The sequence below is a fragment of the Coenobita brevimanus genome, chromosome 109 (assembly GCF_032717465.1).
Source record: "Coenobita brevimanus isolate Jiangsu-jjx chromosome 109, ASM3271746v2, whole genome shotgun sequence".
Taxonomy (NCBI): domain Eukaryota; kingdom Metazoa; phylum Arthropoda; class Malacostraca; order Decapoda; family Coenobitidae; genus Coenobita; species Coenobita brevimanus.
In genome coordinates, this window is record NC_137062.1 from 2,301,470 (window position 1) to 2,373,558 (window position 72,089).

Consider the following 72,089-nt stretch of genomic DNA (forward strand, 5'->3'; position numbering starts at 1 on the left):
CAGCACCAAGTATTTTTTATTCTTTACTGAGTCCAGAAAGATGTAAATGAAAAGTAAATTTTCGTCAGGCTGAAGGAGACACAAAGGCGAAAGTGCGTGGAACGATACTATGATTTATGACATGAGTTGGAAGAATCTTGAAACTGGTGTGTGTGTGTGTGTGTGTGTGTGTGTGTGTGTGTGTGAGACTATTTTATATGCAAAAAAAGAGAATCACAGTCTGTGTGGCAGCTAAAATTTGTACCTTCTAAAGGCAGCTGAACAAAAAATCAGAACTGAGATTTGTTCTATTCAAGATGCCTGAATAATGTGCATTCTAAAACTGACAGGCAAAAGGCGGGGGTTAAATTGGAGTAAGAGTTGGACTGGATATCATCACCATCAGACATTGTAAGTCCACTACTGAACAAAGTCCTCCCTCAACCTCCTCCACAAATTCCTTGACTGAGCCAATCTCTACCACGTTTTGCCTGCAAACTTCTCTATCTCATCTCTTCACCTCCTTTCTGACCTTTTTCTGCTATGCATACAGTTTATTGGAGTTCAGTCAGCTAGCCTTTTGTTTCACCAGTTATCACTTATTCTTGCTACATGACTCTCCACCACCATTTCTGTTCTTTTTTAACTTCTATAATATCTTTGGCTTACTTCTGCTCCCATACCCAAGTTGATCTTTTCCTGTCTCTTAAGGATATTCCCAACACTGACCATTCGGTTGCCCTTTGAGAACGTATTAGTTGATTTTCCGTCGATTTTGTCAGTTTCCAGGTCTCACAACTGTAAGTTATAGCTGGGATTGTACATTCATTTTATATTTTTCGTTTCATACATATTGGGAAGCTACTTTTCATGATATCTGTATGTTTACCGAAAGATTTCCAATGTAATGCGTCTTCTTATTTTGCTTTCATGGTCTTTCTTCAGTTTTAGTATTTGCCCCAAGTAATTGTACTCCTTGACTTCTTCAAGAATTTCTGCGCTTATTCTGATGACGTTCTTTGGTGTATTTGGATTAAACATTAGTTTTCCTCCGGGTCATCCTTAGGCCTAGTTTGAGACTTTCTCTATTCAGGTCATTTAACGTTTCTTGCAATGTCTTTGCTTTTTCTGAGATTAGGACAATGTCATCTGCATATCTGAAATGGTTTAGCTTTTCCCCACTAATGTTTACTCCTTTGTTTTCCCAGTCTTGTTTTCTGGAAATACACTCTAGGCATGCTGTAAATAATTTTGGTGAAATAGTATCTTCCTGAAGCACGCTCTTCTCAGTCTTAATTTTTTCCGACTCATTATGTATTTTAACTGTAGCAGTTCCCTCTTTATATAGGTTTTCGAGCAGTTTTACAATGTTTTCATTTACTCCTTGTTCTCGCAATAAATTTTTTATTGTTATGTGCCCCACTGAGTCTAAAGCATTTTTGTAATCAACAAAACCTAAGCAAGGTGGTTTATTATATTCTATAGTTTTCTCAATTAGCTGATTCATTGTGTGTAGATGATCAGCAGTCGAATACCCCGCTTCGGAATCCTGCCTGTTCACGAGGTAGAGTTTCTTCCAAGTTTGTTGTAATTCTGTTCGTAAGGACTTTAATGAAGAGTTTGTAGATTACTGATAATAAGCTAATGGGTAGATACAGTAGTTATTAAGTTCTTTTGAGTATCTTTTTATGTAAAATAAAATAACCATTGTATTACACCGTGTTTGAGTTAATAAGTGGGCGTGCCTGCTTTGTACTTCTACTCCTGCATCCAAGAGTAAATCTGCTACTATTCCATCTTCTCCTGGAGCCTTCACACGTTTCAGTCTTTTAAGAAAAATGTTTATTTTTTCTGGTGTTACTTCAGGTATTTCACTTGTGTCATCTGAAAAGTTAGCTATTGGTGCTAATGTCTTTGATGCATACAGTTCCTTGTAAAATTCTTCAACATTCTAAACCATCTTATCGTTACATTTAATGACTTCACCGTTTTTGACTTTCATTGATGAACTTTGCTGCTTTCCTAGTGCCATTATACTTCGGATTTTTTTTTCAGGCTTTTTCCTTTATTAATGGTGTCTTTGATCTGATCCCTATTTCTCTTTCTTTTTTTTTCTCTCTGTCTCCTCTTGATAAGTTTAATTTATTCCACACATTGTTTCATTTTTTTGTTTGTTTCTACATTAATTTCTTTTCTTCTTTTCATGAGCTCGAGAGTCTTTCCTGAATGCTCGTTGGTTTTGGTTGTATTAGCTTTCCCTGCCACCTTCGCTAATTAGTTTAGCACTTTTGTTTTATATATATATATATATATATATATCTATATATATATATATATATATATATATATATATATATATATATATATATATATATATATATATATGGAGCCTTTGTTGTACAGTGGTAAAGTGTGCGTGTTCGTACACCGAAGAACGAGGGTTCGCGCCCCTCCAGCGAATAAAGTTTGGGAGCGTTCTTCTGGCCACGTACTGCATTGGCGGACACAAGGGGTGTTGTGGATGAATCAGTGTCGCTTACTATAAAGTATGCTTGCACCGATTACACTTGGTTCGCAGACTACAAACACATCCAAAGCCACTACAATTACACTTATAAGCACTTCACACCCCACATACAATCTCTGCTAGACAGCCTAAGCCACTTGGTAGAGATACATTGGCTGTATCGTCCCCACTTCGTTCGGGATAGGCCGGTCCTCCAGTGGACACTCAAACGGCTGATGAGATGATATATATATATGTGTGTGTGTGTGTGTGTGTGTGTATACCTTCTTACTTGATTTTACTAACCGATGTGTGTGTGTGTGTGTATACCTTCTTACTTGATTTTACTAACCGTTTCCTGTCCTCCCTTTCATTATTTATCCCTTTCCGCACCTTTCCCTTTGCCCCGTCACCTTGCTTCCCCCTTTTCCCTCTCTCTTTTTGCCTCCCACTCATCTCTGTCCTTTTGTCTCTTCCCGCTCTTCTCATGCGCTGTTCCTCCACCATAGTTAATTTTGTTTTTAGCGCTTCTACTCCTGTACCTGTCTTCCTTCTCTTGTGGTTTTCGAACGGTGCATTCAGGATCACAACCAGGGATGGTGGTATGGGGCTGGGGTATAGGGGGCACTCTACCCTCTCTTACGATCTCATATCACAAATGCAATATCATAACTGAAAATCAACACTCTGATGTGCTGTCATCACCTAACAATCTCCTTTACACACTAATATTACAGTAACAAAGCAAGGTGTGGGAGGTTATTAGTGACTAGAAAATGTAATCAGTAGTGCTAGAAGTGTGGCAGCGATTTGTTCATCACCATAACCATGAAATATCAGTATCACCATCACATCATAGTCATGCTGTCGATATCACCACCACATCATTATCTCCGTCATCAACATAATCCAATATTCCACTAGTAGGTCTCCAGAATCAGCGTAAATATTTAGCTCAAAATCACATTATCAGCAGCACCACCACCACCACAACCACCACCAACACGACGACGAATACCATCAAAATTTTCCCTATCAGTACCGTTCTCATTGGCACTTAACTGCTATTTTTTCTGTACCAAGTAGGTACACTAAAAAAGGAAAAAAAAAGGAAACAAAAAGAGAAAAAAAAAATTAACAAAAGCAGGAGAACTTTCAATGGAGAACCCAGTAAAAATTCTCTCTCTCTCTCTCTCTCTCTCTCTCTCTCTCCCCCCCCCCAGGGAAATTGCATTCATAAAGACGATTGTGCAATAAAAGTTGACACAAAAGTCGACCACCCGGTAAACATGGTCAGAAATAACAGAAATGAAAATGGAGATAAAAATATTATTAAAGCGAATCGCTGTACAGAGGCATTCTAATTATCAAGGGTTAGAGAGAGAGGTAGGTAGAGGCATGAGCGAATCGTCTGACGTAAAACCATTTGCGCCCAGCGTCCTCAATATAGGACGGAACTGGGCATTTGCAAAATTTAATAAAGAAGTGGACCCCGGGGTAGGGACCTATGAGCTTCGCGACTGTGAGTCCACAGGCGGAGGGCGGTACGCCTAGCACCCTTCCAACAAAATCCCTCGCACAGGAACTCTGGGAGCTAATGGGTTAATACAGTTCAACGAAATACGCAATAACGTAATCACTAAGTATGGTAAGTATCTTTCTTATTTCCGATAGACTAATTTACAGAGCCTTTTCGAGGGGGAGCGGTTAGACATAGCATCAGTCAAACCCTTCATAACTGGAGATGAACATAACTGCCAATATAACTGTGTGGTTGTATTCTGATTAAAATAATATATACGCCATCTTAGTGAAGGGGTTATGAATGTAATCTTGGACTGAAAGGGTTAGACACAAACTTCCTATCTAATTCCTGACAACCACGGATGATCTAAAGTTTCTGAACGACCTGTTGTGGCGGAAATATTAGAAATGATCTCCATTTACATGTTCACTTCCATGACGGCACTATAGACTGTCTTCCTTCACTTGACTGAACTGGACAATTCCCACAGCTTGAATGCTAAGTCCTGGTCACATGAAATTCGATGAACCTTAGTTATGTGGCAGTAATGTCTCCTTGGTTATTAGTCAAAGCAACTCTCATTTGATTATACCTGGCCACCAGTCGAGCTAACAGAGGTTAGAGATCTTTGTCATATTAGAGTAAATGTGTTATAACACTTCTTCCATTTGTCCTTCCCCTTCCCTTTTGTGCAGCCTTTCCTCAGCTCTCTCCTTCCATTTTCCACCTTTCCTCCGTTTCAACATCCCTTTCACCATTTTCCCTCTTGTCCCTCCTGTTCATCACCATCCTCCCGTTTCCTCATCCTCTTTGCTATTTTCCTTAGCTTTCCTCCTCTTTTTCGAAACTTCAACTCCTTCCTCCTGTTCGTGACGGTATTAATCACTCGCACCAGCCTCACCAATAGGTTGATACCGTCGGGCCTGACCATTAAGGAGGGAATGCACGTTTGTTAGTGATTTATCCAGTAGGAACAAGTCATCATCAGCCAAGAGTCGAAGGACCAGTGGTTGCTGCCAGTGCTGAGGGATTTTTCTTTTGTACAGAAGATGAACAGAGGAAGGAGCTTTTTTTTTTTTTTTTTATTCATACACCAGATTACAGGTGTCCTTCATTCATAAAAAGTCTGTAACAGTTGGTCTTGAACTTCTGTAGGTCGAAGTTTGGGGGGAAACTATTCTGCGGAAGAGAGTTCCAAAAAGAAGCAGTTTGGAGAATAAAAGAATTCTGATAGGCAGAAGTTGTGCAATGTGACAGTTTGTCAGTCCAGTCATGGGTGCAAGCAGATGCCCTTGTGGAGCGGGGGAAGGCATGCAGAGGTGGCACAATGAATGCAACTTTGTCTGAGCATTTGCTATAAAAGTGTCTGTAAAATTATACAAGGGAAGCAACATTCCATCTTACTTGTAGGGGAGGTAGTTCATTAGTAATTGCTGGAATGTGAATAATTCTTTTCGATTTGTTCTGATTTTTTTTTTCAGTTTCTTTTAGAGCAGCCTCTCCACATCCACTCCACAAATGGAGCAATAATCAAGCTGAGGGAGCACGTGTCTAGTAAATTGTAGCTAACTGCTCGTCAGTGAAGATGAATCAGATTCAAGTTTCTTTGAGGCTGTTTTAGCAGATGATCTAATATAAGAGGTCAAGCTGAGGGTACTGTTAAGCTAAACATGGAAAATTTCAGTAGTTTTAGAGATAGGAGTATTGGTTGTATTTGAAGTAATACAGGAAGCAGGGAATATGTTACTAATCTGGATACATCTGATTTCCTAGCATTAAACATGAGGCAATGTTATTTTTCCCCTATTATGTGATCTCAGGTAAGTCTTGATTTATAGAGACTGCTATACTGAGTCGAGAGTTAGAGATATCAAACTTTGTGAATTGTGAGGGAATTCTGAAGTGCTGATTCATCTGCATATGAGCGAATGGGATTATGCGTGACAAACAAGATATCATTAAAACGAATCAGAAACAGAGTTGGAACCAGGATTGATCCTTATTGCTCGCCGGCATTAACCTAGTGGAGATTGGAATATACATGATCTAATTTTAAATTTCGAATGCTGAGATATGAGGATATCAGTGGAACAAAAGATGATACGTTGTAGCAAGGGAGTTTGGATAGCAGGGAACGGTGACATGCTCTGTCAAAAGCTTTGGAAATATTATGGGTTTCTACGTGGGTTTCTCCATGGTGGTCAATTGACTGATGGATGGTATGAGTCAAGAGAGTGAGCATACTAGCAGAGGAACTTTCGTATCGAGAACGATACTGTCTGCAACTAATTAAGTTGTTAGATTCATGATGCATAACAATGTGTTTATTTATAACAGTGTCAAATACTTTACCAAGAGAAGATGTGATAGCTTTTGGTCTGTAATCAGAGGTATCAGAGGAACTTCTTTTCTTTGGAATTGGGTGGAAAGTGGTTTCGTTCCAAAAATTAGACAATTAAAAAAGTAGGTATATATAATACGAATAATTTATCTAGAACAGGAGCAAGTTCTGGGGAGCACTTTTCCAAGACGATTGGGGGAATTCTTTCTGGACCTGGAGCTTTGTTGGTTGGTAAACTGTCTAGGATGGATTCAACGTATTTAGTCTGTATCTTTAGCGCAGCTATTTTGGGAAAGTCAAGTTCTAGTACAGTATCGTTCTGACTGACTTCCTCTAAGGTAGTATTTCTGGCAAACGTTCTCACAAGGATGTTCGCCTCTCCACGAGGGTCCTTTATAGTGCTTCCGTCAGAATATTTTAGTGAAGGAATGGGTGATGGTTCGAATATTCTGTTATCATTAGGATTACTTAATAGTCTGGATGTTTGGTTGTGAAGAAAGTTATATTTGGCGAGATTTATTACTGTTTTTGTGTGATTTCAAGCGATCTTAAATTGACCGAAGGATTCGGTACATTTTTGAGTTTTATTTTTAGGGCTTTTAGGTAGTTGCTCTGGCATAAATGCTGTCGAAATATTTAGCTGAGTCCAATCTTTTAATAAATTGTTGGCTGGGTATGAAGAATTTCATACCAGCTTGTAATAAGTCGTTAATGAGGGACCGGGTAGAATTGATGGCTGTGGAGAAGAAAGACGCCATGGAATATCATCAAGATAACTTCTAAATCCATCATAGCCTGCCACAGCAAAATGACATCTGGTCACCCGGATTGATTCAGAACGGTGAGGTTTGAGGCAACTGACTAATGAGACTTTGATGAATTTGTGGTCGGATGATCCGACCTCTGTCCTTTACTGATCTGGGTTATTTGTCAGGAGTAGGTCCAAGAGATAGGCGCTATGTTTAGGATTATCTGGTAAGCAAGAATCACCCAACACGATAATTTCAATAGTAAGGGACAGCTGTGTGGATATGGAGTCAAATACGCCGGGTTCTGGCGAGGCACTGGGGGAGCGATAAAGTATACAGACAGATTTGGTTATATTTAGATAATTTGATTTGCATAAAATGAGGAGAGTGTATACGAGTGAGGTGGAGGGGGGGGGGAGAGAGGGGGAGGTCGAGGATGAGATGGAGGGATGGAGTGAAGTAAATGAGAAAGGGGTGTGTGAGCTGGTAGCAAGGCAGTGAAGTGGCATTGGACAGAGCTACGTGGAGGCGAGTTGTTCGTTGCCACCCCTTACGGGATTGAGGAGTCTGGTGATAAATAGATAGTTTGTATAATGAGTAATCAAAGTTTGCAGAAGTGAAATTCAAGGTAGTGTCAGCTGCATATTCAAATTTGATATAACAACAGGTGCTACCTTGTTACGAGAGTTTGTGAGGAGACGATAACAAGGAAAAATAAATAGTGAAACGTCAGTAGAGCTTGAAAAACGTCAATATTATGGTACGGACTCCAGGAAGGAAGTCCAAGGCTGCAATACTGACCGACTCCATACAGTTGGGTATAGATGAGGATGAGAAAGGCACCAATACGCAGGAGGTATCAATATGCACGAGACAGACACTGACATGGATGGGCCTGACTGTTAAGGAAAAAGGGCGTATGTGAATTATTAATCCAGCTGGGTCCAGCCATCACTATTCATAGGTCTAGTGGGAATTTCCATGGCTTTGCAGTTGATGGCACAAATAGCCGCTGGAATTATTGGTCTGTGGAATAGCAAGGTGGAGGGATATATGAGAGAGGATGTATGGATGAAAGAAACACTGCCATGCCGTGGCGAAGAGACTTGTGTATCCCAGTGATCAATGGAGCTATAGCAGCCAGGTGTAGCCGTGAAAGTGCTTACCTTGTAACATCATTTGAGCGAGTCCCATGGATAATAAAGTATTCCCTTTCATTAAGCCACAGCAATAATGTCCGTCAAAGCACGTCCCATAGATCCCAGCTGTGATTGAGTAGATGGCCATGGCGAAGGTTAAAATTTCTTCAGAGGAAGGGATGCTAGAAATATTTGGGTATCCTACGCACGGGTTGTTTTTTAAACCAAAGCTTGGGACACACAACGTACTGGCGTAGGTTACTTAAGTAGGCTCAAAGGTTCTTGAAAAACTGAGATATGTGAACTGCGATATCTTAGGTCGTAATTGTCAGAAGTACAGGCGAGCCATCAATAGGACTGTTTGATGGTTACTTACTGTATAGCTGAACCAACGAGACTGGCTGAGAGCTATGCTAGTCAGGGACAAAATGTAAAAGAGATCTGATGGAAGGAAAATACCGGTAAATAAAGGAGTTCGACAAGGAGACACAATTGTGCTAAATGTATGCACTGCATGACTAGAAGACGTTTTCAGAAATTTGGGATGGGATGGCAAAAGAACTGACACAAACAGTGAAAGAATGAACTGTCTTCGAGACAATATTCACTACAGTCAAACACAAGAACAACGAGAAGTTAGTGCGGACCACTCTCTCTCTCTCTCTCTCTCTCTCTTTCTCTCTCTCTCTCTCTCTCTCTCTCTCTCTCTATATATATATATATATATACTGTATATGTGTGTGTGTGTTTATATGCATATATTTACATGTACTTGTGTACATACATACGTATACAGTATACATAGACAGGTAGATAGATAGATAGGTAGGTAGGTAGAGAGATAGACTGACTGATTGATCGAGAGGTAAGCAAATATATTGTTTACTGTATTTCAGGTGACTGGATATATAATCCTTCTTGCTGCTATGAAACATAACACATACGTACAATACATCCATCCATCATCAAATCCTGTGTACAGGAAACCATTTGGCCTGTCACTCAGTGTAAAGTAGTGGTTTCCAATCTGTGGGGCGCACCCCCCTAGGGGGGCACGAAGGGCTGCCTGAGGGGTATGCGAAGGCTTGATAAAGAGGGTAAATATATTTGAAAACTATGAATTATGATGGAATTCTGTAATTTCTGAATATGGAGAAAATGTTTCAGATATGAATAAGAAATCTAGTTATCTGAATATATGAAAATTTTCAAAGAATCTATGATATTTATTGAGATGTGCCAACTATGCCAGTAAAATACAGTATTTGAGGAAGCGGGGAACAGGGAACGTGTCATTCAGTGAGGGGGGGGGGGCGAGAATTAGAAAAGGTTGGAAACCACTGGTGTAGAGTCACCCGCTGAAAGAAAGAAGAGGAAAGAGAATGAAAGAAAGGAGGAGGGAAGAGAGGAAAGGGCAGCCATCCATGGTGAGCGCCCCCTCCTACCGATAAAATAACACTTTGCCAATCTAGTACTGATTACATATTTGTCAGTCTCTTGAATAATATGCATGTATCCCTCAACAAGATCTGTTTTAGTTTTTTCGCAATAAAAACAGTACTGTGGCACTAGGAAGGCTGGAGGATAATATCACACAACCAGGGCGAGCCAAAGACGGCTGTGGAGAGAGAGAGCATCCCCGAGTCGGAGTCTGTTAGTTGCGAAGGTAAACAAACTGAAGACTACCAATATTGACTGGCGATAGCGTAGATGTGGGGCCAGAGAGAGAGAGAGAGACAGAGAGAGACAGACAGACAGAATGAGAACTTGTTGCAAAACTGTAATAGAAAATTTTGAACGATAATGTTTTGGGGCTACAGCTGTATTCGAAGATAGAAAAATTGGGTGATAATTATGGTGGAATATTGGAATGTGGGGTGTCATGAAAACAATAGGAAAATACAACAGGTGACTGGAAGTTCTGGAAAACTGCGAGACTGTAAATGTTATCGATAGATGTCTTGGAAGATATACTGATAGACTAGGACATTGAAAGAAAGAACACCAATACCGATCGTAAATGGCGAAGGTTAGGTCCACTGTGACAATAGGACTGGGGAAGAAGGGCGGTCTAAGAAAGAGACTTTGTAAGACTGGAAGATAGTCGTGAAATGGAAATATACTGGAAACAGTGAATGATTTTAGACTGATCTTTTGGAAGAGGAATATTTGGCATTATGTAGGCTGAAACGGATACTTTGCTAATGAAGTCAGCACAACGGCCGCCGAAACAAAGGAGAGTAGTGTCAATAAGCGGAAGACCAGAGAAACGTACTCAGACGACGCAGAAGGGGCAGTTGGTGGAGTTGACCCTGGGATTGCCTCACTACCTAAAACAAGACAAACTAGAAGCAGGTTAGGTATAAACAGGTCCTAAAATTTTGTAATGAGTAAAAAACCCTGTTGTTACAAACTATTAAATATGGATAACCATGTTTTACCATTTTATAATTTAGATGACGCAGAATTATGCACACTTATCGTGAATGATACTAGAGAACCTAGTTTTTCGTTGGATAGCCTTGATACCATGTGTTTTACTCCCTTAAATTTCAATAATGATAATCATACATCTGTCAGTGTGTCACGGGGTTTTTAAAAAGAATAATATTAAATGATAATGTTCAGTAATACTGAAGAGCAGTACAACGAATTGTCTTGCTAAATCAAGCAATGATTACTTTATGCTGGCTTGCTTCGCCGATTCTCTCAGAACGAGAATTTATAAACTTTCTCAACAGTACACAGCAGAGACTAATTACTCACAATTGCTGTTTATTAGTACTGTTGGCCTCTGGAGAAAGTGACTTCACCCCTGACAATAAATAACTAATACTGTTAATGATATCAGGTTCTTGCTGATGCATTAACTCCTAGAAGGCACAACGGATTTTAAGCTTAATACAACAAGACTGGCCCAAGTACAAGTTATGAATAGCAAAGCGTTTATGCAAGCTAGGAGCTATAAAGGAAATAAGCTTAGTTATGGAGAAATGAAACACGAGTTTACATTACATTAAGCTCAAAGAAAAAGAACTGTTAAATTTATTGAATACAAAGGAATAAATTTAACATTACATTTCAAAGTGAATTCAAATAAAGAGATCGCACTCACTCACTCACTCAAAAGCTAAATTTTTAAACCTAGGAAAACATGCGGCGCACCCAGCTGGGATGTTAGGGAACAGCACCTTAACTAAACTCTTAAGTCTAGGAAAACGAAAAGAAGATACTGGTCAAAGAGTGGACTAAGCAGATGACTGGGCGTCGTTACTGGAAGGACACTGCACTCGCTTAAGTCTCTCGCCTATCACAGTATGTGGAAATCAGGAATGGCAGCACTACGCTCTGGATCAACCTGGTTTCGTGGTGCTCAAACCTCGACTGACTAACTCGTGGGAAGCAGGCAAGTATTGTGGCCGCCTTACTAACGGCTAGAATGAGCAAAACGCACCCAAAACAAATTGCTCAGCGGAAGCATTAATGTCTTGCACAAAGACGATCACTTATGACAGTGAAAAATTGATTTGAAAACACTCCCAACCGAATGAGTGGTTAACTGAAGAATAAACTGGGATTCCACTGGAGTTCGCAGTTTCCCACAAAAGCCAATGTCACTAGCCGACTCGTGACATTACGCCCCATCAAATGTTGAAATTTTTTCCCAGGGAAAAAATTTCAATACACATACATATAAATCCTAACTCAGTCACACAAGATTCACACTGTGGTGTGTGTGCTATCCTGATACAGGAGAAAGTCACAGTCGCCAGTGAGCGAAAAAAAAAAAACTCGTATTTACGTTAATAGAAGCAAGCTTCAGGGAAAACTCCGTGACGATGGTGAAAAATCCTGTACTCAGGTCAAACTGAGCGAAAAGTTCGCTACATTCATGTTAACAACTAATTGTTATGTAGTGTAATGTATGTAATACACGGTGTAGGTGTGACAGTTGTGGTGTAACTGTACCTACGTGTAAAATCATGTAATACAAATTTATAGTAAATAATGACAACGAGGCAGAAGAGAAGGGGCGGCAGCATGCGACAGGGACGACCAGCTTATCTGCACGGCAATGCTGCACCCACCAGCTGCACCTGCGAAAACAATCAAGGTGGAGCATCAAAAGTATCATTTCTCTCTCTCTCTGCCTAGCAATCTGTACTTATGTTACAAAAAGTACACTATTTACATTATCAACCAGGAAACGTAGGCGTGAGGGTTCTTAGCAGGGGAGCTCTAACCTGGCATGCACCTCGCTCAACATGCGGAGCACCCGGCCGGTATGTGAGGGAACAGCACCTTAACAACATCCCATCACCCAATCCCCAGAAGCTGGCGTGAGGGTTCAACATACGGCGCACCCGGCTGGCATGTGAGGGAACAGCACCTTAACAACATCCCATCACCCAGTTTAATGGTTAAACCCTAAACTTAATTAGAGAAAAGACTGGGCGTTTGTGCAGGACATCAAACGCTGCGATTCGCTAAATTAACCAGGGAACGTGGTCAAGAACGAAAAGACTGGGCGTCTGTGCAGGACATCAAATGCTGCGATTCGCAAATGGAACCCAGTTTACTGGTTAACTAACTCTACGTTTATGATTAATAACAGGAAGCTGAGAATCGCTACGCAATCTCGGGCAGGTCACGTTTTAACACCCACCGTGGGTGTGAACACTCGTGTGGATATTGTGCATTCTCCGGGAATCCTCAGAGAGGCCCACAGCTCGAGACGTTCCACAAGGTAATTGATACACAGCCTCGGACTGTCTCTGCAGGGTTCTCAAACTTCCTCCCTTAACTTACAGTACGTATGTATGTACAGGCCCTGGACATGATGTGTCCTGTGGGGCCAATGGGCGAGACGTCAGGTCTGCACCCACTTCACCACTACCCTGTCTCTCAACTGACTCAGAGATTATGACTGTGGTTATAAACGGCACAGGAAGGACATGTCCCTGATTAGTGATACATGGACACACATTGCAGGAATACACAAAACTATCTATGTCTCGTCCCATCCCTGGCCAGAAAAAGTCAGCTTGGATACGGCCCTGGGTCTTCCTTTTGCCCAGGTGACCTTCTGAGGCTGAACAATGACCCCATTCTAACACTGCTAGGCGGTACTTGGCGGGAACGACAAACTGCAGTCGAACCTTGCCCTCGGAAGTTTGTGACTCATGGTAGAGCCGTCCTTGTTTACGAAGAAACTTGGCTTGACCTGCCCGTGAATATTTTATCACTCTACCCTTTTGTTTCTTTCGCACGACAGCAAGTGTTGGGTCGGAGTGTTGTTCTTGAACAACAATTTGGCTACACATCAGATCTTGTGGCGATTCAATGGTCACAGGGGTGACACAATCTGGAGCCTCAGTCATGGCTCGTGTTACTGTAGTCGAAGTTTGGGTAGCGTCATCTCCGGTGCAACTATCCTTTTTGGCACCGGGAATATTGCCTATGATTAGGTCAAATAAAGGTTCTGGCATGACAACTGCGACTGTCATACCAGTGTAAAATGGAGATGCCACCTGGATACGTGCCTCATGGACCAATCTCACTGATCCATCAATAAGATTAGCATGGATCTGTTGACCTGTGTACTGCTCAGGTCGAACTAAACTCTGCTTGACAGAGCAACCTGAGGAACCATTCTCTCAGGACCTTCACAGGAATGTCTCCCACAAACCCTGGCTGACCAAGGAAGGTACTGTCACCTGTGGGAGGGCTTGTGGAGGAAGCAGCTAGCCACTGATGAGGCTGCTGAATAAATGATGCGGCAAACATGGTGCCTTGTGAATTAGATACTTGAGGGGTCGTACTCACTGCCTGTGGAGATGGAACATTGGCCATCTGTGTAGAGGTGTTCACTGTCGCTGTGGGACTAGTGAACTGTGGGGGAGTACCCGTACTGCTAGGGACGTCACCACCTTGCTGCTGCTGAGGAATGAAGGCTGCATTCGCTTCCTGCCTCTTTTGAGCTGGTGGTGAAAAGGACAGTCCCGATGGTCGGTTGCATGGCTGATACTGCTGCTGGTTAGGGTACCTGTTGTACCTCTTCCACTCAGGTTTCTGAGTGTTTTGCCCCTGGTCCTTCCTCTGTGGTTTTGGACCTTGGCCATTATTCTGAGAACGGCCTTGTTGCTGGGGTTCAGTCTGAGTCGGTTTCCCAGATTTATCAGGTTTTCTGTTCCAGGTATGCTGCTTGCGAGTTTGATACCCGTATGCAGTAAAGAATGCATCAGCCTTCTTCACCATTTGGCTGGCATCTCCCACTTGACAGATCTTAAGCTGAGCCACAAGTTCAGTAGGCCACGACTTTTCCAGCTGCATGCGCAGCATAAGGTCAATTATCCCCTCACGCGTGGAAGGAGTTTCATCTTTCTCCATCCACTCATTTAAGTAAGCAGTAAGCCAGTCAAGAAACTGAACTGCAGTCTCTTTATCCTGTAAACGCGCCCTCATAAACTGACTCTTGGCGTCGTCAACTGTGAGACCGTATGCTTTTATGCGTGCGGCCTTCATCATCTCATATGTGAGATTGTCTCCACGAATTCTGTGGAGAATATTGAAGGCAGGGCCCTCAAACAGGCTAAGAAACTGAAGCTGCTTAGCTGCATCATCCAGCTGGTACAGCTGAGCCATGTCTTCAAAACGAGCTATGTATGGCTCGATTCGCTTGCCATCTTTGTATGGGGGAAGCTTGATGTGTGGGGTCGCCATAACATGTGCAGGGAGAACGCTCGTGGAGCTTCGACCAACTGCACCAGATGTGTCTGAAGCCAAGGAATCTCGCTTGAGCTTCATCACTTCAAGTTCATGTTTTTCGCGTGCTTCTCGCTCGGCACGTTCATGTTCTCGTTGTTCTCGCTCATATTCATGTTCTCTCTCACGTTGTTCTAACTCGTGTTGACGTTCTCTCTCACGTTGTTCTAACTCATGTTGACATTGTTGTCGCTCTTGTTCTAACTCGAGTTCGCGTTGTTTCTTCTCATGTTCATGCTGTTCTCGCTCGTATTTGCGCTCCTTTTCGCGTTCCTCACGCTGAATTCGACGCTCTTCACGAGCATCACTCTCGCGCTGCTGTTTGTAATTAAACCGAGAGAGGATGAACTCCATAATTTCGGTTGGGTCCGTAAGACCCATATCTTTGGCTTCCTGTACATAGAAGCTGTTCGACACGATGCTAATTCAATCTAAGTAACTAGCGACTCAGTACTGATTGCAATTTTTTTTTTTTTTTTGCAAAGAGAAATGCCAATAATCAAAAATAAAGAATATAGGCACAGGTTAGTGGTGACCAGTTTTATCTAACTAAACTGGTAAAGAAAGAAAATCAAACAAACAACTGACTGTCAAAACTATTATGTAAATTAATAAAAATGAATCAATAATCACCAGTAAGGTAGTGCCTATAGACCTTAATGATAAATACCTAACTATGAAGGAGTGAGTATTATCTCGTAAATAGCTTCAGAGCTATGAGTTAATATCCTGGAATGAGGTCGCCAATTGTCACGGGGTTTTTATAATAAATGCAATATTAAATGATGATTTCCAATTATACTGAAGAGCAGGGACAATGAATTGACTTGCTAAATCAAGTAATGATTACTTTATGCTGGCTTGCTTCGCCGATTCTCTCAGAACGAGAATTTATAAACTTTCTCAACAGTACACAGCAGAGACTAATTACTCACGAATGCTGTTTATTAGTACTGTTGGCCTCTGGAGAAAGTGACTTCACCCCTGACAATAAATAACTAATACTATTAATGATATCAGGTTCTTGCTGATGCGTTAACTCCTAGAAGGCACAACGGATTTTAAGCTTAATACAACAAGACTGGCCCAAGTACAAGTTATGAATAGCAAAGCATTTATGCAAGCTAGGAGCTATAAAGGAAATAAGCTTAGTTATGGAGAAATGAAACACGAGTTTACATTACATTAAGCTCAAAGAAAAAGAACTGTTAAATTTATTGAATACAAAGGAATAAATTTAACATTACATTTCAAAGTGAATTCAAATAAAGAGATCGCACTCACTCACTCACTCAAAAGCTAAATTCTTAAACCTAGGAAAACAAATGCGGCTCACCCGGCCGGCATGTGAGGGAACAGCACCTTAACTAAACTCTTAAGTCTAGGAAAACAAGAAGAAAATACTGGTCAAAGAGTGGACTAAGCAGATGACTGGGCGTCGTTACTGGAAGGACACTGCACTCGCTTAAGTCTCTCGCCTATCACAGTATGTGGAAATTAGGAATGGCGGCACTACGCTCTGGACCAACCTGGTTTCGTGGTGCTCAAACCTCGACTGACTAACTCGTGGGAAGGAGGCAAGTACTGTGGCCGCCTTACGAACGGCTAGAATGAGCGAAACGCGCCCAAAACAAATCGCTCAGCGGAAGCACTAATGTCTTGCACAAAGACGATCACTTATGACAGTGAAAAATTGATCTGAAAACACTCCCGACAGAATGAGCGGTTAACTGAACGATAAACTGGGATTCCACTAGAGTTCGCGGTTTCCCACAAAAGCCAATGTCACTAGCCGACTCGTGACACAGTGATCCGGATAATTTTATGCAAAATTTTCTTAACGTGAACCTCCTAACAACTGAATACTATTTCGCTGATTCACCTTTTACGCACATAAATCAGTCTACAAATATTCATTCATTGCTTTGCTATAATATAGGAAGCCTACCACTGCATTTTGACGAATTTTTGGATCAGTGCATAGGTCCTATTCAATTTCATTTTGACGCTTTAGGATTTTGTGAGACAAGGGTAACGGATGATACTGAGAATCTTTTTAGTATCCCAAACTACAGTGTCTACGCAAATAACTGCTCTCGAAACAGTGGAGGAGTTGCTTTGTTTATAAAACAACATTTTTCATGTAACGTGCGAAATGACTTGATGTTTAAGAAAGAACATATTGAAACCATATTTATTGAAGTTTATCTTAGTACTAATTTCATAGTCTTAAAGATTATTTACAGACGCCCAAACACTAATATCGCAAGGTTCTTTGACGACTTTCACTACATTATTGATTTAGTCAGCTTGGAAGGTAAATCTTGTTACATCGGGGGTGATTTTAATATCGACCTGTTGAAAAGTAGAACAAACCCACATGTCAGTAACCTTTTATCTATGTGCTATTCTCGTAATTTTTATAACACTATTAATAAACCCACACGCGTAACTTTAACATCCGCCGCACTAATAGATCATATATGGACTAATGACTACATAAACTGCTTCACAAGCAATATTATATATAATAAAATTTCGGATCATTTTCCTGTTGTATCGGTGTTCAAATCCGCACCATATTTACCGAAAGGTGAACTAACTGCCCTCCAGTACAGAGACTTTAACGAAAGTAGTATAAATACATTTAAAGAAAAAATTAGTCAAGTGGGACCTTGTTTTATGTGCTAAAGACCCAGACGTAGGTTATTGTAATTTTAATCTGCTACTATCTAATATATTTCATAACCAGTTTCCGTTAAAACAAAAAATAATTAAATCTAAACATGCTGATAACCCCTACATTACTGCAGATATTAGGCAGATGATCCGAGAAAGAAACAAGCTTCAAAGAAAGTGTGCCAAGAAACCCATTACGTACGGTGCAGAGTATCGCAGACTGCGCAATGATATCACAGCTAAAATCAGAATGGCAAAGTCAGATTACTATAAGAATAAAATAAGTGAAAATATAGGTAACAGTAAAAAGAACCTGGTGTATAATAAACTCTATCCTTAATAAGCCTTCTTCACGACAAAGAAATAATTGCTTTTATTTAGTAAACAATAATGAGGTATATGAACCTAAGGAAGTAGCTGACCATTTTAATAATGACTTTGTCAGTGTTGGTAAGAAACTTGCTGAGTCTGTTGGAGAGTCTGAGGTTAATTTCTATTCATATTTACGCAATAGGCAAGACAGTGTATTCGTTTTGTCACCTACTACTGAACATGAAGTTACTCAGACTATAAAAAATCTACGGAATGTTGGTCCCGGATTTGACGATAACCCCATGTCCATCATTAAGGAAATAATGGCCTATCTAGTTCCTGTACTTGTCTTCCTCTTTAATTTATCTTTTGAGACTGGAAAGTTTCCTGACATGTTGAAATTGGCCAAAGTTATTCCAGTTTTTAAAACTGGTGATCGTAAGCTGTTAAGCAATTATCGCCCTATCTCAATCCTACCAGCAATCAGTAAGATAATAGAGAAATTGGTTTATGATAGGTTAATTCAATTTTGCACCACCAACAATGTTATCATTGATTCACAATTTGGTTTTAGGGAAAAATTGTCTACCGAGAGTGCTTTGCTGTCATTCACCAAGGACGTGCTGGCTTCATCTGATGAAAATAAATTTACTATGGGTGTATTTCTAGATCTGGCCAAGGCATTTGATACGGTTAATCACTCTATATTACTAAAGAAGCTTGACCACTATGGTATACGAGGCGCTTCAAATCAATGGATTGCTTCCTACTTAGCCAATCGCAAACAGTTTGTGCAATACAAACAGTGCCAGTCTACCTGTATGCCAGTAGAATCTGGAGTTCCCCAGGGGTCGGTCTTAGGACCACTCTTGTTTATTTTGTACATAAATGACATTGTGTACGCTACCTCACATATGAAGCCAGTACTATTTGCTGATGATAGTACCTTTTATGCAAGCCAACAAAATCTCAATGAACTATCAAATGTTGTAAATAGCAGCCTAACAGATATTAAAAAATGGATAACAAGCAACAAACTCACGCTAAACGTAAGCAAATCTCATTACATTATATTTAGAAGGAAACAAAGCACTGCAAACCAACCGAACATCTACATAGGTCCCCAGTCAATTGAAAGAGTGGACAGTGTAAAATTCCTTGGTGTTTTAATTGATGAACGTTTGTCATGGCATTTACATATCCAGTATCTCCATACAAAGATTAGCAAACAGTGTGGTATCATGTACCAAATTCGTGATCAACTAACAACACAGTCTCTTGAGCTCATTTATTACTCACTGATTTTTCCTTTATTGTTTTATTGTAACAATGTATGGAGTGGTGCTTATAAGACACAACTAAACAGGTTATTTATAGCCCAAAGGAAATCACTCCGTATAATGGAAAACTTACGCAAATATGACCACACTAATCCATCTTTCAAGAAATTGGGTATCCTAAAATTGCCGGATATAAAGTCCTACTGCACTGCTTTGTTTGTTTACAAGTCTCTGCACAATCTGTCATTTAACAGTTACTTTGATTTCAATATGAATGATCGGTATAATCTCCGAAATAACTGTAATCTAAAAATACAGCTCATGGCTTCAACCCAGTCCCAGTCACATATCACTTATCAGGGACCCAAAGTTTGGAATGGTATCCCAATGGCCATTCGGGAACTAAGCTAGGCTGTATCTTTCAAATCTGCTTATAAATCCTACTGACTATCAAAGTACTAATTCTTTAAATTAGTTGACTTTCATTATTATTATTATTTATTATTATTGATATTGTGGTAGTTATTATTATTGTTACTATTATTACTGGTATTAATATAAAATTACCTCCGTTTTATTGTAGTGCTATCTTGTATATACCCTTTATTAAAATCTTAAACTATTGTCATTCGGGGATGACCATTATTACTTAAAAGTCATACAGCTGATTTAGTCAAATCGTAGTTTTAGCCTTACTAGACAATTGATGTTTACCAAAAGTGCAAGAAAAACAAGGTGCCTTTAAAGAGAGTTCCCGGACTCTCAAAAGGCTCAACCGCTAGTAAACTACTGCTGTTTGTTAAGACAGAAATTGTGTTCTGAGTGACGAAAAAATTGAAATCCTGAAAAATAAGAGACTGATAAAAAAAAAAAAGTGTATTAAGATTCTGGAAGACAAAGGCCCTAGAAGACAGAAAGCCAGTGGAAGACAGAGAAGCTGAAATGCAGACTCTTACAGAGGACCTGGAAGACTTACCAGATCAGTGAGACTTTGGGGAAAGGGAGGCAATACTGACTGCAGCTGGAGAAGATCTGAGTCCACTGCGACAAAGCAAATAACGGGGAGAGTGTAAGACTGCAAGACTGTGAGATTGGAAGATATAGAAAGACATTGGTGGTCTGAGCGTCTATAAAAATAAAGTTCTAAAAAAGAATAGTGAATGAATGTTATGTCGGAACATAGAAAACTTTTGGGGCCACTGCATTAAAGGAAATGTGAAAGAGAGACTGGCTGTAGTACGGAGAAACTGGAAAAGATATATGCATGATGGTATACAAAATGTTACATATTGGAAAGAAGAAAGGTGCAGATATTGACTGGAGCTGGCCAAGAATTGGGTCCACTACAAGAAAGGTAATGGGGGAGAGAAACAGTGGTTACATGACTGAGAGAGACTTGAAGACTAGGAACGATATTCGAAATCTGAAAAAGATAATGGCAAGACATTAGGAGACAGAAAACTATACTGGAATACGAGACTGGAAGAAAGGCATGCTGGAGATGAAAGATCCTGGGTGATAGGTATGCTGGAAGATTGGTATATTAAGGGCCATATCGACAAAAGGAAAGGGAAGAATGAAAGACTAAAGGAGTGGAACAATAAGAAAAATAAGACGAGGCCCTGCAAAATTTACATATAGAACGATCATCATTATCGACTGCGCCAGGATGGCGCTGCCCAAGAAAAGAGCCTTATGTGAGAAAGGGAATAAAGACTGAAAGACTGACAAAGCGGCAGATACTGAAAGATTTTAAAAATTATCTCGGAGGAAGATAATGACCGGTAAACAGTGGATGATTACAGTTCCGGAAATTATTTGCAATGGAACTGCGATTTAAGTGATGGATTGGTTGAACGATGGCTTTATTAGTGTGACCTTAAAAATGAGACATAAGAAAAAGGAGAATAAAAGAGAGAACGATCGACATACTGGAACTTTAGAAAGGTGAAAATACCGGGTGAAAAGTGGGCTGGAAAACTTAAATATTAGTTGAGAAGGGTGTGGGAAAAGGACACTGGCTGCATCACTGAAAAAATGTAGGCGTAAGAAAGTAATGGAAACCAGGAAACAGTGTGACATAAGAGACAGTGATGGATTATGATTTTTGAAAGTTGAATATTCTGGAAGATTTGAGTGATAAGGATTGGAAAAGGGATGTCGTGGAAGATAAGACGACTCTGTGCAGAAAGGATGATATGGTATACATTGAATGACTAAGATACTGAAAAAACATGCCACCAAATCTTTCTTTCTCTCTCTCTCTCTCTCTCTCTCTCTCTCTCTCTCTCTCAGAATACATTTGAGAGAATGTAGGGTTGCATGGATGAGAGAATGTATATTTTTAGAGAATGTAACAGTATGAAATTTGTGAAAGAGAAAGTTTTGTGGCAGATTAAAATAATAATAATAATAATAATAATAATAATAATAATCATGATCATCTTTCACGTCTTGTCAAGTATGCTATTAAGACTTTGTGAAATACGGTTTGCAACTGGAAGAGAAATACTGAGGTAGGTCAAAATATTCAGAACATCGAGCAAATATTATTAGTTTACTCCTGCAGTTATTATGCGAGTATTAAACTTCGGTGTGGCCTCTCGTCATTTAAGGTGTAAATTACATCCTTCAGTAACGCATTTCGATGTGATACGAGTAAATCTATCACATTTTAGTCTTACTACCAACAGATGAATTTACTCAGATAAGATGTGACATCTAATAGCTACTTTATACACAGATAAACAGAGTAAGGGAAGACAGCGAAACAGGGTAATGTCGTTGGCGTCATCACCATCAACATCATCATTATCGCCACCATCGTCAACACTGTAACCAGCAGCAGCAGCAGCAGCAGCTGCAGCAGCTGTAGTCTATCACAGTGCAGATGCTGGAAAAGGGAGAATGATGGTCTGGAGATATAGATACAGAGAGAGAGAGAGAGAGAGAGAGAGAGAGAGAGAGAGAGAAGGGGGGGAGGGAGGGAGAGAAAGGGAGATGGGGAGAGAGGGAGAGCAAGGGAGAAGGGGAGGGGAGAGGGGGAAAGAGGGAGAGAGGGTGAGAGGGAGAGAGGGAGAGAGGAGGAGAGGGAGAGAGAGGGAAAGGGGGAGAGGGAGAGAGGGAGAGAAGGGGAGAGGGAGAAAGGGAGAGAGGGGGAGAGGGAGAGAGGGAAAGGGGGAGAAGGGGAGAGGGGAAGAGGGAGAGAGGGGGAGAGGTGGAGACGGGAAGAGGGAGAGAGGGGGAGAGGGAGAGAGAGGAAGAGGGAGAGAGAGGGAAAGGGGGAGAGGGGGAGAGAGAGAGGGAGAGGGGGAGAGGGGGAAGAGGGAAAGAAGGAGAGAGGGAGAGAAGGGGAGATGGGAAGTGGGAGAGAGGAAGAGAAGGAGAGAGGGGGAGAGGGAGAGGGAGAAAGGGAGCGAGAGGAAGAGGGGGAGAGGAATAGAGGGAGAGGGAGGGAGGGGCCAGGGACGAGAGCGGAAATTTGATGCCAGGAGCCTCATGGCTGAGTGAGTGTGTGACTCTCTCTCTCTCTCTCTCTCTCTCTCTCTTAGGAACATGGGGTTGCGGAAATGAGCCAGCTTAAACCCCGTGACTGACGCAGCACAAAGCCACAAATTTACCCCATCATTTCGATTACATATTTTCTCTGGGGTCTTGCCACCACCTTCTGTTTACTGCATTTTATCTCCTTGATTCCGGACAAAGCAAGTTTTTATTTTGTTGGTACCAAGCGCATTTATGCAGCTTATGAAAAGCCCCTCATGGTGGTGGTGGTGGGTTACTTAGCGTTAACTATAACCCTTCCAGTTCAAAGAGTCCATCCTATGCTAAATATATCTGTGATAATATTGCAGGTGTATAATGATATAGCCTAGACATCCAGGTATCAGTGTGTTCAGAGACCATCTGATGCAGGCTTTTAAATACTCATGCATAGGCCAATGTCTTTTTTTTTTTTCGTTGTTTAAATAAAAATTACATATTTCTCTTCGTTCATTACATGATTTTTTTTCCCGATTCATTACTTTTTGCCTTTTACTGTCTTGAATCTTTTTAATTTTCTCCAGTCAAACCTTTCTTTTATTCTGTCCCTTAAGCATTGAAATTGCCTTTTTCTCATTTCATTTTATCTTTTCTCTTCATTTACTTGAGATACCTTTTTTTCTTCTTCGCTAACTGTATGTTCTTTACTTTGCAGCTCCTCATAATTAAACGTTTTAATTATTTACAAAATTTATGAGGTTTAAGTAACAATGGAGGAGTAATACAAAAAATATATCTGAAAAAGAATGAGAACTGATTTATTTTGTATTAAGGAAAAAGCAGGAATGGTGCGGGAGGGGGACGCCTTCATATAGTCCTACCGATACAGCCGTGCGGCTTAATAGCCCGGCTATACAAACGTCCCTCAGCTACTTCCATATTCCCAAAAATGAAGTTGGTGAACTACAGGGAAAGGAAAATTTAAGCTTTCAGTTCACGGGTTCACGCTTCGTATAAACCTGAGACAATAACAACTACAACTACAACAACAGCAACAACAACAACAACAGCAACAACAACAATACTAATGAGCAGGAAGACAGGCGGCAATTATACGCATGAGAAAGTGGATTCGTTAGTTATAACTTGTTTTCGTTCCTGTCCCTTGAGGCTGACTGTCACAAGTCAGCTCGTGACATTAAATTTAGTGGGAAACCGCGAACTCTATCAGAATCCGCTCACCCGGTCGGGAGTGTTTTCAAAACAATTTTTCACTGTCATAAGTGATCGTCTTTGTGCGAGACATTAGCGCTTCCACTGAGCGATTTGTTATGGGCGTGTTTCACTCATTCTAGCCATTGGTAATGCGGTTGGACGCTCCCCTCTTTCCCACGATTTAGTCAGTCGAGGTTTGAGCGCCACGAAAGCAGGTTGGGCCAGAGCGTGTAGTGCCGCCGTTCCTGAATTTCCACATAGTGTGATAGGCGAGAGACTCAGCGTGTGCAGCGTCCTTCCTCAGTAACGACACCCAGTCACCGGCTTAGTCCACTCTTTGACCAGTATTTCTTTTTGTTTTTTTCCTAGGTTTAAGAGTTTAGCTTTTGAGTGAGCGAGTGAGTGCGATCTCCTTATTTGAATTCACTTTGAAATGTAACGTAAATTTATTCCTTTGTAATCAATAAATTTAACAGTTCTTTTTCTCGAGCTTAATGTAATGTAAACTCGTGTTTGATTTTCCATATTAAGCTTATTCTAGTTGCAGCTCCTAGCTTGCATAAACGCTTTGCTATTCATAACTGGTACTTAGGCCAGTCTTGTTGTATTAAGCTTAAAATCCGTTGTGCCATCTAGGAGTTAATTCATTAGCAAGAATCTGTTATCATTAATAGAATCAGTTATTGATTGTCGGGGGTGAAGTCACTTTCTCCAGATGCTAACAGTACTAATAAACAGCAATTGTGAGGAATTAGTCTCTGCTGCGTACTACTGAGAAAGTTTATAAATTCTCGTCCTTAGAGAATTGGCGAAGCAAGCCAGAATAAAGTAATCATTGCTTGATTTTTAGCAAGACAATTCATTGTCCCTGTTATCAATATTATTGAAAAATTATTCTTTAATATTGTATAATCATTTAAAAACCCCGTGACACTGACACCTGGCAAAATTAAGTACTTTGAATACTCTTTTACTGTGGGGTGTACCTTGAATTTTACTGGCCTTGGATGAGAGAGAGAGAGAGAGAGAGAGAGAGAGAGAGAGAGCAGGTACAGCAGGAGGCATAAATTCGCGTTAGGCCAGCAGGGTATGAAATGAGCCTAATTGTCCGTAAATGCTGTATGGAGAAGAGTTGACAGATATGCATTTTAATGGCCTGTGTTTATGTTCAACGTTCGGAGACATGTTTGGAACAAAATAATCTCTATGTATGTAATATTCATTTGAAATGCAGAATGCAATTAAACTGAAGGTATGAAATGCCGCACGAAAATATATTATACTCTTGGGGCTAATTCCCTTCTGGTCTCTCCCCTAACCTTCCCTCTGTCCCTCCCTTCCACACTGCCTCCCCTCTCCCCTTTCTACCTCCTTCCTTCCCCCAACTTATAACCCCTCCCCCTCCCTCTCTTCCTCCCATTTTTACCTTTTTCCCATGTCTTTTCTCCTGCAACCTCTGTTGCTAAACATTCATTTTTTAAGGCGCCATAGTGTTTGCTGCGCCGTACTCCATTATTATCCGTGACACATTTAATATTTCATATTAACATGATATTCCATCACAATATTAACACAACTACAACCGTAGTTTATCATCATTGTGCCTCTCTCATCGCCATGCTCTCGTCCCCTTTCCCATTCCTTTCTCTGCAGTCCTTCCTCCAATATTAATGACACTACCGAGATACAGATAGCTTTGGAGTCTGGCATTAGGATTGTACTTCTATGTTACTCCGATTCTACATCTCGTTCAATGTCTTCCCAATTCTTCTCCCCATCACACTCTCACAGCCCCTTCTAGCTCTCCTTGGTATGCCTGTAATGTCATGGCAATATGGGTTTATATTATGTAAGAAGTAACTCACCTTTTCATAGGTACTGGACTCTAGATAGATCAGTCCGTTCCTAAAGGCCCAGCAATACTTGTTTTCGTGGCCCTCTAACAAAGTGAGTTCCCATGCTCCACATAATATAGCCTAAGCATATACCAGCAGTGGTAGCATGATTCCTGCATGCCCATGAGTTTCATGAAATAGGGAGATAATATGCGGTATGAAATATTAGCAATAGCAAGGGTGCTTTTATGTCAGGGCAATTACACCTGGATTCGAACCTGCGTTATCAGAATGTCTATTTCAGTACTATGAACAATCGGTCATGCGTCCCCCAGCAGCATGTAGTTCAAAATCTTGCGTTGGATCAAATACTTCTCTCCTCTCATTCATTACCCACTGTTTACTTACTCCAGATATACTCCATCAATATGGTTATAATACCCTTAACAGAGGTGTTAGTATGATATAACTGTGTTGTTTGTATAAGAATTTGAATATTTATTTATTTATTTTCTTCATTCCAGTCTAGTGGCTTATTTTCCATTTCATTCTTCTTTTCTGCAACTGTTTTTATTTAGCCTTGAAGAAATTCTTAAAACTGGAGAAATTAAATAAAACCTTTTTTTACCCATTGACCACAGAAAAAGTTTACCCAGGCTGAATAAGCTCATCATGAGTCACCAAAATAAATCAGTGAAAAACGTCATTGGAATGAAGGGGCTAATGAAATCCAAATCTTCAGACTGTTTGCCCCAACTGGGATAACTCTGGCCATCTTACCATCAGCAGTTCACTCCCCTACTATTTGATAAGCACCTGCCACATAGTATTTCATTTAATTGGCCATAATATCATCAGTAATTCGCGCTCCTTTCGTTTGATGAACACCTGTCACATATTTTTTTTTATCTGTATCCATAATACATTTGCTGGGACTAGAAAGAGGCACTGGGTAGTTCAGACAAAAAGTACAACATTGTAGGAATTAGGATAAGGGAAGTAAAGAAGATTCAGATCCTAAGACTTTGTCATAATTTAACTGTTCTCTTCTATATGTTGTCCCTAAGACTGGTCCTGTCTTCACCACTCCCACTCACCACAACCTGCCATCATCAGCCTCTCACGTAAAGAAGAATAAGTTATCTAATTTATGATGGTCTTCAACATCTATGTTGAAAATAAAAGCAGAATACATTCCTCATACCACCGTCTATTGCTTCTAACGAAAATGTATGAAACCCAGACGAAAACTTCATTATACCACACAAAAGGAATTCCAGGAAAATTTCAGAGAGATCAGATCCTACAGTTATAGGATAAAAGGAAACGCTGGGATGAAGGGACTTAGCGATCAGTGGAAGGCATACGTTAAGGAAACACACCACCGATTAACCTGCATCGCGATGTTTTAACTCCACAGAGTGTGACAGAAACTTGAACAAGAGAACAAAATGACATGTCTAACGTTAAAGACAGTACCTGATGAACGTCTGGGTAATCATGTTATGGGATACAGACATCTGAATAATCAGGCTTCTGGATATCCAGTGTTCTTACATGGAAAGCAATATCAGACTCTCAAACATATGGTATTTAACAAGAAACAAGTAGGCTGCACACAGCTTCGCAAAGCTGCACAAGTTAATAAGATAGAGGCGGGTGGAAAATACGAAAAAAGGAAGTCTTAATAGGAATAACTTACACTAAACTGGTATGAGTATCAGGGAAGTGAACGAACACGAAACAGATGTTTAGAGATGCTTTCCAGGAAGCTAAGGAAAGTACAGGGTTGGTAGATGTGGAGGTAACGAAGGAGAGAAAATGCGTTATGGGGCGGGAAAGAGGAGTGTCTGGTGCCAGAGGATGATATAAGAAGAAATAAGAATATGAAGAGAGAAAGTAGTGTGATGTGAGAAGAGCTAAACAAAGAAGGGAAGACACGGATCCTATGTACAGTAATATACAGAGGAAAAAGAGATTCAGAAAATGAGTTAAGTAGCAGGTAGGGTAAGAGATATAAATTAATAAATGAAGGAGGGAGTGAAGCAGCTTGATGTGCTGCTGGTGAGTCAGGAAGATATATGAAAAATAAGAGGAAGATATATGTGAGGAGGTAATCAAATGGTCGACAGTCAGTTAGGTGGCATGGTAGAGGATGATACAGTATAAGAAGACATAAAGGGAAAATGTAAGGAAGATAGGTCTGAAAATGGGGAGAGGAAGGTAGGAATAGAAAGCTGTTTGTAGTGGGAGAGGAAGAATTTATTAGAAAAAAGAGGATGAAGTATAAGTGACTGAGAAAGGAGTGACGGAGAGAGAAGAAAAAAATGTAGAATAGCTAAGTGGGATATAGAAGAAGGACTGGTCTAGGATGAAGAGGTAAAGGGAGGGAAAGAGAGAGAAATCGTTGGTGGGCGATGAAGGATTAAGAAAAATATCATATCGAAGAAGAAAAGATATCTATGAGGGAACAAGGAGAAAGTAGTGGGTGATGAGAGATGAAGAAGTAATAAGAGAAATAAGAAACAAATGAAATTGGTATGAAGACAGGGAGAGGAAGGTGTGGTGATACAGAATGTAATGAAAGGAGGAAGTAATTGGAACTGGTGGACTGGAATCAGAAACAAAACAGAATGATAATATGAGAGAGAGCGACAGCGAGATAGGCAGACAACCCGACAGACAGAAAGCAATGCTGTGAAAAGTGAAGTGAGTGTGATATTATGAGAAAGCTATTGTGTGTGTGTGTGTGTGTGTGTGTGTGAGAGAGAGAGAGAGAGAGAGAGAGAGAGAGAGAGAGAGAGAGAGAGACAGACAGACAGACAGACAGACAGTTAGGTAGGAGACAGTAAGAGAAATGCAATCAGTGATACAGTGAGAAAGCTTGTGTTACATACGAGTATATCTGTGTTACATATATCTATGTTCCCTTCCCTCCGGTATTCTCTTTGTTCCCACTGTTCTTCCTTCTCTGCCCACTCTCCCAGTCTCCTTCCCTCTCGCCATCCTCTCCTCACTTCTCTCCTTCCCTTTCGTCTGGTCCCAGATTGACAGTTACTCCGTAGGCAAAAGGGAGAAGGCCCGAGACGTAAACTTCCTTCCTCATCCAGTAACACCTCCATCTGAGAGGAGAAGAAGGAGGAAGTGAAGACGGTGGAGGAGTAGGGAGGAAAGATTATGATGACGATGATGATAATGACAGTGAAGATGATGATCATATAGAGGAGGAGGAGGAGGAGGAGGAGGAGGCGCAGAAGGAGCAATAGATGTTGAAGGAGAAGGAGAAGAAGAAGTGGGAGGAGGAAGAGGAGAAGGAGGAAAAGAGCAGGAGGAGGGGAAGAAGGAGAAGGAATTTGTCAAGGGAGAGAGGGAGCGAAAGGAAGACTGCCTGTTAAGAGAGATGGAGAGAAGCTGGAGGAGAAAACTAAATAAGGTGAATTAAAATGAAAAAGAGGAAGAGGTGTTCAGTAGTGACAGAGTGAAGAGAGAATGAAAAAATGGGAGTTAGAGAAAGATAAAGGGAGGACGAAGAGAGATATACGAATGACTAAATGAAGAAAACTTGAAATAACGTGAAGAGAAGGAGTGTTTTTGAGACAGTAGGTTTGTGTGATAAATGAACGGAGGAGTAACACATTGTACCTGGGCACGTGGATGATGGCTGTCCTACTTTGTGTTTTGTGTTTTAACTTCGGTAGATCATACACATCTCATTTATATTTGTGGGAATACAGTGGTGAAGATGATGACGATGCAGATGATGCAGTGAGAGGCAGGAAGGGCTTAAGTGTAACAGGGAAGGAAACTGACAAATATATAATGTGGTAACTGAACTTTGAGATGGAGGGGGAAATGGAAAAAGATTTGTGGGAGAAAAGAAAGGGAGGGTGACGGACAACAAGAAATGGGTCAGGAAAATACGGAAAAAAGAAAATGAGCTGAAAAAGAAGATAGATACAGAAAACAGTGTTTTGAGAAACATCGAAGGAGGGACTGTAAGCGTGAGATAAGATGGAGGGAAACAGGGAGTAAGGTGAGGAAGTATAAAGGAGCCTAGCAAAATTATATATATATATATATATATATATATATATATATATATATATATATATATATATATATATATATATTGGTTCGGAGCTGAGAAGAAAGAAAAACTGTTGAAAGAAGCCATAAGGGAGATGAATGGAGAGGTTAACTGGAGGGAAGGAATGAAATGGAGAAGGAAGTGAAACACCAAAGGAAAATTACAAACTAAAGAACACATAATATTAGGAAACGTTTAATATCTGGGAAGGCTGGATGAGTGAAGGAATAAAACCAAAGTTTTACAAATGAAGGGTAACATGAAAGAAGTTTAATACGGTGGAGGAATTAAAAAAGAGGGAATGAAATATAGGAGGGAAAAAATATTAAAGGCAGTAATAGGGACGAAACACAACCTCCGATGCATAAGAGACATTTTGCTTGGGAGTTGCATGCTACTTCTTCACCTTCTTCCTAACATCGTACTAGGATGTACCCTTTCTTGCCTTCACTGTGCAACCCTCTTTCTTCTTCCACTTGCGACAATCCCCTGAGGGAGTGGTGTGAGCACCATTGCACCGAAAGCTACATTCAGTCTCAGTTGTACAATGTTCTGCTGTAAGTTCCACAGTCCTACACTTGTCATACACTGAGTTAGTAGCCCAACAAGACTTTTCATTATGCCTATAGTTTTGAGATACCTGTATAAAACAACGAAGAGGGCTGGGGATATAGGGTCTGATATTATCAGTTTCATAGCCAACCTTGATAATATGAAAGAAGAGAAACTTTATCAAAAGTTAAAATAGTCGCGGTCTTTATCCACTTCGTCGAACCTAATAATGAATCTAGCATGAATGACATGTTGCCTAGGAAGTTCACCTATTATGTCGTCCTCTTGCATACCCATGAAACCCCTGCAGCCGATAACACCCTTGTAGGAATTAATGGGATGCAGGATCCTCAGCTCGACATCATAAATGTGAAAATTACACATCTCAACAACTCCTAAACGTACCATGAATTGACAGATTTATTCAAGAGATCTCCACTAGCAATTTTTTTCACCTCTTTTACGTCACCAGCACAGCCATCAATAAACCTCTTGATGATGAAGGGAATAAGACTGGACAGAGGAGCAGAACCAACAGCATGAAGTCTAATAGGTGCATTGTCAACATGAGTGTCAGGTGGGGTACGAATCTGAGGTCGGTGAGTCTGGGGGTGGTCTAGCTGTTTAACAATCAAAAGTCTGTCAGGACCACCTTCCCCCCTGAAGGGGGGGAGAGGCAGCAGGTGAATTCCCTGTAATAACCACCTCTCCCTTGTGGGGGAAGTGGGATGAAAGAGAAAACGAGCAAGGGACAAGACACCCGGGGCAAAACAGCTAAGTCTGAGATCACCCTCTCAAACGATTCTCAAGAGGAGGCGTCTGTATTAATTCACACCCCAGAGCGATCACTGGGGGGATATCATTACAAAGGTGAGCATACAAAGGCAAGGTCAGTACTAAGGTACAGACACCTACTGTGCCAAATTACAGGGGATGGGAGGATAAGAAGTACCTTGCTAATCTTAACGTCACCAAAAGATTGAAAAAAAAAAAAAAAAGTTAATGTCTTTGAGGCAGCCCTGAAACTCAAGAGGAGAGACTGAACAAAAATGAGCCTGTACTTCCCACGGCCATGTAAGGAAAACTGGCTTATCCGTACATATCTATAAAAAAAAATGTCCGTCGGTCTGTCCTCCATGGAAATCGAGGGGGAGCACACACGACTCTCTAACCGGAACTAACATGTGTAACTATGACGAATTTACATGTGCCCATTACATATGCAAAATTCTTGTAAAATGTGGCTAAAACTGCAAAATGGTTGATACTCATAGTGTTCCTCTGCTGGTTCGAAATGTAACTACATATCTTGGATGCATTTAACGACACTTTTTGGAGCGCCAGAGCTGAGCAAACAGGGGGGCTTCACAGGAAGGGTGAGTAGAAACTCACGTGTAAATTTGAAGGTTAGACTCAAAGAACATAATTCAGATGTATTGATGAATCATATAACTAAATGTAAGGAAGCTATTCCGATTGATTGATGATTCATATGACAAAATTGGAACTACATTCAGTGGTGTATAATGCAGTTGCTAAATTTTGTGAAACGTTGAACTGCAAAAAGGTGGACTTTCCCGGTGTCCTCAGTTAGTCCAAATTGAAGCTACTCGTTTTTTGGTGCATCTAACGACGCTTGTCAGAGAGTCATTGCAAAGTAGGCAGGGTGAGCAGTGTACTCACGTCAAGCAGAAATTCACGTGTAAATCTGAGGGTTTGAGTCAAAGAACATAATTCAGATTAACTCTGGAAGAGTAGCGTTGTCAGCATCACGTGCCTACTAGCGATGTCCGGAATCCCGGACAAACTTTGGGGGTAGAAATATACATATAGGAATGGTACAGTTTATTTTAAAAAAAATTCACTTAAATTAGATGCTAATCTTAACTGTAGGAACTATGAACTAAATGTATTTAACTAAAACATTATAAAAAAAATAAAACAAAAAATGTGAAAAAATAACAAAAAATGCTACATCCTTGTAATCTTTTCACCACTGCCAGCCACAGTGTTGCCTGATGGTGATGACTTGTGCCACACATGTATTGAAATAATACGAAAGTAAATAAATTGTGGACATTAGAAATGCAATACACTGGATGTAGCAAAGTATATGTCAGTGACATAATGTGGAAAACAGGAATAAATAATGAATTATGGAAAAGGAATTATAAGATATGATAATAATAAAATATTTTGAACATCTTCCACTCACCCTAAGGACAAGCAGCACCTGTCGCAGTACAGGTACAGGTGGCGGGCACACAAGCTGTCTTTGCACCTCCTGCATTACAGGATATGTTTCGTAGGCACACTCACAAGGTCCTATTTTAAAATACAGTTAGTTTTTCTGAATATTGAAGAAATCTATTTTTCCAGGAAAAAAATTCGACACATTACAGGATATGTTTCGTAAGCACACTCACATGGTCCTATTTTAATAGCGTTGTACGGAATACCGGACAATTGGCTACAGCAGATGAGAAAAAAACGGGAGCAACACGAACACACCTCACACACACAGGACGGAGTACAAACTGAAATGTCATGGCAGCCGAGCGCCGCGCCGTAGGCCTTGGAGCGTCTCCTCCACAACGCAAAGTAGGCCTAAATTCGGAATCCCGGACAACGCTACTGAACTAGGGTTCTGATGACTCATACAACTGGAACTAATGAAGGTTATTTAGAGTAACTGATCCGTATATACATAATTATGCAATACAGACATATAGATAGACAGATAGATATTAGAATGGCTGTCTGTCTGTCTGTCTATCTGTACTCTATGAAAATCGAGTGGGATGTCTACAGAAATCTGTAAACAGCTCTAACAGATGTAGCCTAACTTCTTATAGCGAATTTAGATGTGTACATTACAGCTGCTATATTGGCGTCCCTGATGGCCAAAAGTAGATATAATTAGATATAATCAGGTCAACTTGGTGGAAACATGGTAGGTAATAGCCGTAGATTTTTTTTTCTAAACTTCTACAACCGTATCATTACTAACTACAAAAGGTAGGATGAGTGGACAGATTGGTGGGGTAGGCAGGGTGGGTGGGATGGGTGGGCAGGGTGGGTGGGTGAGTGGGTAATGGGAAAATGGGTCCCAGGTAGGAATAAGCCCATTGGGAAAATATTTCTGAGGAAATAGGCCCAAGGTCCCCTCCCACAGGTCGAGTGGCCATCCAGGGTTCCAGGCAATGTCGGTATGCATTATCACAGGGTTTCACCAGGGCAACGCCGGATACACGTTGTCACCATTGTGCAACAGATAGTGGAACAGCTATTTCATCATGTTCTTTCTTTCACTACGGAACAGACTGACATCTTTGTAGCTGATGTTCATTAATTTTTGTGCCAAAGTATGGAAAGAACGAATGTTCTATTGGAGTGGTCCTTTATTATTTTAAGATTTACATGATTATACTAAAGACTGTGTATTTTTCTTACATTTTAATAAACAAAATACAAAATATTCCATAGCACAGTACTGGCTAAAGTTTAATGTTAATGCTGTTAACTGAAAGTAATCGGTTACGTAGCATAGCCTTGTAAACATAAACACTCTGGAAAACTGAGGCTTAAGCTTAGTCATCAAAAATTCTGGAAGAATATGTCGCTTGTTTTTACAGCATCCCAACAGCAGTCAGTTTCTGGTCATTAAGCAACGTCTGAACTAAGTCACACCTTGTGTACCAATTGTCAAACGTGACATTTCCCCCAGATCCTGAGATAAGCCTTAGAACCATACTCAAAAATGAATTGTATATTGTTCCATGTTACATACACAGTACACTTGTGTGTGTTAGGTTTGGCAGGATTATATTGCCGGAACGGACATTTTCCCCTGAACTCTACAAGCATTTCATTAGTGATCACAAACTCTGATGGAGAATGGTTCCTCTTACAATTTTCAACAAACATCTCAAAGAGTTCCCCGACTGAAGCAAGTTAATCCACCTCCCTTCTTGCTGGGCGAGCTGCTTTGTCATCAGATCTCAAGCAAGATAACAGAAAAGGAAAACAATGCAGTGACACTGTCATTCTTTATTCCACAACGCAGATTTTATTCTGTGAGTGTAAGGTATAGGCTACCAGTTAAAAGTATACGCCCAACAATAGATTTCATTGTAATAATAATACTTTCTAATGCCTAATTTCCCTGAAGATCAGGTTAATCTTTTCGTCCAATAGATGCAGCAATTCAGGAGTGACAAAAAATCCCAAGAAGTGAAAAGGTGTTGGGGCATTTAGAGTTGGCCCTCTTGGTCCTTTCATGTAGACAACATTGTGGGCACGTGTAGCCTACAACCTGTTGTGGATGCTTTCTTATTCCCACAGGTTTTCTTGACTTTTACAAACAACTGATCACTTCTGCTCTGTTTCTTGGCGCCACTTGTGGTGAATCATCATGTTTTGAATCGTAGGATTTCTTTTCTACAACATCTTCACCTTCACTGTCATCATCTACTGTAGAGCATTACTTTCAATTTCTTCATCTTCAAACATCCGCTGAATCCTCTGCATTTCGTTTTTGTAGTTGTCCATGTTGTATCTGGAAACACGGCATTAGTTTTAATACTAAAAGATGTTCCATGAAGTAAACAATATTAATAATCTCCATTATTAGTCTATCTAATGCGGATATCACTGAACAAAAAAAGTTAAAAGTAGGCTATATGCATATTACTGTGTGTACGACACGTACCGTGGGGTGACAGAGCACCCCACATTGAGAAATATCGCCCAGTCTTCACAAGGGCAGACAATGGACTGAGTGTCTCTTGCTGCTGCCTCTCCTCACCGAGTTAGGAAAAAATACAAGAGATACTAATAATCGATCAACCAATTAGAAAATGAATGGATTTAAAATCTGGAGGGTGTCAAGACACGCCACGATACTGACATCGGATTAAAGACACAGTACAGTTATTGTACTGATAGAGTTATAAATGGTGCGGCAGTGGGATCATGATCATGATCATCATCATCATCATCATCACCATCATCATCATCCAGTTATTGCAGAGGTGTTATGTATGATCCAGCAAAAATGAAAAAAAAAAAGAAAACTAGGAGATATATCGTCAAACACTAATAGTAGACCACACATCGATTAGTTTGGAATTTAAGCCTTCTGCGTTCCTGGTGATTCTCTCTCTCTCTCTCTCTCTCTCTCTCTCTCATGTACATCCAACTTCACTCATCGTCTAGCATCCCCTGTTGTCAGAACATCTTCAGTGTCTTGCATCTCAGGACGTGTGAGGAACTAGCTGGGATATCTCAGTTAGCATAGCTAGCTACGAAAAAAAATAGTAATAAATGAAGAAAGAGGATACGGAAATAAGAAAAGACGTATGATTAAGTATGGCTGCGTTTGCTAAGGTAATGTGGGGTTGGTTAGGGTATGTATAGTAGGCAGAGTTAGGTAGGGTAGGATATGTATGGTAGGGTTGGATGAGTAGGACTGAGTTGGATGGAGTAGATTGCAAGGAAAGTGTAGACTAGAGGAAGACAGTGCAACGAATAAGTGAAATGATACGACTTAAATATTATGTCGCGGATGCATGGTACTGAAAGGTCATTAGTTGTGAGACAGGAATGAATCTTCTTGTTTACTGCAGTAGTTTTTTTTTTTTTTCATCTGACAGAAATGGGCCTCTCCTACTACTTAATTTCCAAGTTATGAATGGATGAAATTAGATGAACTTCTGTTACGAGTAGTACTGAGTCTCCTTGGTTACTAGTCAAGTCATCCCTCCAGCTGACTACACAAGCCATCAACCGAGCTCTCGTTCACATTCCCTCCACACAAAGCTTCATATTTCTGCAACGACAGTTCATTACATTTGCTGTGGCGCTGGCGAGGACCCAACACGTGATCGCGCTGTGTATCCTGTGTGGAGTGAAGCAGCTGCGGCGTCCGCCTAGAACCAAACCTCCTTATATTTTCCTTCACTTATCGGTGGGGAAGGACCTTGGTTCGACCCTGGCAAGGCAATGTCTACCACAAAGGGGCAGCGGTTCCCTGTACGGTGTACTGTATGCACTGTGCTATACGAGTAGGGCGGTTGCACAGCAACAGTTGCTTACCTATGGTTAACGGGTCTGTTCGACCAGAAACCGGGGTTAAGCAACAGCAACAGCGCAACAACAACATTGATAATCTGTTTCCTCTGTTTTTTTGTTTGTCTTGTTTCTTGTTGTAGAAGTTTTCTTTTATTTATTTCGTTTATTGTAGACATCATTGTTGCTCCTTGATTATGTTCAATCTCCCGCACGTACTTTTTTCCTACTTTCATAGTCTCCATATTTCCCAAATAGATTCGCATACATCAGTTTTATCTTATGTAGTGTGCATTTTTCTTCTCACTGATATTGCAGTTTTCACTGCTTGAGGAAGCTATACAGTATGCCAGTCATCTAACTATATTATACAGCCACAAGCTTCATACTACGCCAGTTACATTTTTTCTACATTTGCTGTAGTTCATTCCCCTGTGTCCTCTCTTTCCTGTTATGCAGTAGTCAACAGTGGCTCCTTCCTGTCTCTCTCCCTTTTAGTAATTATTCACCCAATGCCCCAGAACAGCTATAGGAGTAGGCATTCTGGGAGAGCACTTCTCAAACGGCGGAGTGTTTTTCTTATTATATTTTGCACTGACGAGAGATCAAAATAGTTGGGTGTAATATATACGGAGAAGCACATTACAAGGGTTTAGCCCCTCTGATTTAACTTGGCAGTCAGTGAAGTGAATCTAAATCTGAAATACAATTTGAAATATATACAGTTGGTTTTGCATGTGAGGTGGAATCCAGATACTGAAGGTTTAGATGGCGTATACACGACTAAGTGGGTAATATCACTGCGCAAGCTGTTTGATAGTTCTGTTTGTATGCTTTCTCTTTGTTTCTGTATCCTACTTCGCCTCATCTCTTAAGTGGCAATTAGGGCTGGGGATCAGCTTAGTAATATACAGTACTTTTAGAGTAACGGGAGGAAACTCGTAAATGACATCCGGGTCTGAAGGTTTTCACACTTTGGTTATGTTTTGCAAGTATCAAAATGGTGGTTGACATGAAACTAGTAATATAGTTGAGTCGCTGACTGTGCACTTGTAAACACCGTTACCTCGATATAACAAGAATCTGTCACAACCAACAGTTACACTCACTAATGGCATATTATGTAACCTTAAACATAGTGCAGAATAGCGCACTCAGATACACGCAACGACATGCATATGTATACTGTGTTCCTTATACATAAGTGCATAAACATGAATACACAATGCGCAGTTTTAATTACCACTCCCCTCCACTCTCTCTCTCTCTCTCTCTCTCTCTCAAGAATCCTTGATTCTGTTCCATGAAGGTAAAAACTATCCAATCATGGATTGATTGAGAATTTAAGAGGTGTTTTTCATATTTTGGTTAATACCAAACGATTTTATTCATCCAACGGGTTAACTCTCTCTCTCAGCTTACGTCACCCATTTCTCGTTTTACTTAACTGGAAAGCAATCAAGCCAAGCCATTTGCATTTATAATTTTTCATTTACATGCAATCAGGCTTTCAGTGTGCAGGTTGTGATTGCTCTCTCTCTCTCAACACATTTCACAGGATGATGAGTATTTGGGACGGGATGGCCTGGTGACTCGAAAGTGTCCATTAAGCCACAATTTTTCTTGGTTACGGGGCGGAAATGTCTGTGTGCTTCAGGTAATTAAAGAAAACAAAGAGAGAGAGAGAGAGAGAGAGAGAGAGAGAGAGAGAGAGAGAGAGAGAGAGAGAGAGAGAGAGAGAGAGAGAGAGAGAGAGAGAGAGAGAGAGAGAGAGCAGAGGAATGCCCGCGGCAACGGGCAGTGGGAAAAGTTAGTCAAAAGAGAAAAGGAATGGGAGCTGTTTGGAAAATTTGGCGCAACAAAGGAGCGAGGTGATGAGAGAGATTGTGGATAGGAAGTGAGACGAAGGGGTGAGAGAGAAAGAGGATAATAAGAAGGAGAGAAGGAGGAAGAAGGAATTGATGGAAAAGTGACAGAGAACAACATAAGTGAAAGATATTAGGACAAACGCTTGTTGAGAAATTGTAGAGCGAGAAATATGATGAGAGGTAGTATGCTGGTATACTGGAGCGTTCCTAGAGATTTGAGGGCCCGGGGGGCTTGGTTCTTTGCGGGCCCCCCCCCCCCAGGAGGGTGGCCTTGCAAAGAACCTAGCCCCCCTCATTCTCAAAACTTATCTAATATCTCAGCCGGGATTGTCGGGATGATAAATATATATATATATATATATATATATATATATATATATATATATATATATATATATATATATATATATATATATATATATTCTTAAATAGTAAGAAAAAGTTTATACAATTTTAAGGCTTTTTGGGGCCCCCCCTCAATTGGGGGCCCGGGGGAGCAGTTTCAAACAGCCCCCCGCCCCCCCCGCAGGTACGCCACTGCTGGTATAATGAAAATACGGAAGAACAGAACATGGCAGCGAATCCGAGATGATGGTAGAAATATGTGACGGCGAGTTAAGAAGAATTACGAGTACGAATTATTGTGTAATATTACGATGTAATATGAGTGAGGGGCTACAGAGAAGTAAAGAAAGAAATATATAAAGTTAATGGAATATGTGCAGTATAGTATGTGTGAATTAATAAAAAGAGAGTTATGTATTGTTAACTAGATGATCAACACTCAGAATAATAATAATAATAATAATAATAATAATAATGATAATAATAATAAACTTTATTTCCACTTGAGTGGTTATTCTTCATACATAGTATTGACAATGGTATATACAATACTGTACAGTTGTCTACATAAATTGATGTGCCTAAGTCAGAAGGAATTCCTTTAGTTTTGCTTTGAATGAATATATATTACTGGCTTCTTTGATATTTAATGGGAGTTGATTCCATATCTTAGGTCCCTTTACAGAGATGGATCTGGCATCAGTATTAGAGTTTACTTTGGGGACATACAGGTTATTTTGTTGTCTGGTAGTACTTTGAGTTACACGATTTACAGTAGGGAGAGATAGAAGATAATCTGGGTATTGATTGTGTAGTTGTTTGAAAATTTTGACGGCTATGTTGAAGGTTATAATATTAGGAATATTCAACCACTTTAGTTCCTTTAAGATTGGGGTAACATGATCATATTTTCTAGCCCTCCCATCTACTATTTTAGCAGCAAAATTTTGTAGTTTTTGGACGTTACTGAGTAAAGTGTTGTTTGTTGAGTCCCATATTGTAATACAGTAGTTTAGAAGGCTTAGTACAAGTGACTGAACAATGACTTGCCGAGTTGAACTATCAAAACTATTTTTATTCTGTTAATATACATTAAGGCCCCTGTAACCTTTTTGCTTATCTCGTTCACATGGGTGTCAAATATAAGGTAGCTGTCCATGTACACTCCTAAGTTTTTGACATAATTACTTGGTTTAATATGACTATCAACAAAATTAACAGTAGTGTTTGGTGGTATATTTGCAATTAGCTGACGGGTCCCTGCGAAGATACACTGAGTCTTGTTTGTGTTTAGCATAAGTCCATTTCTTGAGAAATAACTTCTGGCATTATTTAGAGTTTCTTCTGCCTTACTGATTAGAGTATTTAGTTCATTTAGTGTACCACTATGAAGGAACTGTGTCTCATCAGCATATTGGACCAGTGTGCAGTCATTAAAGTTTTGTGCCATATCATTGACGTATATATTGAACAGTATTGGGCCTAGGATTGAACCTTGAGGGACACCATATGCCACTTTTACATCAGAGGAAACAGTATTATGCATACGCACTCTTTGTGATCCATCACTAAGATAGTTATCAAACCAGAAGCTATCAATGTTTACTTTATTTAGTTTATTAAGAAGAATATTATGACTTACACTATCAAATGCTTTGGAGAGGTCACAAAGAGTTAACAGAGATATATGTTTGTTTTCCATGTTTTTATATATTTTTTCTATTACTGTAAGCGCTGTATCTGTAGATAATTTAGGTCGGAAACCGTGTTGAGTGTTTGATAGCAGTCTGTTAGTTTCTAGGAAGTTAGTAAGTTGCTTAGCAACGATTTTTTCGATTATTTTTGAAAATATTGATAATAATGAAATTGGCCGATAGTTGCCTATATCACTCGTGTTACCGGTTTATGAAGGGGAGTGACTACAGCGTTTTTCCAGGCTGCAGGGAATATCCCTGTTGTAATGGAGGTGTTTATAATGTGAGTTAGATAATATGCAATTACAAAGAGAGAGTCTTTAATGAAGCGCACTGGTATTTTATCAGAACCATAAGAATTCGTATCACGTAGGCTTTTAATGGTTAATATAACTGTGTTTGTATCGCTCGGCTGGGGTCGGAAATGCAGGTGGCCCCGGTGTCCAGTGCTTTCTATTGGTAGTGTATTATCATCACTTTGTAGGTTTTCTTGTGTTTTTTCATATGTATTTCTACCAACATTAGCAAAAAACTATAAAACTTTTCTGTTGTTTCTTGAATGTCATCAAATGTTCCAGTTTCAATGTTTTTCTTTTTCCTAGGGATTATATCTTTCACGATTTTCCAGGTGACACTTGAATTACCTCTGCAGGTTTCTAGTTTATTTCGATAATAATGATTTTTTGCGTCACTTATTAGTTGTTTTACATGCTTCTTTAAATGTTTATAGTGGTCGTGGTGATTTTTATTAAATCTATCATTTTTCAGAATGCACTGTGCACGATTTCTCTCACATATTGCTTCCTTAATTTCGTCACTCATCCACGGGGCTGGGGGTCTGTTTATTTCTTTAGTCACCATTGGAGCACATCTATCTAAACTACTGATAAAAACAGAGTTCATTATTTCTACTTGTTCATTCACATTGTCTGTGTTAAATAACTTATTTAGGTTGTTTGTTTCACTCAATATGCTATGGCACAAAGATACTGCAGCAACACTGGACCTTAACCTGCGACCTTGACCTCTGGTAGATCTACATCAAATGGAATAACTTGTGTCCATTCCGGCAGGTAATATGTGTGCCAAGTTTAATCCAAGGCGAATCCGGCATTCATAAAAGAATAATGTGCCCAGAATTCTGACCTTGACCTGTTCTCTTAACCTTCGATCATTATGCGCCAAAAGCTGCCAACTGCATCCTAGATCCACAAAAAATGATCACACAATATGCATGCCAATTTTTATCCTGATCGGACCAGGCAATAATGAAGTATTTTGTTCATGTACTTAGGAAGATGATGGTGATGATGATGATGGGGGCAATGATGGTGCTGATGATAATGGGGGCAATGATGGTGCTGATGACGATGATGGGGGCACTGATGGTGGTTGTAATGATGATGATGAGGCCAGTAGTGGTGGTGATGATGATGGGGCGATCATGGGGGGCGATGGTGATGATGGTGATTGATATTTTACTCCTTTGAAGAGTGCCCGTATATAACAACTGCTGTATGTAATCCCTCCAGTAAAGAAAATTTTTCCTAAACTGAAAATATTTCATGGCTGGGACAGGAATGATTAAAAAGAAAAGGACACCATCGTAGTAAAAGAGATTAGAGCCATTGACTTAACATGAGAAAAGTCCTGAAGTCAGATGCTTTCATTGTTGCATTAAGAGTGATGCAATGAATTAGGAGTATCCCTCTCGTGCACCGTAAGTTTTCAGTAAGTTTTGGTTTCACGCACAGAACTAAAACCTGGCTCAGGCTGGCTCCGCTCGCGTGGCAAGGAAAAAATTCTATGGCCCAATGTACCCCTGGAAAGTGCATATATTGTTATAAATCGCTTCACATCATCTTCGTTGATGTTTATACTATCAGATTAAAAAAAAAAAAAAAACATAAAACAGATGACTTAATGTACAGAAATGAAGTCAGAATAAACCTTATTTAGGTGAAAACTTGCTTCTCATAACTGCCCAACATCACCCTGAAAATTTTTTCCCGTGACACGCAGTTGCAAAGGACATGTCTATATGCATAATTTCACGATCTTTCATATGCGAAAATTTCAAGTTGATACGTCCAAATAGTTTTTGAGCAAATTGAAAAAACTACATTTTGTTTATTTCGTATGTTGTTACTGACACTGTAACAAACATATATGTAACTGCTATCCAGTTTTGTAGCCTAAAGGTCAAGGAAGCCCGTGATATAATTCACAGTGTTATAACCCTTATTGTTATGGAGAAAATGAATTTTGAAAAGTTACGATGGGTTGGGCGTGGTGACAGCACCTATGCTCCAGCTCGTAGGCTGAGTAAGTTCGTCTTTCGTAACTTTTCCCCAATTATTTTCACACATAGGTTGCTTTGCTTTAGAAAAGGATGCATAAGAAATCATCGGCTTTATCAAGGTTTCTTCAGATTTTTGATGCGACCTATACTTTATGAGTATAATGACTCAGAGAATAGCAATTAAATCCACCACATTTTCCCAGTGAGACATATATAGTAAACACACATTTTATACCTTACAATACAACAGTATAAAAACTAGACAAATAACCTGGTTACTAACTTCCTCTTGCAGTGTTGTAGTGTTTCTTGAGAAGAGATGGAGTTGCGGAGAGGAGGACAGGTACTATAACAGCCTGTGTGTGTGTGTGTCTGTGTGTGTGTGTGTGTGTGTGTGTGTTCTTACCTAATTGTATCTTTACAGGAATGAGTCAAGCTCGTACTGTTCCGTGTCTTAAACCATATTTATCGTACATATCCTTATATTTGTAAATTGTTTTGGCACACACTATTTCATTCGGTAGTGCATTCCACTGATCAGTTGCTCTGTTTGGGAAACTGAATTTCCTTACGTCTTTATCACCTCTCTTCTTATGCAGTTTTGCAGTGTCCTCTTGTTGATGCTTCCCCATAGGTTAAGTAATCATTTATGTCTATTTTCTCCTTCTCTGATATGCATTTATATAGCATTATCATGTCACCTCTTTTCCTTCTCTCCTGTAGTGTTGGTAGATTCAGTTTATTTAGTCGTTCTTTGTAGCTTAGATCCCTTAAGCTTGGTACCCATCTTGTAGCGGCCCTTTGAACTTTCTCAATCTTGTCTATGTGTTTTTTGAGATGAGGACTCTAGACTACTGATGCATACTCCAGGGTTGGTCTAATGAATGATGTTATTATCCTTCTTAGCATGTCTTCATTTATGTATGTGAATGCTATTCTCATATTTGCAAGCAGTGTATACACGTTCCGTACCTTCTCACTGATGTGGTCAGCCGGAGATAGTCTGTTACTGATAATCACACATAGGTCCTTCTCTCTTTCTGATGTGTGTAGGGTTTTATTTCCTAACGTATAATCCCAATCAGGCCTTTTTCCACTTTTACCAAACTTGATTACATGACACTTGTCCACATTGAATTCCATCCATGTATTACTCCATTCATGAAGTTTATTTAATTCTTCTTGTAGCTCTTTACAAGAGTCTGTGTTAGTAATTCTCCTTTGTGTTTTTGCATCATCTGAAAACATATTTAGATAGCTTTCATTTCCAGTGTTACTGTCTATATCATTTATATACACTAAAAACATGATTGGTGCCAGCACTGAGCCCTGTGGTACTCCACTAGTCACTTCTTTCCATGATGAGTAATTTCCCCTTAGTTCTGTTCTCATTTCTCTTTTTATGAGAAAATCTTGCATCCAACAATACAGTTTGCCTCGAATTCCTCCTTGATGGTACAGTTTCCATAAAAGTCTTTGGTGTGGTACTGTGTCAAATGCTTTCTTGAAATCTAAATTGATAATGTCCACCCATCCTTCTCTTTCCTGTATTGTGTCTGTTACTCTGTCATAGTAGCTCAACAGATTAGTAACACATGATTTTCCTTTTCTGAAACCAAACTGTCTTTCTGTTATCATACTGTGTTCTTCTAGATAATTTACCCAGGCTTTTCTTATAAGCTTTTCTAATACCTTGCTTGCAACACTGGTCAGTGATACTGGTCGGTAGTTGAGTGGATTTTGTCTATTCCCTTTCTTGAATAAGGGAACAATGTTTGCTTTCTTCCATATATCAGGTAGTTTACCTTGACTCAAGGATTTCTTGAAAATTGAAAATAATGGTTTACTTAACTCCTTTGCACATTCTCGTAGCACCCAACATGAAATTTCATCAGGACCATTTGCTTTTCCTCTGTCTAATTTACTTAACTCCTCCCGTATTACTTTTTCTGATATTTGTATATCTGGTAGTATGTGTGGACATGCATGTTCCTCATAGTCCCTCTCAAATTTTTTTTCTTCTGTAAAAACTGATTAGAAATTCTTATTTAGTGCTTCACAATTATCCTTCTCTTGTGTATAGGTGATTCCCTCGTCCGTAATGGATTGTATTTTTTCTTTTACTTTGGTTTTGCTTCTGATGTAGCTGTAAAATAGCTTCGGTTGATCACTACTTTTATTTATGATATCCTCCTCAAACGTTTTTGGGATTCCCTCCTTATTCTTATATAATCGTTTCTTGCCTGTTTGTAATGATCATAATTATGCTCTTTCACTATTGTGTCTTCTGTATCAATTCCACAACATATCTCTTCTTTCTTTTGATTTTTTACATTCTGTATTGAACCATTTCTTTATTTTCTTTTCTGCTTCTTTGTGCTGTGGGATGTACTTCTGGACTCCTATTTCATAAAATTCACAGAATTTTTTATATACAGCATTTAAATCTTGTCCTCTAAGCTCCTTTTCCCAATCAGTTTCTAAGAAGTACTTCTTTAGGTCATGATAATTTCCTTTTTTATAATTTAGGCTCTTTTTGTAGCTTTCATTGCTGTTAACTATGTCATATGCTATCCTGAAGTTGCAATTTAGTACTGCATGGTCGCTTTTGCCGAATGGAGGGTGATATATTAAACTGTCAGTATCATTTTCTTGCTTAGTAAATATGAGATCTAGCATTAAGGGTTCATCAAGTCCTCTTTTTCTGGTGGTTTCCCTCACATGTTGCGTTAGGAAAAACTCTTGCACGAGATCCAGGAGCTTTTGGTCCCAACGGCTTTCTTGGCTTATTATATCTAGAGTATTCCAATTTATATTTGTATTAAAATCTCCAGTTAGTATAATTCTTTCCTATTTCTTTTCCATTTTATGTAGTAATGCCGTTAAACTCTGAATTGTACTCTCTGCCAGGTCCTCACATGTGTTTGATCTGGGTGGCATGTACAAATTGGCTACAATTACAGTACTTTCCCTTTAGATGTATTGATCTCTACTGCAATCAGTTCTACTGTACTTGTGAGGGTATATCTAGTTCTATTTCATTGACTTTTAGATTTTTCTTAGTTAATATTATAATTCCTCCTCCTTTTTTTAAGTTCCTATCTCTTCTCCAAATATTATATTCCTCTAAGTTTAGTATGTCATTTGATATCCTTGGTGTTAATTTTGTTTCAGTTAGGCATATTATAAGTGGTTCATTTTCTCTGACATAACCATTCATCTCTAATAATTTAGTTACCATTCCATCCACATTTGAGTACATCAACTGAATCATCTTGTTTATATACTTGTCATGACATGGTTCTACTACCTTCCTCCTTTTTATTCACTCCTGTTTATGTACCACTTTCGTACCTACAATCCTATTACTTTGTAAAAAAAAAGTATTCTTCTCCTCTTTTGATCTTCCCTCATTTTTTGTTTTTGCTTCCTGCCTCTTCTCTTTCAGTAATTCCAGTTCCTCTTGTGTTAGGCATCTTTTTATCCATACATTTTTAAACTCCTCTTTTTCCATAAGATTCTTTACATTTTTTAGTCTCTCCTCCACGGTGTTTACACTCTGGAAGGTTACCTTTAGAGGTCTTGACTTGATTCTCTCGTATTTCCCTAACCTTCTGTGGTCCTCTATGTCTTTACTACAGATTTCCTCTGATACTTCTTTCAATAAGCTCAGTACATTTGTCAACTCCTTTTTGTCTCTTGAGATCTTGTTTTTTATTTCTTCCTCTTCTATACCAGTGATTACTATAGATTTGTTGATATATACTGAATCTCTGACTAACTTTGAATTGTTTTGGATTATACTTTTCACTTCCTTTTTAATGCTTTTTTCTTCCACCCTTGTTTCTACTGTAAGTCTTTCTTTACTTTCACCATTTCAGCGTATGTGGTTTCCACATCATTTTTGTAGCTTTGCATAGCTTCATTCACCTGTGTTATCTTCTCAATATCACTGCTCTGGTCTATCAGACTGTTTACTTGCTTAATTGTCTCTGTATTATTTTTGAACTCTTCCATAATACTCTCGTGGTTGACTACTGTACTTGCCATTTCACTCATTTTCCTCCTAAGTGTACTCACTTCCACTGTTAGTTCATCTATGGTTGTCTTTCTTGTTGACCTCCCTTCCTAGTTTTTCTATTTCTTCCTTTTGCAAGTGCATCTGCTTCTTAATTTCATCAATCTCATTCTGAAAAGCCATCTTCAGTCTGTGTACACGTTCCACCAGTTTATTGTGAGTCTCCATTTCAACCAGTTCTTGGTAGAAATCATCATCCTGCTTTCTACCTTTATCCCTTTTCTTTTCCAAAATTGCTTTACTAAAGTATGTGGCCATTTTGCAGTACTAAAAGCACATGTGAGGCCATTAGATGGAAAACCAGGTAAGCACCAAAAAAAGAAAACAGAAAAAAACGCTGTTAAAGTTTGTGTACTTTAAATATGACATAACTTTTCAACCAATGAGGATATTCTGCTCTTGTTTTTTTTTTCCATGTAACCTAATTCATCAACTTTTCCGTAATGATACTCAGACACTGATAATCAGTGGTATTTTAAATGAAAAAATTCAATAACATCTTCTTTCTCCTCTTGTTAGACAACAATCGACGACAAAGTAGTAGTACTTTTACCCATAATATGTGTTATTGTAGGTCAGCTATAAGATATTGAGACTGAAAATATGTCAGTAGGTAAGTAAGGACATGTGCCTTTATGGTGGTGTCATAAAAAAATGCTTGGTGGTATGCGTCGAGCCACGAGATTGGCCCGTCTTGCAGCCACCTCCTGCTGTGTGGCGCTCACCTGGTTTTCCCTCTCACTCAGCCTCACATACATGCAGCTTACAATAAGTGCGTGTTTTGACATGAATACTATGGTAAAATCGCCTTAACTCAAGTAGGAAAACCGGACATGATGTTATTTCCAAGGATGCAGTACTTGGGAGAAGAAAATACTAAGCCAAAATGGACCTAATGGTAATGTCATGGAGTGGTTGGCTATCAATAGCAGTACGGTCGTTCACAGCCCTTTAAAAATCGTAATTTTCAACCATCTTAGGGACATCTTTTTCACTTAAACCCTTGTTGTAGTGGTAGAAGAGGATTTGGGGAATAAAGTGGTATATGTAACTCCGTTTCTGGCCGGGGTGGCGCTTACCTGGTTTTCCCTCCAAGCACCTCATATGGTACTTACATTCCCTGGGGCAGTTGTAGTCTAAACAAACAATCAGCTGATTGAGTGCATTCTTTCGCTACTTTGTTCTCTTTTCTGTTTGAACAAGTGTTGCTTAAACTTCTTATTTTATTTTTTTTTAATAATAGAAAACCATTTAGTCTAACCTGGTAGAGAGCTTGACTCATATAAAGATACTAATTTAGGTAATGCCACTGGCCAAGCTGGCCCAGTATGGAGCGTTGTCGGCCTGCGTCTGCTCTCCTTGGTGCCTCCTCGATGTGTTTGTGTGTGTGTGTGTGTGTGTGTGTGTGTGTGTGTGTGTGTGTGTGTGTATTTGTGATGTGCAAGTGTGTGTGTGTGTGTGTGTGTGTGTGTGTGTGTGTGGAGTGATGGCAGTGGTGTCAGTTGTCATAGGAGTGATGGCAGTGGTGTCAGTTGTCATAGGAGTGATGGCAGTGGTGTCAGTTGTCATAGGAGTGATGGCAGTGGTGTCAGTTGTCATAGGTGTGATGGCAGTGGTGTCAGTTGTCATGTACTCTTTCTCTGAAAACCCCTTGCTAGACATTGTAGGTTTAGTGTAAAATAGGAGGGGAACAGTAAAAATCGTTAGTGTTTTTCAAATATGGCTTTCTCTGAAAATATATAAGAAACACTTATACACCTTCTTTACAACACACTGCACTATATATAACACAATATCACTATAATACAATTTAGGTATGGACGGTGCGGTAGTAGGAAAGGTGGGTTTAAATGCCCAGCCGTGCGCTCACTCACCCTTCAAGCCTGAATGCCAGGAGAATACTGAGCTGAATATAGGCTGCTTGCCCCTCCGATAAGCTCCCGGGAGTTGCCATATACTTCCCCTAGACGTCGCTACTCTCAGCTTTGACTCAACCAAATTTGATGCAAATCTATCCCCAGGAAAAGTTTCTACGACCATTTATGGAGAAGTTGCGTCATGTTGCATCATCGGTTACTCCTCAGATTACAAGGATTATGACTCGCATTGCATCATCTTGCACAAAGGGGGTATTTTCAACCGGTTGTTATATAGTACTTTATCAAGAATGAGTATACTACTGTTTAGTTATGAGAACAATAATGGTTCAGTGGCAGTGGATGCGTTCCTACAAAAATTTAGAGTTTTTTATTTGTATTTGGTAACATATTTACTTGTATAAGTTTGGGGGTATATTTTAAACTTATTAGTTCATGATATATTTCATGAATTTACTCAAGAGGTATTGACATACACTGCTGTGTTTTGGAACAATCTGAACATAATTAATGATTTACTCTTGGTCATCATAGGTTGTGTGGTCATAATCTAAGTTGCTGTGGAGATTTCATAGCATAATAATGATTTACTCTTCATCTTACACTACATCATCCTTTTGTATGTTATTGATCCATACTTTGTTGATGAAAAATTGAGATTGAATTGGTTTGGGCACGTTGAGAGGATGAAGGATGACAGTTGGATGCAAAAGGTTTGAAGGATGAACATTGAGGGTAGGGGTGTGAGAAGCAGACAGAAAAAGACCTAGAACGAGGTAAAAGAGTCTGACCTCATGGTTCAACCCTTCGTGAGCTGAGTGGGGTCCCTGTGGACACCAGCATGTCTTTAAAATAATATTAAGCAATTGTTTATTTTTCCGACCTGCCCGTCCCCGACTTTTATTGTAGATGGTTAGTGTACAGTATATGCAAAAAATCTGGGGGCAAAAAAAATTTGCAGCATATAGGAGTGACAGTGTAAAAAATGTTTGTGGGATCTGCTGGGACCCCACCTTGCCTTCCGTGTAATTTTGTTGTTGTTGTTAGATTTTTTATATCTACAGACAATGTCAATACCAAAATCAATGTTTATGGCAGAAATTTGTTGGCAGATAAGGACCAGCCCGAGTTTTTTTGAGGATATTGATTCAGGCAGTGAATTATCTGACTCTGATGAATGTGAAGTGGTTGAACAATCTGGCAGTAACATTCTGCTGTATTATCATTGTTAACATTGCAGAAGTCACTTTTCTTTGTATTTGTGAGAAAGGTACTATCATTTAGTTTCCCCATGATAAAAAGTAAGTTTTCCTTATATTTGTGTGACACTGAAAACAAAAATTTTTGTATCCAATTTGAACATATGTCTATCTATCTATCTGTCTATTGCCAGACGCCTCAATCCCGTTCGGGGTGGCCACAAACAAATCGCCTCCACGTCGTCCTGTTCCTCGCCATTTCACTGCCCTGCTCCCAACTCACACACCCCTCTCTCATATACCTCTCCACCCCATCCTCCATCTCCTCCTCGGCCTCCCCCTCCCTCTCCCCCCCTCCACCTCACTCACATACACTCTCTTCGTCAGTCTTTCACTCTCCATCCTCTCCACATGACCAAACCACCTCAGTGTATTCCTCCTAACGCTTCCTATCACATCCACATCCACACCACAACGCTTCTTTATATCCTCATTTGTCAGCCTGTCTTTCCATGTGACTCGACAGGCTCCTCTTAAGTAATTAATTTACACTGCTCTCACTCTTGACTTGTGTCCTTCCAACAACGTCCAAGCTTCACTGCCATACGTTAGAGTTGGTATCACAATACTGTCATGTAGTAACTTTTTCACTTCCATGCTCACTTCCTTGTTTCTTATCACTGCTTTCAAGGAACCAGCAACATTATGTGGATAGTTTTATTTTATGATTATGTATCATACTGTATACCAGAGCTTATTATTATGTAAAGAACCTATCCCATGAGTACTGACAGTCAAACATTTAAATAAGTGTAGGTTTAGTGCATCCATACCGAAACTTTCATAAATTAGTGATAACTGTAAATAATTTTCTTAAAGAAAAAAAAAAAAAAAAAGGGACGCTGGTGGGTTGGCTCCACGTGCCGTGTCCTGGGCAACATATGTACAAATATAAAATGACGTAGCTTTATGCATATGGCTGAAATCCACTAAAAATTTTGGGGTCCAGTGGGAGCACATCAGCCTCCCGTGTAATTTGGAAAGGTTCAGCTCACAATGGGTTAATGTTGAGTAAATACTGGCATTCATCATCACATTTCATCCGGTCTAGGAGACCATCCGATAACCAGGATCATTTATGTGTCATTGTTTGATGGATCTTGCTGAGGACCAAAATTGAAGGTAAACCAAGCCAAGACATCTGTCTTCGTTGCACATACAGGGAGTCAAGTTTTATATTCACGATCTGCATAGCTAGATTTAGAGGACATGGTCTTGATACTCCCGTTGCTTGGTTCCCGTGCATTTGTTTTGTAAACAAATCTCTGGTGAAAAACTTAAACAGGGGACTGTCCTGCACTGTGCATGCATGATTTGGGTGGGCAAAATGTTGACTACCAATATTTACTCATCATTAAATTTAAGCCAACATAGAGACTGAACGGGTCAAGATACTCACTAGGCTTAATTTCCTGTCTGACTCAACTATACATTAAGAATCTCACTTCCACTACATGTAGTAGAAATGTAATATGACAGGACCATCGAAATGGTGGGGTTGCCCTAATTGAGTATTTCATTTCCGTATATGATAAATAAAAGAATTCACTATCTATCTATCTATCTATTGCCAGACGCCTTATTCCCGTACGGGGTGGCCACAAACAAATCGCCTCCACGTCGCCCTGTCCCCCGTCATTTCACTGCCCTGCTCCCAAATCACACACCCCTCTCTCATATACCTCTCCACTCCATCCCTTCATCTCCTCCTCGGCCTCCCCCTTCCTCTCCCCCTCTCCACCTCACTCACATACACTCTCCTTGTCAGTCTCTCACCCTACATCCTCTCCATATGACCAACCCACCTCAGTGTGTTCCTCATAACGCTTCCTATCACATCCACATCCACACCACAACGCTCCTTTATATCCTCATTTGTCAGCCTGTCTCTCCATGTGACTCCACAGGCTCCTCTTAAATAACTCATTTCCGCTGCTCTCACTCTTGACTTCTGTCCTTCCAACAACGTCCAAGCTTCATTTTCATACGTTAGAGTTGGTATCACAATACTGTCATGTAGTAACTTTTTCACTTCCATGCTCACTTCCTATGTTTCTTATCACTGCTTTCAAGGAACCAGCAACCTCTCTTCCTTGTTGAACCCTTTTAAGCACTTCACCCTCCAAACCTCTATCCTCACTCATCACACTCCCCAAGTACTTACACTTACTCACATTTTCCATTTCCTTACCATCCAGCCTCACTGTACATTCACTGACTTCACCTCACTCAAAGACCATCACTTTACTCTTCCCTACATTCATCTTTAGATTCCGTTTCTTACACACACTCCCAAACTCATCCACCAAGCCTTGCAGCTCCCCTTCGTCTTCACTTAACAACACAGTATCATCTGCAAACAACAGTACAGGGAGTTTCTAAACACTACCCTCTCTCACTAGGGCCACTCCAACATCCACTGCCCTACCTTGTGTCTCTTTTATTACCCCATCCATGTACCGATTGAACAACCATGGAGACATGACACATCCCTGTTTCAACCCAACCTTCAATGCGAAAAATTCACTCAGTTCACCATCCACACACACTACAACCTTGGCAGCATCATACATACTCTTCACAGCATTCAACAACTTCCCATCTACTCCATATATTCTTAAGACTTTCCACAATCCTTGTCTATCCACCTTGTCATATGCTTTCTCCAAATCCATGAAGGCCACATACAACTTCTTTCCCTTCTCTTGAAACTTTTCCACTAAAGATCTAAGAATGAATATCTGATCTACACAACCTCTACCCTTTCTAAAGCCTCCTTGTTCTCCTCCAGCTAATTCCTCTGTTATTTCCCTAACTCTGTCAATAAGTATCCTACCATACACTTTTCCTATTACACTAAAAAGACAAATGCCCCTATGATTACCACACACTTCGTTTTCCCTTTTTCCTTTGTACAAGGGAATAATTATACCTGACTTCCAATCCTCTGGGACTCTACGTTCCTCCCAGGCCAAGCTGCACATCTTCCACATCCATTCTACTATTATTTTTCCCCCATGCTTCAGCATTTCACCACACATGCCATCAATTCCTGGGGCTTTCTCCAATTTGACTTCCTTTATTCCTTCCACAACTTCTGTCCTATTGATTTATTCCTGTTTTCTCACCTCCCTCCTTCTTCCAGCCATTCCCCAGCCACTTGTACTCGCATTACTTCCATTCTCCATGTTCAACAATTCCTTAAATTGTTCTCTCCATCTGCTCACTTTTTCTCCCTTCTCCACTAGTAATCTACCATTTTTATCTTGCACTCCCCTACTAACTTCACTGCCATCCTGTCTTACTCTCTTCACCAACTTTCCAGAACATTTTCTTACAATACCTCCACTTTACACCGAAATTCCTTCCAAATTCCTCATCCACTCTCTTCTTTCTCTTACTAATCTTGTCACCCCTCTCTTCCTTTCTACATATAACATTATAATTACGTTTTGTATTTGTATTATTTATATTATGGTATGTGACATTACTGTGATTCACTGTTTCTGCTGCGATGAAACCTAGAGGGAGATGGAAACAGCGAGGCCAGCTTGAGGTTTATTCTAATGGGTACAGGCACGGGCGCGTCCTGTCTCTAGTGCAGCCTGAGTCAGACTGCCCGCCAAGCTCCAGGCACTGGCGGTGGCGGGAAAACATCCCCCACGAATTCAAACTCCAACATCCCCTCTCCATTGCAGTGAATTCCTCACATCCTGTAGTATTGACACAGTGCACACTGATCGAGGAGGAGGGAGGTCACTGCAATAACAAAACAAAGGGCAGATACTGGCACTCATCATAACTTTAGACTAGGCGGTACATGACACAGTGCTGGCAAAATTTACATGTTACATACAGTATATGCTGGCTTCAGAATGGTATAATTGCTACAACAATAAGCAATTCAGTTACATGCCCTGGAGTAACCAGTGCTCTGGTATCATGGTACAAGGACAACAAGGTTATACACATTACAAAAGACCTTAACATGCCCAGGGGTACAAAACACTGCAATGTCATGGTATATAGTTTTCCAGGTGTCTTGGGCCGCGCCTAGAGAGCCGCTGCCTCTCTGGGGAAGGGAGAGGCTGAGGGGCCTCCCCCCTGCGGTCATCCTCCTGCCAGGAACTGCTCTCAACGTGCATGGTGTGTGTCTGTTCCCCTGTCTCCTCGTAGGGGAATGGACGGCGATTCCTGAGGGAGGCTCACCCACTTCCGTCTAGCCTCATCAGGTATTGCCTTGGGGCTGGTGTGTCAAGAATAATCCCTACACAGTCCCACTGCCCTGTCTCCTGGTTCTGTAGGTGCACACACTGGCCTGGGTTGAGAGGGACACGGTTGTGTGTCATCAGGTTGAATCTCATGGCTGGTGCACCCCCAGTGTTGGCCATGGCACGTTCCATGCTTCTCAGCATCCCAGCCCACCACCTGCTGATCCTGTGGTGTTTTTTTGGCAGTGGGTACGGAGTCTCTCAGCTGATGCCCCATCAGCAGCTGGGCTGGGGACACATTGGTGTCATGTAGTGGGGTGTTGAGGTACTGCAATATGGCCCTGGCTGCTACATCGGAGTCCAGGGAGGCTCCCCAGCCAAGTTTGTTCCTCAGCAGCCTCTTGGCAGACTTGACTGCGATCTCATCTCGGCTGTTGGACTGTGGGTATCTCAGTGAATGTAGTTTATCATAGTTTAACATTGTATAAACTCGAAAGACTTGGTTTGATCGTAGTTGGTTCGTTGTTACTGCTAACCACCAATGAAAGTAGAGTAGCCAAGGAGTGTAATTATATAGAGAAGGTTATCTGGTTGTATCGTAGATGGGAGAAGCACCAGGAGATAGTAATGATGAAGCAATGTAGATGTCAGTGTAGATCTTCTCTGTTCCTTTATCGTCTTTATATCTTAAGTGGGATGATGAAATAGGCAGATTTGGGTCGATGGAGTTGGTTGTGAGACACTTATATCAAATTGTGATTTACAGCATAATGTAGCATGACAGCCAAGCCTCGCAGCTGATCCTCATGTTATCGGGCCTTTTTCCACCCCCTTCTCTCTCCTGCTCTCTCTCTTGTTCTCTCCTTGTCTACTAGCCTTTCTACATGGGATATCTAGTTTCTGGTTAAAATGCGTAGGCATACGCGTGCGTAAGTATGTGCGTGTGTGTGTTTGTGTCGGTCATGTGTCAGGCACATGATGAGGGGTGTTTGGCATTCTTGATTAGTCTAGGTAAGGAGATGTGTAGTTGTCTCTTCCTGGAGAACTCAGACATAACTACCTGTTTTACATATTGTTACCTAGAGCTATATAGTTGATTACCATAGTTACATATGGTATTGTGTTACAACATATCATGCCTACAGGTAATTGGCCTATGACACCCTCAGCTGCATACGCCACACTGATAGGAATGCTCTTATTTCCCCGCTCAGGAGGTTTGTACTCTCATCATAAGACAGGACCACCGGGATACCGAACCTTTTGAACCACTTACGAAAGGCCGCAATAAGCCGTGAGCTGGTGGTGCCCCTAGGCAGATGCTCCACCTCAAGCCAGCCAGTTAATCTGTTTGTGTAAACGATGTACTCTTCCCCCTCCAGTTGGAACAGGTCAGCCACTGTTTGCTGGAAGGGGTACTCTGGTAGGGGTGTGGGCAGCAAGTTTTCCACAGGTTGTGATGGGGCATTGATTTTGCCTTCTTGACAGTGTCTCCTCTGCTTTGCCTCAGCATCTATGCCGGGCCAGTACACACATTGCCTGGCACGCCTGAGCATGGAGTCCCTGCCCTTGTTACTTGCGTGGAGGTTGGCTAGGACTTCATGGTGAAGGGCTGTGGGAATTACAAGTTGTAGGTGCCATTCGTCACAGGGGTACATGACAGTGTTCCCCTGGCATGACAGGTGCCTCCCCATCCTGTAATATGGGCAGAGTGTTATTGGCCATTCGTTTTTCCGGTCGGCCCAGTCCCCGGTGCTCACGCACTCATGGGGGAGCCTGTAGTTCTCATCCTACTCGCTGTGCCGTGTTGGGGTGAGAACCAGGAGGGTGATGGAAACAGCGAGGCCAGCTTGAGATTTATTCTAATAGGAACAGGCAAGGGTGTGTCCTCTCTCTAGTGCAGCCTGAGTCAGACTGCCCGCCAAGCCTCGGCGAGGGCAGTGGTGGGAAAACTTCCCACACGAATTCAAGTCGAGCAGAGTCACACAACAATGTAGATATTTAACAAAGATAAATAGGCTTTTTAAACAGTGTGGGAATGTGTTAAACTAGAGTTTGCAGTGCCCTCTATCAGATAATAGTTCTGAAAGCACCCCATTAGGTGCCAGTGTCTAGAAGATCGTGGATGCATCCATGTGGTCCTGTGTTTATTCTTAAGTTGAAAGATGATGTTGGTGATGACCAGACTGTGTTTTGAGCATAAGGAAAGCAGTCTAAGGCCATTGTTGTTCGTGTTACCAACACCAATGCAGCCTATAAAACACACACACACACACACACACACACACACTCGCTGGTGCAGTGGTAACGTTCTCGCTTGCCAACTGGTGGACGGGAGTTCGCGCCTTGCTCAGGTTGCGAAAAGTTTCACTGACGAAGTAGGTGGTTACTGTCCCCCTTGAGCAAGGGGACGGGTGTGTGCGTGTGCGAAGGTCACAGCCTTGCCCTTAGATCGGACTATATGAGCTCTCAGCTCCCTTCCGGGAGGGTAAAAGCTGACAATCACGACCATCAAGTGATCCTGACCGACCCGGTGAATTATAATTACACACACACACACACACACACACAATGCGTATACATTCTTATCATATGAGCACCTTTTTCCATTCCGTCACAGATTATTTCAACCTCCACCCTCACATCCCAATATCCTGTCCCAAAATTATTCCCCACTTGTGACCCAGTCCTGCCCATGATCCACTCCCACACGTTTCCAGAAGCCTCCTTTATATTCTAATGAGTATTTTTTTTTTCTTTTTATATACTTCATCACGGTTCACGTTTCACAATTTCTGCATATTCCACAAGTTCCAGCGCTATGGCATTTATGTATCATCATCATCATCATCATCATCTCAACCCATCCCTGTGCACACACGACGGATAAGACCCTGCCAAACTGAGCCAAGGCTCAGCTCACTGATCATTCAGTTCACTTAAACTCATGTGTCCGTCTGGTGCCTTCAGTTCTGAGTATAATTTTTTCCCCTTTTTCTGCTTACGGGAAATAATCCCCAAATTACTACGCATTTATTACTCTACTCCATTTTCTGGATCCTACCCACCACCATGCTTAATATGAGAAATAGGGTGAGCTATCACTCTTCATTCCGAAAACTCATTTCAGCCTCTTCTTGCTATCTCGGATAATTTTATTTAGCTTAGAAAGCGTCTTACTTGAAAAAGGTTTAATGGAACCTAAATGTAACCACCACACTTCAAAATTTTCCTTCATATCTGTTTGAGACAGTCTGGCAGCAGCAACAATTTTTTTTTTTACTTAAGTGTTTTTATAAAAGAAAAATATGTTATCACACTGAAGGAATTAACTGATGTCGGTGTAAGTTCAGTTTCAGTCTGAACTGTACTTATTCATACAGGTGTACACACTCGTAACCTTACTCCCTTGTTTACATATAAACAGACCCCCTACATCGCCACCTCCACCCCGAAATTCGCCCTGTTAGCTTTACACATCGCTTCTTCCTCTGCTTATCATTTTATCCCGGATGGTCGAACTCTGACTTGATTTGTATTTTCACAGTAATCAGGTGTATAAAAGTGGTATATGCATGTGCTTTGCATTTACTCTTTCCCATGATTTTTCTTCCCTTACATGAGAAAAGAATTGTTCTGGGTTCCTTAAATGAGTATGCCAGCTTCAGTGTCATTCTACCAGTCAGCTTGGGCTGTAACTTTTTTGTGTGTCATTATGGTGCCGACAGTACTGCCGATAGTACTGAGTCGTACTTTCTTTCGCTTCGAATGTTTTGTAACGTCTGTAACATCAGCAGTTCATTCTGTTACACCTCAGTATCCTCTTGCATGGTGCTGATGCAGACCATGCCGATGCAGACACATAATTATCATACAAAACAATACCATGAATATACTACTTTGCGTCACCATTTCCAGGCAACCTACGGATGATACTTCTGTAATATAAGTCAGAACAGGAACAAAGTTAAAGATGTTATTTCATGTAGACAGGAAGCAGATCTTTAAAATAAACCTTTGTAATAAACAAATCTGATTGTGCAGTGAGAAGAAATAATTGCTATAATTCTATAGGAAGTAGGTTTCAACACAGGAAATATGCCCACTCCTACAAAACTGCCTGTTGTTGGTGCTCAGGATGGAGAACTAAAAATGGGAAAGAGGAGAGTGAAGAAGACCAAACCCTTACGCACCCTCACCCCTGTCTGTCCTCAACCATTGCCCTTCCACCCCACCCTCACCCATCCTACCCTACACCTTCATCCACACCAGTGCTCACCCTTCCACATATCCACATCCACCCTATCTCACACTCAGACCCATCCAATCCCAAACGCTCACCAACCCGACCCCATATCGCCACCCAAATTATCCCATACCACCATCAGCCGTCTCAGACACCCTCACTCACCCTACACACACTCTCACCAACCTCACCCCACACCCTAACCCTGCACACACCCTTACTAACCGCACCCCACACCCTCACTCACCCAGCACACACTCTCACCAACCGCACCCCACACCCTCACCCACCCTGCACACACCCTCATCAACCGCACCCCACACCCTCACCCACCCTGCACATGCCCTCACTAACCGCACCGACACCCTCACTCACCCAGCACACACCCTCACCAACCGTACCCCAAATCCTTACCCTAAACACATCCTGACCAACCGAATCCCACACCCTCACAATCCCCTCACACACCCTCAATAACCGCACCCCACACGCTCACTCTGCACACACCATTAACTCCCGCACTCATCCTGCACTCACCCCGACCAACGGTATCCCACACCCTCACGCACCCTATACACACCTTCACAAACCGCACCCCACACCCTCAATCAACTTACACACACCATCACAAACCGTCGCACACCCTCACTCACACAACACACACCCTCACAAACCGTATTCCACAACCTCACTTACCCTACACACACCTCACACACCGTATCCCACACCCTCACTCACCCTACACACACGCTCACAAAACGTATCCTCGCCCTATTTCAACTTGCACACACCTCACAAACCGTAGCCCACACCCTTACTCACCCTACACACCCCCTCACAAAACGTACCTCCTTTTTATTTCACCCTGCACACCCCCTCACAAACCGTAGCTCAAACCCTCACTCATCCTACACACACCTTCATTTATCCTACACACACCCTCACAAACCATACCCCCACCCCCACCCACCCTACACACCCTCACAAACCATACCCCCACCCCCACCCACCCTACACACACCCTCACAAACCATACCCCCACCCTCATTCACCCTACACACACCCTCACAAACCATACCCCCACCCTCATTCACCCTTCACACACCCTCACAAACCATACCCCCACCCTCATTCCCCCTATACACTCCCTCACAAACCATACCCCCACCCTCATTCACCCTACACACACCCTCACAAACAATACCCTCACCCTCACCCACCCTGCACACACCCTCACAGACCGTACCCAACATCCAACATTTACCCATCGTTGGATTAGGCTAACATTCAACTCGCAGGAGGTTACTCAACCGTATATAAATTAATAAATGTCAGTAAGATAATAATGAAAGCAATATACTATGGTGAGCAGAACGGACTTCCAGTTTTGTTATTTCTGTTCTCCAGTGTTGCATAGAGAGGAAAGTTTAATTACAGATTAATTTTAGTTTAATTGTTGACAACGGGATGCCTTTACGCTGACTTCTCTAATTTTGTACCTGCAGCAACTGACGGGAACTGTGTGTGTGTGTGTGTGTGTGTGTGTGTGTGTGTGTGTGTGTGTGTGTGTGTGTGGAGAGAGAGAGAGAGAGAGAGAGAGAGAGAGAGAAGAGTTTAATAGGATTGTGGGAGGCGAAATATATTTTAATAACTCCCATATCTAAATAGCAATATTATAATGGATAACAGCTTAATTATCAAAAACAATTTTTACAGCCAAGATTATTTATAACTATGAGAGGTTAGGAGAGAATCACATCAGAGTGAACGCGGAAATAGAGATGTTTTAAGTAGAGTAATGGCGGAGAAGTCTGATATTATGGTATTTACCTTATAGTACAGAAATGGAACTTTGGGTATTAGATATTTAGGTCATTGCAGAACTCTGATATCTAGGTAATGGTATACAACTTCGGTATTTTGGTATTGAGGTGAAAGTACGCAAAGCTACTACATAGTATCTATGATTTTAGATTTTTAGGGTGGAACCATTGGCAGGGGAGAGGAAGGTCTATTACTTCTTAACACCGTCTCCATATCATATATATTTTTTATCTTCTCTACAATACATGGTGCCTCATATACCCTAATCGAGCCACGTGGAATAAGCCAGCCTACAAAAGGATGAAAATCTGGGTCAGCATGTATAGAGAGAAAGAGAGAGAGAAGGGGGGGGGGGTGATTCAAAAAGAGTTTTAATAAATTTGAGGAAATATTCATCAGACAAAAATAAGACTATATTACTCTATGACGTTTCTGGTGAATATTTGTAATTTCGGAGATATTACACGTTTAAAGTTATCGATAGATAGAAAATATAAAAGTCTCGGGAGTGAAGATGGAAATCTCATTGCTAACCCAGGGCAGGAAGGCCAGGCCAACACGTGATAATGCGGTTAGCACAGGGGCTCTGAATCGCCCTACGAACTCGAATTGTCGAACGTTCAATGCATTGTTATTAGTAGTAGTAGGAGGAGGAGGAGGAGGAGGAGGAGGAGGAGGAGTATTTCTACTACTGAGTGAACATTTATTTATTTACTTTTTATGTATTTTTTATTTACTGTTGTAATTATTATTATGTCGTTGTTGTTATTTTACTTATGGTTTTTGTTGTGATTTTTTCCTGTTTTGTAATTGTAGTTATTTTACTTTGTTATTTTATCTTTAAAAAATGAAGAGCGAACGAAATGTTACATTTTTAAACATATTTCATTTACAGCTAGATTATTGGTATTATTCAGAGTAGATGTTCAAAGTTCCTACCGTCTTTACAGATGCAAGCTTCAGCACGACGTATTAGTGATTGTCGTACACGCTCAAGCACTCCTGGGTTGTTGCTAATTGTTGCAGCTGTCTCTTGAATACGATTCCACAGTTCCTCATGAGTCTGGACTCAGTAGCGCACATACACTCTGTTGGGATACGCATCATCCAGGTAATCTCTTGTCACACGGGCAAAATGTGCTGGAGCACCATCGTGCATGTACCACATTTGTTGTCTGGTCCTGATGGGGACGTCTTCGAGTTGCAGTGGTACATCTTCTTGAAGGAATCTTGCACGAGCCTCCCCTGTATGGCGCTGAGGTGGAACATGTGGCCCAGTGAGATGATCACCAGTTATGCCCGTCCAAATGTTTATTGAAAAATTTACCTGGTGTTCTCTGACAGTTGTTGCATGAGAATTTTCACCTGCCCAAGTATGTGTATTGCGAAGGTTCACATTTCCTTCCCTGGTGAAGCTTATTAATCTTATCACCTTCATGTAATGCATGAATCTTTTGATGGTGATAAGGATGAAGATTATTTCGATTTAAAATTCTCCAAACGGATAATTGTGGCCGGTGATATTGAGAAGCAATTCGCCTTGTACTTGTGCTTGGATTTTCCCCGATGGCATTGAGAATCTGTTCCTCTGTTCCTCTGCACTGAACGTTCGACAATTATAATTCGTAGAGCGATTCAGAGCCGTCCTTTGCGTGGTCTCTGTGATATAAATGAACCTGTTTCACTTAACCGACGGTCTACAGAGAGAAATGTTGGTCGTGATGGGAGTCTACGGCTGGGACATTTTAGCTCTACAGTTGTATCGCTGCAGCAGCATTCCTCATAGCTTCTCCCAGAGCGAGGTGCATATCTGCGTACTCGTCGTATCCATACTCCTTCATGGTCTGTCATCGAGTGAGCCGTAATGTATTTGTTCTCCCAATCAGTGAAGCTTGCTGAAGTCATCCGATATTTCGAAGTACCTCATCTGGTAATTATGCTCGTAGCACATAAATAAATAAAACGAAATGAACAACAGATATGCCTTTAGAAATATCACTTCTAAAGTTATTCATACTTGCAACTTATTGATCTTTTTCATTTGTATCGTTCGGTTCAGTTGCATGTGTTCAGTTACATGTCTTCAGTTGCATGTGTTCAATACATATGGGGTATAGTACCTAAACATCACTACCATACTGTACTTGTCCGATTTATGTGGTTAATAGCCATAAAAGGAGCACTGTTGCCATTCCATATTTTAATAATGGCTGATCTGTCATTAAACATCTTTAAGACATTTTCAAAGCATCAGGCAACAATGTCCAAAACCTGAGGCACACACCGGAGTTTCATTGCTCAAACTGTAACCGGCAGAAAAAACAACCTATCTTCTTTTATGTGCAGGGACTGGTTTATTTAGAGAATACTACTACTACTACTACTAGTACTGTACTCCTCCTCCTCCTCCTCCTCCTCCTTATCCTACTACTACTACTACTACTACTAAGTACAGTAAGTAGGTATGTAAGCAAATAAGTGCATACATGTCGAATTAGTAGTAGTAGCCTACTCCCCCTCCTCCTACTCCTACTACTACTACTATCACTAATGCTAGGAATAATAATAATAATAATAATAATAATAATAATAATAATAATAACAATGCATTGAACGTTCGACAATTCGAGTTCGTAGGGCGATTCAGAGCCCCTGTGCTAACCGCATTATCACGTGTTGGCCTGGCCTTCCTGCCCTGGGTTAGCAATGAGATTTTCATCTTCACTCCCGAGACTTTTATATTTTCTATCTATCGATAACTTTAAACGTGTAATATCTCCGAAATTACAAATATTCACCAGAAACGTCATAGAGTAATACAGTCTTATTTTTTTCTGATGAATATTTCCTCAAATTTATTAAAAATCTTTTTGAATCACCCCCCCTCTCTCTCTCTCTCTCTCTCTCTCTCTCTCTCTCTGTATATATATATATATATATATATATATATATATATATATGCTCCACTTCCATCAATAACATTTTAACACTCACATCATTCAGTCCTCGAGCCTTTCCTGCCTAAGCTTGTTCTCTACCTGATACACCTCACCTCCACCTATCTCTTATTTTTCTCCCATCCCTTCTCCCATTGTCTGTTCCTCTCTGACCCTTTCTCATACCTCAGTCAGCAGCTGGTTGAAACATTCTCTCTCTCTCTCTCTCTCTCTCTCTCTCTGCAGTATATTGGCATTTTCACTGTCCGTTTAATATCCATTTTCATTCCCTTTCATCTACACGGGACAATCATCCTGCTCTCTTGGTGTAGAAAATCACCTTCCTGTAAAACTCTTTAAAAATTCCCTTTTAATATTTCACAGCAAGTTTAATTACCATGTGGGTGGTTGGTGGGCAACTTTACTGCCACAATTCCTCCAGTGCCACCAGGTTGGCTGAGGCCTCGTTAATTACCCACACCCTGACGCCCAGCACCAGTTGCCACGCACCACTGTGTTCTTTGGGACTCGGAGGTTTCTTAACATTACTTAGTGTTCTGTTATTTTTATATTACAGTATATCCCGCGTTGAAGTGCTCACGGGAGCGCACAGGAATGGGGCTGTCCCGCCTCTTTCCATGTGATACAGTATTATTTCATAGCCTAAGACTGACACTCAAACGACAGTCTTGTATACACATAGTAACATGTGTCAGAGTTTAGCATATAATTTTGCTGTGAATAAAATAACTTATGCGAAAACATTATTTTATGACATATAGGCACAGAAGAACTTCTCGAAAATAGTATTTACTGCATATCGCTGAAGAAGAAATAGCTAGCATTTGGATTATTTAAAATATGTTATCTACCAGAACAGGCAAGTGTCCCTTAAGCCCTTAGCAATAATAGGTAAGGGAGTGTTCAGAAGTGCCACTGTCAGGACTCGATATTATAATTACAAATCATAATAAAAAATAGATAAATAGATAGATATAGAGACAGATAGAAGCAGGAAGTCAGATGATGAGAAGGTATTGTGTCTGCGAGAAGCGAGCAATCCTAAACATGCTTACACACTCTTAACTCAAGGAATGCTTTATAGGCACAGGACAGCGCCTCGTGACCATACACACACATACACACATACTCACACACAGGCTTCTAGAACTTTCCAACAACAGTGTAACACACGTGACACGACCCCTGCTACACCAGAATTTAGGAAGCAGAGCTCAGAAGGAGACAGGCCATAGAACCGGCAGGTAGTAGGGAGAAGGGCTTAGCAACATGGAAGAGAGAGAGAGAGAGAGAGAGAGAGAGAGAGAGAGAGAGAGAGGGAGGTAGCTAGCGGGACTCTACTTTCTCTGTGAGAGACTTTGTTAATATTTCCAAGACAAATAAAAATAGTCCCATACTCATCTTTACCTCTCCTGTCATTGCATGACAAATGGGAACGAAGATTATCTACTTACAAAGCTACTCACGTATAACAACCGCTCGTCCACAAGTCTAATATATATATAACTTCTCTACAAGTTACTACAAAGTCTTTAATGACATTTGGTTGGGAGCGAACGTATACGAACCTTGTATACGAATCAACAGTGAATTTCTACAAAATATCAAGATTGAAAACAAAAAATACCTCTCACATCCAACAACTCACAACCAGCTCCTGACAGTATTCTCTCCAACCAGCCCCCTCCGTCTCCCCAGTCATCATGTTGATGTAGAGGTGAAGAGGTCACAGGACGCCTTGCCAGTAGTTTAGGAAAATATTGATACAAACAGTCTTGCAATTTCTACGACGAACCAACGAACTACAACCACCTACAATCAACTACAAGTAACAACTCCACGAGTCGTCTATATAATCTTCTACACGCACCTACAAGTAGTGGCAGTCTTCATCCTACAACGAGTAAATCACAAGAAAAAAGGACCGAGAATACATCAATAAAGGAAAAAACAAAACAAACAAACGAAGAGTGAGATACTACTCACAACTCACAACCATCTGCCCTCACCCTCCTTTCTCTGCTACCGTTCCCCAACCTCCACCGCTGACGCAGGAGTCAAGAGGTCAAGACGACAAAGCAAATACCAAGTCCATATTCACAACTCATCTTACTCACTTATCTTCACTTGAGTTACTCATCGCTACTCATTTACTCACCACACCTACCAGTGTGGGAAGTCGACGTCACCATACTTGTGCTGACGACGCCAAGCCATGTGTCTGATACCCCACAACACGTCAATCAACCCGTGAAGAACAACGCTATCACCACGTGCAACACCACTCACACCATTTCCACCACGGTAAAAATTAGTGAGTTACATAGTTACTTCATTTATACAATACACAGTGATAGACAAAAAACTGCACAAACATATAAAACGTGCTGTATAGTTACAACTTACATGCACATACTTACTTCAGTTATCTGCATAACTCAAACACTAAATAATCACCAACAATAAATATTCTACACTGTATATATTCATTCATTTATTATGGCATTTATTTACTACCAACGAGTGTTACCATTTATACCTACATAAAATACGTGTTGCATAAATACAGCTATACATTATTACATCTACAAAGCAATAAAGAAAATATACTATCACAGTTACTCAGTGAGCGATTAAAAGAACTGTATTAAACATTTATTAATTAAAGCTACCTAGTGGAAACAGATAAATGAAGTTACAAGGAAAACCAGAAAAGAAAAAAAAAGAAAAAAAAATGGCCAACATAGATGATGTTAGCAAGAATGAATATCTTCAACACATTCGTGAAGACAATGATTTCCACACAGTGCTGACACATATATTGCCCACGATAGGTACAAGTGAAGAACAAGTCAGTGTATATAGTTAATACTGGATATAGTGTATATATATTTTTTATATAAAATAACAAAATATGGAGCTATATAATATCATTTTCAGTAATATCTGTGCAGTATAAACTAAACCTTAAAAAAGGGTCCCTAGGAAATTAGCCAGCAATTATGCAACCATGAACAACACAGAAAAAGCATACACAAACGAAGAAAAACAAACCATAGAAAATCAATACATACAAAAAAAAGAAAAAGAAAAAGAAAAAGAAATAGAGTAAGATCACATAACAAACAAATGAATATAAGTGTAAGTGTTACTACAAATGCCAAAATACCACATAAACTACAAACAAAAAAGCAAATTGTTGTCTCCACAAGCTAGTGGCATGGCACATCATATCATCGACCGCAGCATGACCGGATTCAATGTCAGGACTGCAATTATTACAATTATGTAACTATAAACGATATGTAAATTATGTAACGACAAACGATTGCATTATGCTACACTTGCTACAATTATGTAACTACAAACAATATGTAACAATTATGTAACAGTTGCATTAACAAGATGTAACTTTTATGTAACTTTCACTACAATTATGTAACTACAAACAGTATGTAACAATTATGTAACAGTCGCATTAACAAGATGTAACTTTTATGTAACTTTAACTACAATTATGTAACTACAAACAATATGTAACAATTATGTAACAGTTGCATTAACAAGATGTAACTTTTATGTAACTTTAACTACAGTTATAAGGCCAACACAATTATGTAATAGTTGCATTAACAAAATGTAACTACAATTATAAGGCCAACACAATTATGCTTTACCACAATATTATGTAACAATTCATAATATGTTACAATTATGTATTACTACAATGCTACTACAATGTAACAATTACAATATAATTATGTAACAATTCACAATGTTACAATTATGTATTACCACAATGTTACTACAATAAGTTATACAATCATACCACAATTCTGTATTACCAGAAGCATCACACAAGTTAGGTGAAATATTAGACATTATTAAAGGGATAACTCAATTTGTAATGTAATAACCTAGCAGTATTACCATTGCACAATTATATGCGTATGTCTGTTATACATACACATCTTACAAAATGTCATACAACAACCATTGCATTTATTCAAATATGTATACAACTTGTTTAAAGTGTAATATTACTAGATCATTGGAATTTACTATGAATATTATACGTATACAATATCATAATCAATATTATGTACTAATAGATTAGCATATGTCAATGATAATTGCTGTCGGAAGACCTTCAGCGGCGCGGCCGAGCAATGTCAGGACTCCATATTATAATTACAAATCATAATAAATAAATAGATAAATAGATAGATAGAGAGACAGACAGAAGCAGGAAGTCAGATGATAAGGTATTGTGTCTGCGAGAATCGAGCAATCCTAAACATGCTTACACACTCTTAACTCAAGGAATGCTTTATAGGCACAGGACAGCGCCTCGTGACCATACACACACATACACACATACTCACACACAGGCTTCTAGAACTTTCCAACAACAGTGTAACACACGTGACACGACCCCTGCTACGCCAGAATTTAGGAAGCAGAGCTCAGAAGGAGACAGGCCATAGAACCGGCAGGTAGTAGGGAGAAGGGCTTAGCAACATGGAAGAGAGAGAGAGAGAGAGAGAGAGGGAGGTAGCTAGCGGGACTCTACTTTCTCTGTGAGAGACTTTGTTAATATTTCCAAGACAAATAAAAATAGTCCCATACTCATCTTTACCTCTCCTGTCATTGCATGACAAATGGGAACGAAGATTATCTACTTACAAAGCTACTCACGTATAACAACCGCTCGTCCACAAGTCTAATATATATATATATAACTAATCTACAAAACATCACTACAAGAAGTTACAAAGTCTTTTATGACACCAATGTGTACGTTCATAAGGCAGCCATTACGCAGTCCGTGGGAATTTTTCTTGCCCTTCATCACCTGGGGTTCTAGCTGTCAATGCACTGCGGAATAATATGATGTTAGGTTAATAAATTACTTCGGTCAACAGTTTTCTCAGGGCTCCGGCGCCTCAGTAATTGACGCTGCCACCTGCCACCTGAGTATTTTGTTGTTTTATCTTACAGTATTACTTATAATACTCCCGGAATTTAAGTGACACTAGAAAGATAATGCAGATAGCTTGGTAGGGCCAGAATGAGGAAATTACTGCACTTTGTCACAGTAGGGGCTATTGGACGGACACCATTTACAATGAATAACTATATTTATCACTTAATCATCCCTGTTCCCCATCCAATGAGGATTGGGCATTAGCCGCAGCTAATATTTACAAATTACTGAATGAACGTGAATGTAAATGTATTCGACATTGGGAAAAGATATGAAGAGACTCGTGTGCATGACAAGTACTGATAGACACACCAGGGATATTTGTGGCTAAGTGTAAAACATATGTATTGATCCAGTAGATTTCTGTCTTTTTCTGTAAATTATGAAGTTCAGGCCTACAATATCCCCATGTAGCAACAAAGAGTTAGAAAATTTTCTCTATAACTCATCTTACGCATCACGATGCACAGAGAAAAGTACCAGTATCTTTGCAATGATGTTGGTTACCCTGACCAGACTTGTCATTGTAATCAGATAGCTTGTCCAATGGGCTGTCCTGTGACAATACTAAAATGAATTAGGATGGTTGGTGGATGAGGGAAGTCTGCGTTGCAGAGGATGAAGTATCTTCTTAACCAAGCCTGTCACTACGACAAAAGTTCATCGTAGCCCCATGGGTTGTCTCATGGACAGTTCCAGGATGGAGGGGAGAGGAGATCGGCTGTTGCCTGAGAGGTCTGCTGGCTCGCTTGACAATATTGTAATATGTGCTGATTTTCTACTTGTCTTCTCCCTGTGGTTCTTGGAGAACCCCAGGTGCCATCTTCTGTTTGAGGATCACTTCCCTGGAGTGCAGATTTACTGCAACAGCTGGCTGATATGCAATCATGTCAGGACCTACTGATTTCCTCGATAATGGGAAGGTTCCGGGCTATTTAGAATAAAAGTAGAGAAACTAACTGAATATCCGTACGCCATACTATCTGTCACGCATCATGTTATAGGTGAGTGAAGCGATGCTTGTGTTCAGCTGGGAAATGAATGGTCCGACACGACTCGGCCCAGCCTGACAGGACACGGTCCGACTGCTATGGTTTTCAGAGGCCACCAACATTTCTACCATGAGAGACAGAGAAGAGATTCTTTAAGCAGGTAGTAGATATATTCAATACATTTTGTATTTAGATATATATTTACTCATGAGATTAAAGAAATCTCTTGGAATCCCAGCTTTCCAAGGGAATGGTAGGCTTCAATTGACATGCTACACTATGAAACCGAATTCAACAAGATTTCCTGTTGTAACACTGTTTTCTTGTATGAATTCTAACAGTTATTTATCGGATACTACGTTCATAATTTTACATGAGCGTTTTTTCTATGTTTAGGGGGAGAAATCAGCAATGCAATCACCCTATTTTTGGGTTTTATCATTTGATCAATATCCAAGCGCTTACCGACACAGTTCGTTGACATGGCAAGTTGGAAGCAGAGAAATGAACATTGCGCTTGTGGTAAATGCAACAGCGCCTCGCTATATCCACATTCAGTTAGAAAGCGTGAAAGAATAACGTGAGAAAGCAAATATTCTAGCTCAATAACTCTTCTGCTATTGCTCAACTACCTCGCGAGAAATGTTGCACGTTTACACCAAGATGAAAGTGCGATGAGAGGCATATGTACAATCTCTCGCTCGCTCATCATGTGCTCACAAAGCGCACTTTACTGGTACACGATTAGCCATTCAGGCAGCATGGTTTGGGATATTAATTACTTTTATCTACGAATTAACAGTATCGTGGTAAGGGAGAGACTGGGAGAGATGGGTAGCAGTTATTACACACTGATTGTTGGCGTAAACATTAACTCTCATATTTTTTTCTTGATCAAAAATGTTGAAATTGACTTCATGAATAATGCACTGGGACGGTCAGGTGAAACAGGTAGTTATGTGTATGCAAATATTGAAAAGAGAAACATCGTACACTACACACTCGCCTTCTCTAAACATGATATTACAGTTCTCTCCTGTTTCTCAACTAAATTCCCCTCCACAGCATAATAAATGCTAACACTTTTCTCTCTCTCTCTCTCTCTCTCTCTCTCTTCATAAGTGTTTGTTTGTGTGTGTGTGTGTGTGTGTGTGTGTGTGTGTGTATTAATATGTATGTATGTATGTATGTGTGTGTTTGTGTGTAGGTGTGTGTGAATCCACTCTTAACCTCAAATCGTAGTCATACCACAAATTCCCTCAGTTCTCACAAGGGAATAAAATAAAAAAGCACGTGTTTACCCACGCTCACGGGACCTTGAGAGAGAGAGAGAGAGAGAGAGAGAGAGAGAGAGAGAGAGAGAGAGAGAGAGAGAGGAGACAGACAGACAGACAGACCGGCAGAGAGACAGACAGAGACAGAGACAGAGAACGTAATGCCCAGGTAAGAAAAATTTGACGATGTGAACTGATATAATCTGCATGGCTAGGACCAGATTGAGGGCAAACTAAACTTTCCTGCCAAAAATAATGGAAGGCAAATGTTTTCCCGCTAGAAAGAAATATAATAAATAAAGCGGCATTTATTTTTAATGCAAATATTCTGTGGAAGCTGTGACAATGTTACTTTGTTTAGCCACTAAGCAATTAACATGACTGTGACCGAAAGGGAAATTCTCTCTCTCTCTCTCTCTCTCTCTCTCTCTCTCTCTCTCTCTCTCTCTCTCTCTCCTTACGTACTTGTATATTATAATACCACTGTGCAGTGGCAGGAATCGATATCAAAAACTGTCATGCAGTGGCTGGTATGGGGAAATAAATATGAATGATAAGAGACACAAATCTGTAATAATGTGGTTTACTTTCTATAGTTCGTACCAGAAATCCAACCTATACTGCTGGAAGATTATTACCTTTGATAACGAAGTTGGATGGAGGATTTATATTCACCCCTCTCTGTCTATTTGTTCGTTTGTTTGACTGTGCACAAAAATTTTTCAACATGTTGTTTCTGGTGTTTAACCACATATTGTTTAAGAGGAGGGCACTGTGTCAAGGAAGCGCTGACTGCATTGTGAGGCAGACCCGGATCCGGCTGTAGAAATAGATCATTTTTTGTTTTTTTGTGCTTCGCCTAATGTTTATCTTCTTTGAAATTATTTACCAGGCAGATTAAGACCGTAGAATAAATTACCTCCACTAAAGAAGTTGAATTGAGTATTTTTTATAAACTCGATATTAAAATGATATTGGTGGAGGTATGCGCTCTCTGCTTAATCTGTAGCTGTTTTATTTGTCACATTCACTGTGCAGCAGCGGCGAAGACGGCTTCGGAAAAGTCCTTAACACTGATTTTACTCTTATTACTAAATCAGTCCAGTCAGGCAACATGACTAGAAAATGGAAGAGTGTTTTTGCCATTTTTATATTTTTGTTGATAAAGGAGGCTCTAAAGCACCTCTTCCTTTCCAGTCTATTTCCACATATGGCACATTAACATTCTGTTGTGGTATGGACTCTGCCGGTATTAAAAAATATTAACAAAATAAACAATAATGGTGTCTATCTATCTGTCTATCTACATCTATCTCTCTATCTACTATTTTTATTTACTTAATAATTATTTATTATATATGCCCAGCCGACTCGATCCAATAAAGCGTGGTCACAAACTAATCGCCTCCATGTCGCCCTGTTCTCTGCCACTTGGCTCCTTTTCCTCTAACCCACACCTTCTCTCATGTATCTCTCCACTTCATCCTTTAATCTCATCATCCGCCGCCCACTAGCCCTTTCCCCCTCCACCTCACTCACATACGTTTTTACGTTTTTCTAATATGTTTCTCGTTCTCCATCCCCTCTACATGACCAAATAATCTCAGAGTATTTCTCTCAACGTTGTCAGTCATATCCCTGTCATCACCACAACGCTCC